This window comes from Magnolia sinica, chromosome 18, assembly GCF_029962835.1.
Source record: "Magnolia sinica isolate HGM2019 chromosome 18, MsV1, whole genome shotgun sequence".
In the NCBI taxonomy this organism is placed as follows: Eukaryota; Viridiplantae; Streptophyta; class Magnoliopsida; order Magnoliales; family Magnoliaceae; genus Magnolia; species Magnolia sinica.
This window is the reverse complement of record NC_080590.1, coordinates 60,050,761-60,122,849: the sequence shown is the minus strand read 5'-3', so window position 1 is coordinate 60,122,849 and position 72,089 is coordinate 60,050,761.

The following is a 72,089-nucleotide window of genomic DNA, read 5'->3' as shown; positions in this document are numbered from 1 at the left end:
AAATGGGCCGAATCAATGGGCCGATTTGAATGGGCCGAAGCAATGGGCCGATTCAAATGGGCTGAATCAATGGGCCGAGTTAAATGTGCCGATTCAAATGGGCCGAATCAAACAAGCCGAATTAAAGGGGCCGAATTAATGGGCCGAGTCAAATGGGCCGATTCAAATGGACCGGTCAATGGGCCAAGTCGAATACGCCCAAACCAACCACACCATTCATTTATTACTAGAGATTATTTTAGAGCATTATTCAAAAAAATGAATCATATCCAAAGGATCATCTGGACCATACCACAAATGGCAGTGGTGATAATGATTTCCACAATTGAATTTCCAGTGGGCCCACCACAGTATTTATTTCCCATCTAGTCTGTTCCCAAGGTCACAAAGACCTGGACAGGGGCAGAAACAAATATCATATTGATCTAAAACTTCTGTAACCTAAAATGGGGTTTTAAAGATAGACGTTCAACACCTCTATTTTCTGCAGTGTGGTCCACTTGATAACTGGATCTATCTCATTTTTAGTCTCAAGCCTTGAGACAGTCTTACCAAATGGATGGACGGTTTAGATGTAACACATACAATAGCAGGCCCCATAGGATTGCTGACGTCATGGGGCCCACTGATGAGTGGCATGGATGTAGCACATACATCATGGTGGGGTCCATGCACGTGGCCAGCACGTCAGATGGGTGGATGGTTGGATGGAATACATCCATCAATGGTGGGCCCCTGCTACCATCGTCCAGATGGATGGATGGATAAAATGCATACATCTATGGTGGATCCCACCTGTCTAGTGTATTGGGCAGTGTGGCAAAACCCATACATTATGGTGGCCCCCCTCCTGCCCCCACATCCATAAACAGATGGACGGTAGGCATACAACACAAGCATCATGGTGGGGCCATGCATGGCACCGTCCAAATGGATGGTGTAGATGAAACATATGGATCAAGGTGGGGTCCACGAGCGTGGCCCACCTAAGATGATCATGCTAAAAGGATGAAACACATACGGTGGGGTCCATAGAACTAGTGACGTCACTGCTCCCTGGACGGTGAGGATTTCTTCTCACGTCAATGGCGGCTGACATTAATATAGCTGTTATGTAGCTATTGCAGGTATGGTGGGTCCCACGTGGGAGTGGCCCACCATATCATTTATTATTTTAATATAATATATTATATCTTATATATATGTATACATGTGTGTGTGTGTGAGAGAGTAAGAGATGCCAGCGTCTAGCGTCCAGAGACGCTGGACGGACGGCCTGGATGGAAAACTAATCCATCAGGGTAGGCCCCACATGAATGGACGGTCTGCACACGTACAACGAATGGGGCCCACAATCATGTGGCCCACTTATGGACAGTGTGGATCTAATCCATTCATCACGGTGGGGTCCATACGTCCCAAAACGGATGGCATGGATGTAATACATACATCATAGGTGGGCCACTCACATCATCATCATCACTAAAGAAAATGAAAGAGAGAGAGAGGGAGATACGTGAAGGGAAGGGACCCCGCCACTATTAGGCCCTCCCTATACATACATCAAGTGGGTCCCACAACAAGTGGCCCTAAAAAAATAAAAAATCAACGGTGGATCACCCACCTATCGGCCTTCTTCTTTAGGTCCTTGGACTCCTATGCTCCTTGCCTTCTATTTTAATGGAGATTGATGGAGATTGGAAGGGTGAGATGGGGGATGACAGGGTGGAAAGTGCGCTACACTTGTGTTTGGAGGGAGAGCTTGGATGTTGGAATTTTTTGTTGCTTGGGAGTGAAGAGAGAGAATGAGAGAGAGAGAGAGAGGGAAGTGATGGGATGAAAAGAGTTGGAGTGATGGGTGATGGATGATGAGTGGAGTGATGGAGTTGTAAGAAAGGGATGGGTGAAGAGAGAGAGAGTTGAATTTGGGAATGGGAAGGGATGGGTTACTTGTACTTGTGGTATTGTATGTACTTGACTTAATTGATTGATTGATTGATGGGATATGTTGTAGAGATTCTCTCGAAATTTGTAACGCATGACGTTTCTTAGGAATAAACACGGGCACACATCTCCTAGCCCGGGTATCTGATCGGTGCGTGAGTCACAGCGTTGGAACCGCGACAAAGGTGCGGTCGCTAGGGTACAAGTTTCAGGTTGAGCCAACTTCGGTATGCAGGACTCGGCTTAGGATCCCGCGCAAACGTTGGATACAGGTCGAGGGTTGATGGAATTCGACTGGGAAGACCGCGGAAGCATATGGAACAGTATAAACTAGGATACGGGTCTTATAGCTCTCCCCTCCAAATTAAAATTTTATCCTCGAAATTTAAATTATCATTGTAAGTAAACAAAACTCATAATAAAAGAGGAAACAAAGCATCATCATATAAAATCGGAGACACCATACAAGATACAACATATAATTAATCATCAAAGAGATGGGGATAGCACTCTCGAATCTTAGCCTCGCGCTTCCAAGATGCCTCATTAATAGAATGGTGACCCCATTAAACTTTTACCAAGGGAATTCCCTTGGTTCGGAGGACCTGCTCCTTCCGATCAAGGATACGAACAGGCTGCTTAATGTAAGAAGTGTCCTCATGAACCTCCAATGGCTGCCAATCAATAACAGGAACGATGTCTAACCCACACTTTCTCAGCATAGAGACATGAAAAACATTGTGGACGCCAGACAATTGAGATGGCAAGGCAAGCCGATAGGCCACGGCGCCAACGCGCCCAGTGATCTTGAAAGGTTATATAAATCTCGGGACAAGCTTGCCCTTTGCTCCAAATCGAACTATGCCCTTCATGGGCGAGACCTTGAGATATACTTTGTCCCCTACTGTAAATTCTAAGGGATGATGCCAACGATCAGTAAAACTCTTCTACTAGCTCTGAGTTGTGCGCATCCTCTACTTAGTGATATCGATAGCCTCTGATGTCTACTGCAGAAGCTCAGGACCTAGGAGACGCCACTCTCTGACCTCGGTCTAACAACTCAGAGATCTGCACGGTCTGTCATACAATACCTCAAAAAGAGTCATGCTAATGGTCACCTGATAGCTGTTGTTGTATGCGAACTCAGCCAATCGTAGGTGATCATCCCTGCTACCCGAAAAGTCAATCACACAAGCTCTGAGCCTATCCTTAATGATCTGGTTGACCCTCTCGGTCTGGCCATCGGTCTGCAGATGATACGTGGTGCTGAGCTGCAAATCAGTGCCCATCGCTTTCTTAAAACTCCCCCAAAACTGAGAAGTGAACTTCGGGTCTCGGTCTGAAATGATTGAGACATGAACACCGTGCAGTCTCACGATCTCATCAATAAACAGCTTGACGAGCTAGTCCAAATGCCAAGTCTCATGAATCGTAAGAAAATGTGTCAACTTCGTCAGACGGTCTACGATAACCCAAATGTAACGCCCCGGTTTTCGAGACCCGATTATACCACTCATTTCTTGAAAATCCGGGTGTTAACTAATGAGCAAAAGGATAATCAAACCTAATCAAAGTGTGATTAACAGAACCAAGCGTAGTATAAATGAAGCTTAAACAATAACAATTTCCTAGGCCACTCAGCTGAGACCCACATACAAAACCTCAAATCCCAAAATGAACTGAAATGATAATAAGCAATTAGTCTACTGATTTAATCCAAAATAAGTAGTCGCTTCCTGGTACGACTCCTCATTGTAAGGCTCTTCCTTGATTTCAGTCACCTTCAGCTCCATTTCAAGTCCATCTATCCCTATATCCTCTGTATGATTGAACATTGATGAATGAGTAGCCAGCTCAGTGTGATCTCCCCTCAAGATTACACATCGTCGCCCTAAACAAGGAATAACATCAAGACATACAGATAATCCAAAATATAGTAGATGCAGTATTATTAAATGCATAGATATATGAATGCAATCGTCGGCTCGGGTTAAACATCCAGACAGCCTATGTCCTGGGTAAAACATCCAGACGGACGTTGAGGTCGTCACCCAGGGATAAGACTGGTCACTAGTGCAACATTCAGCGTAATCGCATGGGCATGATAATCCGACTCATTATCACAATCGAATGACTGGTCATAAGCACAACACTCAGTGTAATCACATGACATAATGATCCAAGCCATCGTAATATGTCACGTATGCATGATTTGCCAGCCCATTATTAGTCCAATTGCAACTAGCCGATTTAAGTTAGCTCATGATCACTACGGGGAGCGCATGGCCCAGCGTAGGCCGACGGCTCGGGCATGGTATCCCATGACTACCATCCCCGGCCCATGAGGCTACCATCTTAGGGTGTGTATAGAACCCATGAACATGTGGTCAATCAATTCAACGTAAATGGGGCCACTACCAATGCCGACTAGGGATGAAATGTTGAAATTACCAAAAGTGGCAATTAAAACATGTCGATATGAATGGTTTAAGACGAGTAAACAGCGGTATTTATAAGGGTTATGAAGTTTATCCCAAGTCAGTTAGGTGAAACCACACATGGATGGTAAATCCCATAGTCAACCACCAACAACCAAAACCTCCATGTCAGGGGCCTACCCACATTACAACTAGTCCGATTACACCCTAAGCACGGACTCTCCTTACTAGGACTTCCTATGGAGAGATTTCAGCAGTATGTGTGTCATAGCATCATAACGGCAATATAGATATTTACATAAAGGAAAGGAATAAGGATAATGCATATATCAATACATACTACTAAGTAACATAGGATACATGACATGAACGGTTAAATTATTCACCTAAGCAGTTCAGAGTAATCAAGGGCCTAAACAATAATAAGCATGTTGAATGGATAGATCAAATGAATGCAGTTTATTTCCACACGCAGTTTTATCACTGGTCTAACTAGCCACTAAATTAAATAAGCTGCTATTTCTGATTTAGCTAGGGATGGAAAGCTTAAGGGGAAGGAAAGCATCACCAGGCAGGTTGTAGTAGCTCCCTCCCTAAGTTCGTTACCTAAGATTAGCGGGTGGTCCAATGTCATGCGAGGGACTACCTAAGATCATGTCAAGCAAGAGTCGTACCAATAAGTTGGTTATTTGAGCAAACAGATAAATTCGACAGATTCCTGTATGATCGTACCCCATAACTAACTGTATTTTGTGAATGAGGTCTAAGGTGATTCTTGTGAGAAAAAATTGATAGCTTTATAAGGGTCAAATCATTCATCAGGTGGGACCCATTTTTCCACTAGAACAGCTGCCATATCGATTAGCTCGCACTGGGTACAGTTATAGATGGTTAGAAGGGTGTAGCCCAAACTAGCAGAAGTTCCATACGTTTTTCAAGCTGGGCCTAGCTTGTTCCACTAAATGGAAGGAAAGGGAATGAAACTTTGGACCAGTCTTGGCCCACAATTCAAGGCTTGGTCTGGGTCTGCCCCTGGCCCACTCTAGCTCCCAATTTTGGCCTAAACTGGGCCCAAATGGGGCCCACATCTGCTGTCCTTAGCTGACCCAAGAGCTGAGCCCTGGTGGGCTCTGTTTGGCCCTAGCACGGTATCCCACCAGCAGATTGTGAGCTAAGGTGAGGCCCACCATTGGGCGTGGCCCACTGTATCTGGGGTGTGGCCCATCTGACGTTGAAGTGGAACCCACCACGGCTTGCGGCCCACATGCAGTTTGGGTCAGGTGACGTCCACCATTGTATGAATGGTGAGGCCCACCAGGTTGGTGGTAGTGCGGCCCAACTGAGGTTATCGTGGGGCCCACTGTCATACATGGTGTGGCCCACCAATCTGATGCAAGGTGCGGCCCGCCTTTTGGAACGGCATAGCTAAAACATATACAGTGTGTGGGACCCTCCGAGTTGCTGACGCCCATCCAACAAAAACTGCTACAGCTACGAGGCATGTTGTCCCACCGTCCAGACAGTGGACAGCTGGGACAAAACACATACTTCATGGTGGGTACCCACCGTTCAGTAATCTGGACGGTGTGGATACGCAATACATATATCAAGGTGGGTCCCACGTGGGGCCCACCACCTATGGTATATTGCAGATATGCAAATAATATTATATTATGACATTTCAGCTGCTGTTAGCTGCTAACATCCAGGCCCTGGATGTCCTGGATGTACTCCACGAGCTGCCAAGGTGCGGTCCACATGATTGCTGATATTTTTGCGGCCGCACACAGATGGATGGTGCAGATACAACTGGGGTCTAACACAGTGCAGCCCACCAGTATCTCGGTGAGGCCCAACACAGTGCAGCCCACCTGCATTTTGGTGAGGCCCCCGGTTTGAGCAGCCCATCAGCTGTAAATGTAAAAGAGAAGGAAAAAATGGCCTCCCTGCAGATGCCATCTGAAGCCACTGCCGGTCTCGATCTTTGACTCGACACGGCCCGAGCATGGACTGGAACCAGGGCCTACTTGAGACCTGATTTCATGTCCAGACCATGGCCCATTGGCTGGCCTTTCTCAGTCTAATACGGTGCTCGTTCAGGAGCCTGCTACCTGCCATACGGACGGGATCACTCGATCGGATCGATCGTGATCTGCCCAATCGACTTCATTGTGGTCCCCACTCTCGGACGCCTTCCACGTGCAAAGCATTGGATGGTGGTAGCCCATCTCCTTCATCCATTTACAAGGAGTGGAATGGGCCAAGATACGGATAATGCTATGCAGTCTTGTTCGTATGGGCCCTACGAAGAAGTTAAATGGCTCGGATGGTTCAGAAAGTGACCATGGTGGGTCACTTAGGGGCTTAAGGATTGGTTGTTCGGACCTCTATTTTGGCGGGAGGGAATACTAATTCAAATGGTCGAAAGGAGCTCGGTCAAAGCCAATTTGACCGAGTCCATTGCTCTGGTGCACGTCGTTCATATGTATATGGGGTGCACACACGCACCGCATGGGGCCCATCACGATGTTTGTGATAAATCCAGACCCTCCACATTTCTTAGGGTCCCCATGCAGGGATCCCAGCCCAGGTCCAGGTGGGGCTAAGGCCCAGGTGGGCCATATCACACACTTTAGGCCCTTATTTGGCCTAATACATACTGATCTGATGGTTCGATCGATCTGCGGACGGGTTTCAACGGTTAAACGGGGCTTTGTAATGCACGATGGTTTGGTTGGTTGCTAGGTTTGGTTGGTTGCTAGTTGACCTTCAGGGGTCGTTTAGTGGGTGCATAACCCCCAACATGACTTAGAATGGAATTTAACTTAGGGTGTTCGTTTGATCTTACCTCACTGTCTGGTATTGGGTTAAGCTTGGCTCCCGTTGACTCTGATAGATGACTTCGATGCTAGCTGGAAGTCCCATCCTGTGGTATGTCAAAAATATTTAAGTCGCCTAACATTTTAAGCTTGGTTGATATAGATTTTTGGATAAGGTAACACCCGTGTACCAGAGGTACAGGGTGTTATAGTCTACCCCCCTAAAAGAAAATTTCAACCTTGAAATTACCTGCGGTATGCCACTGAACAGGTGAGGGTACTTCTCCCTAACCTCTGCTTCTCATTCCCACGTCGCTTCTTCTTCCCCGTGATGCGACCAAAGAACTTTGACTAGAGTTATAGTCTTCATTCGCAAGACCTGCTCCTTATGGTCCAAGATACGGATAGGTTTGTGTAAGAGGCGTTATCTGTCAGCTCAATCTGCTCCTAGCTAACGATGTACGACTCGTCTGGTGTATACTTTTTCAGCATGGATATGTGAAAGATGTTGTGAATACTGGCTAGTGTAGTAGGTAGTGCAAGGCGGCAAGGCGGTATGCCACAGCTCCCACACTATCCAAGACCTCGAAAGGCCCGATGAAACGTGGTGCTAGCTTCCCTTTCTATCCAAACCTCATCAAACCCTTCATAGGCGACACTTTTAGAAATACATGGTCGCCAACTACAAACTCTAAGTCGCGACGTCGGTTATCCGCATAGCTCTTCTGTCTGCTTTGGGCGGTACGTAAACATTTTCTGACCACGTCAATGACCTGAGTAGTAGCCTGAGCCAGCTCGGGACCCAACAAACATTTCTGCCCAACACTGAGGGGATCAGCAAGGGCAACCATAGAGAGCCTCATATGGTGTCATGCCAATGCTGGATTGGAAACTGTTATTGTACGTGAATTCCACAAGTGCCAAGTGATCATCCCAGTTGCCCTGGAAGTCCAAGGCGCATGCTCTTAGCATATCTTCCAGAATTTGATTTACCCGCTTAATGTGTCCGTCAGTCTGAGGGTGGAATGCGGTACTAAACTTGAGCTCTGTTCCCATTTCTTCTTGCAACCTCCTCCAAAAGGCGGAGGTGAACCTGGAGTCTCGGTCTGATATGATCTCTCGCGGAACCTTGTAGGATTGTACAACTTCCTGAATGTATAGTCTTGCCAAACTATCGGTCAAGTCGGTTGTGCGAATCAGGAGGAATCTGGCGGCCTTTATCAACCTGTCGACAATGACCCAAATTGAATCGTGTTTCCTTTGCGTCTTAGGAAAACCAAATATGAAGTCCATAGAAATGCTTTCCCATTTCCATTCGGCTAAGGGTAGTAGCTAGAGGAGGCCAGTGGGCTTGTGATGCTCAGCCTTGATCTTCTGGCACACCATGCATTTTGCCATAAAGTCGGCGATGTCCCTCTTCATATTGTTCCACCAGTACTGTCTTTTAACATTGTTGTACATCTTAGTACTTCCTAGGTGGATAGCTAACATGGAATCGTGGGCTTATATCATTACTTCCTTTCTCAATTCGGCGTTGTTTGGAACGCATATTCATCCTTGATACCAAAGACAGCCATCGCTACCAACCCTCCAGTTAAGCATCTCTTCATTCTTGCATCTTTCTTTCATCTTGACGAGCCATTCATCCTGGTCTTTTGCAGAGATCATGTGCCAGACCAGGGTTGGCTCTGCAGTTAACAGAGCCACGTAGGCATCAAGTTCATCGAGGGTGAGATGGATATCGAAGTCCTGTATGAATTCCAACATCTCCCATTCCTTGATCATCAAGGTGGCTACTAGTTCATGCTTCTTCTTCCGACTCAGAGCGTCGGCTACAGAGTTCGCCTTGCCAGGGTGGTATGAGATTTCAAAGTAAAAGTCTTTAAAAATTTCTATCCACCGACGTTGGCGCATATTCAAGTCCTTCTGCGTGAATATGTACTTTAGGCTGTTGTGATTATAGAATAACTGAAAATCTGCTCCGTACAAGTAATGTCTCCATCTCTTCAAGGGGAATACCACAGCTACCAATTCTAGGTCGTGAGTCGGGTAGTTCTCCTCGTGCTTCTTCAATTGGCGAAGGCATAAGCGATCACTTTGTCGTTCTGCATCAGAACACAGCCGAGGCCCAACTTTGAGGCATCACAATATACCATGAACTTCTCCCCTTCTTGTGGGAGAGTAGGCACCGGTGCAGAAGTTAGTCTCATTTTCAACTCCTGGAACACTTCTTCCGCGTTCTCATCCCATGTGAATCAGGCGTTCTTCTTTGTCAGTTGAGTGAGTAGTCGCGCGATTTTGGAGAATTCCTTGATGAAGCATCCGTAGTACCCGGTCATGCCTAGGAAACTTCGAACCTCGGTCACTGTAATGGGCTGCTCCCACTTAGATACTGCTTCCACCTTAGTTGGGTTGACCGCTATTCCTTTTGCCTGTACTACGTGCCCTAGGAATTTCACTTCCTGCTCCTAGAACTCGCATTTGGACAACTTAGCATATAGATGGTTATCCTTTACCGTACTTAGGACCGTGCGCAGATGTTGTACATGCTCCTCTTGGCTCTTGGAATAGACCAAGATTTCATCAATGAACACGATTACGAACTGGTCTAGGTAAGGCATGAAGACTCGGTTCATGAGGTCCATAAAAACTGCCAGAGCTTTTCTGAGACCGAAAGACATAACCAGGAACTCGTAGTGCCCATATCGAATCCTGAAGGCCGTCTTCGGGATGTCCTCATCCCTGATCCTCAGCTGGTGATATTCTGAACACAGGTCTATTTTGAAGAAGTACTTGGCGTCTTTCAACTGATCAAATAGATCGTCGATACGCGGTAGGAGATATCTGTTCTTAATTGTCACATCGTTCAGTCTTCTGTAATCTATATAGAGACGCATCGACCCATCCTTCTTCTTGACAAAGAGGACCGGCGCTCCCCAGGGAGAAACACTGGGACAGATCAAGCTCTGAGCTAGCAGCTCATCAATCTGACTCCTTAATTCCTCCATCTCACAAGGAGGCATGCGAAATGGAGGGAGTGATATAGGAGCAGTCCATGGCTTGAGGTCGATGCAGAAGTCTATCGTTCTTCTAGGGGGTAGTTCTGGTATTTCTTGAAACACTTCAGGGAAATCTTGGACTACTGGTATCTACCTGATGGTGACTTCTACTGGCTCAGCTTCCTCTAGAGCTTGCAAGCTTTCGAATTCATGTCATCTACCCCTTCCCTTCAAGGTGAAAGAGGCCTGCCCTGGGATGGATATTGTCACTGTTTTGTCGTGACAATCCATGACTGCATGCACCAACATGAGCCAGTCCATCCCAAGGATGACGTCAAACTAACTGATGGGCATGACAATGAGGTCCACAGCAACCTTGCAATTTGCGAGCATGATGGGACATGCTCTATATACTTTATCGGTTTCCACAAACTTACCCATAGGGGATGCTACAACCAAGGGAACATGCATCCTAGTAGTGTTTAATGCTAGTCTAGATGCAATGGCAGAATAAAAAAAGGATAGAGTTGCACCGGAATCGAAAAGAGTAAGTACAGGGGTACCATTAATGTGGGCAGTATTGTAGATGATTTGCAAGGGGTCCTGCTCAGCCTCTATAGTAGCAATGGTGTATACTCTGGCCTAGAGAGCTCTTTGCTGAGCTGGGGGCCCTTGTCTAAGCTGCTAAGGCTTGGGCGCTGCCCTTGCTGCCGCCTGGTTTTGTGGTGGTCAGTGCATCCGGGGTGGAATACCCTGATCTCGCATCATCTGAAAGTAATTCTGGGTGTTGTGATTTGTCTTTCCATAATAACTGTAGCTTCCTTTAGGAGGCAAAGGTGGCGCTCGCGCGATCAGTGGTCTGGGCCCCCCTGCGGGAGTGGGAGGCACCTGCCTTGGCCTGAACTGGGCGTCTCTAGTTGGAGGGCAGTTCCTCAAGGTGCGATCGAAGTCCTCCACTTGCATCGCTTTATCCACTAGCTCCAAGAAATCCCCAAAGTCCCAGGTGCACAGATGGGATTGTATCCCAGGTCTTAGTCTTTCCTTGAACTTCTCTAGTTTGTACTGCTCGTCCTCGAGGTCTTTGGGTACATATTGGGACAGCTCGTCAAACCTCACCTCGTATTGGGCGACTGTCAGGTTTCCTTGTTCCAACTTCAGGAATTGTGTGATCTTCTTGCTTCGGCATGACCTTGGAAAATACTTCTCCAGGAACTTTATCCTGAAACCAGCCCATGTCCAGGTGTACCCAACTGGCATGCCTCTTTGTGCACCCTTCCACTAGTTTTCAGCCTCTCCCTCAAGCAAGTACGTGGCCCAGCTGAACTTTTGAGCATCGGAAAACTCTAGCAGCCCCATCATCTTGGCAATCCTTGCTAACCAATGTTCGGCTTGAACCGGGTCAAGCGCTCCTCCGAAGATTGATGGGCGGAGCCTTAAGAAGCGCTCGAATATGTCGGCACCTCGCGCCTCTGTATCACGTGACACCCCCCCATGACTTCATAGGGTTTTCATCATTAGAGTGTACGAGTCCTATTGTTGTTACATGAAGGTAACCTGCTGCTGCTGCATGGTTGCTGCCATCTGTGTGAAAGCTGTGAAGGCAGCAGCTCCCATAAGCGTTTCTTCGTATACGTTGGCTGAGGGCTCGGTTGACAACGTCCGTTGCCCAAGGTACTGTGAAGGGAACCCTGATGTAAAGATCTGATGAGAGGGAGAGTCTCCTACTGCTTCCGACCTTGCGTCCCCATTTGCCACTCCAGGCGGGAGGCCTAGTGTGTAGACAGGGCTGTGATCCCTCTGGCGCTCGGTCGACGGAATGAGGTGAATATCGACCGTATTAGTTCATTGGGATCATAATACAGGCGATATGGTTTCCTGTGAGGCTAAAAATTGCACGTTTCAGGTATTGAAAAATAATTTCAATTAGTTGTGAAACAATACAAGGATAGAGGCCTTGTTACTTGCCTGTCGTATGGCGTACGAGTCAAGCTCCTAAGCTTAACTGATACTCCTTATTGAAATTTCAAGGGGGCTAAGGTTTCCGTTTCTAAGTTCAGATGACTAACTTGTCGTTTCTCAAGGAATTCTAAGTTCTTCATTCTGCTAATTAGGGCCTAAGTGTTCTGTTTTTATGTTCATTCGTCCTAGCTATCCTTCTAAGGGAGAGTTTATAAGTTTTGCCTAAGCCAACCTCTTAAGGTTCGTATGTCGGTCCCACAGCCAGGCTGTCTCATACTCCGCTTTAATACCAACTTGTAATGCCCCACTTTTCGAGATCCGAGTATACCACTCATTTCTTGAAAACTCAGGTGTTAACTGATAAGAAAAAGGATAATCAAACCCAATCAAAGTGCGATTAACGGAACCAAGCGTTGTATAAATGAAGCTTAAACAGTAACAAATCTTAGGCCACTTAGCTGGGGCCCACATACAAAATCTCAAATCTCAAAATGAACTGAAATGATGATAAGCAAATAGTCTATTGATTTAATCCAGAATAAGTAGCCACCTCCTGGTACGGCTCCTTATTGTAAGGCTCCTCCTTGATTTCAGTCACCTCCGGTTCCGCCGTAAGTCCATCTATTCCTGTATCCTCTATACGGTTGAACATTTATGAATGAGTGGCCAGCTCAATGTGATCTCCCCTCAAGATTACACACCGCAACCCTAAATAAGGAATAACATCAAGACATATAGATAATCCAAAACACAGTAGATGCAGTCCTATTAAATGCATAGATACATAAATGCAATTGTCGGCCCGGGTAAAACATCCAGACGGCCTACATCCCTAGTAAAACATTCGGACGGACATTGGGGTCGTCACCTAGGGATAAGACCGGTCACTAGTGCAAAATTCAGCGTAATCGCATGGGCATAATAATCCGAGTCATTATCACAATCGAATGACTGGTCATAAGCGCAACACTCAGCGTAATCACATGGGCATAATGATTTAAGCCATCATAATATGCCATGTATGCATGATTTGCCAGCCCATTATTAGTCCAATTGCAACCAGCCGATTTAAGTAAGCTCACGGTCACTATGGGGAGCGCATGAACCAGCGTAGGTCGACGGCTCGGGCATAGTATCCCATGACTACCATCTCCGGCCCATGAGGCTACCGTCTTAAGGCGTGTGTAGAACCCACCAACATGTGGTCAATCTATTCAACGTAAATAGGGCCACCACCAATGCCGACTAGGGATGAAATGTTGAAATTACCAAAAGTGGTGATTAAAACATGTCGATATGAATGGTTCAAGACGAGTAAACAACGGTATTTAGAAGGGTTATGGAGTTCATCCCAAGTCAGTTAGGTGAAACCACACATGGATAATAAACCCCATGGTCAACCACCAACAACCAAAACCTCCATGTTAGGGGCCTACCCACATTACAACTAGTCCGATTACACCCTAAGCACGGACTCTCCTTACTAGGACTTCCCATGGAGAGATTCCAACAGTATGTGTGTCATATCATCATAATGGCAATATAGATATTTATATAAAGGAAAGGAATAAGGATAAAGCATATATCAATACATACTACTGAGTAACATAGGATACATGACATGAACGGTTAGATTATTTACCTAGGCAGTTCAGAGTAATCGAGGGCCTAAACAATAGTAAACATGTTGAATAGATAGATTAAATGAATGCAGTCTATTTCCACACTCATTTTTATCACTAGTCTAACTAGCCACTAAATTAAATAAGTTGTTATTTCTGATTTAGCTAGGGATGGAAAGCTTAAGGGGAAGGAAATCATCACCAGGTAGGTTGTAGTAGCTCCCTCCCTGAGTTCGTTCCCTAAGATTAGCGGGTGGTCCAATGTCGTGCGAGGGACTACTTAAGATCATGTCAAGTAAGAGTTGGTACCAATAAGTTGGTTATTTGAGCAAAGGAATAAATTCGGCAGATTCCTGTATAATTGTACCCCATAACTAATTGTATTTTGTGAATGAGGTCTAAGGTGATTCTTGTGAGAACAAATTTACAGCTTTATAAGGCTCTTGTGATCACAGAATAACTGAAAATCTGCTCCATACAAGTAATGCCTCCATATTTTCAACGGGAATACCACAGCTATCAATTCTAGGTCGTGAGTCGGGTAGTTCTCCTCGTGCTTCTTCAATTGGTGAGAGGCATAAGTGATCACTTTGTCGTTCTGCATCAGAACACAGCCAAGGCCCAACTTTAAGGCATCGCTATATACCACGAACTTCTCCCTTTCTTGTGGGAGAGTAGGCACCGGTGCAGAAGTTAGTCTCATTTTCAACTCCTGGAACACTGCTTCCGTGTTCTCATCCCATGTGAATCGGTCGTTCTTCTTTGTCAGTTGAGTGAGCGGTCACGCGATTCTAGAGAATTCCTTGATGAAGCATCCGTAGTACCCGGCCATGCCTAGGAAACTTCGAACCTCGGTCACTGTAATGGGCTGCTCCCACTTAGATATGGCTTCCACCTTAGCTGGGTCGACTGCTATTCTTTCTGCCTGTACTATGTGCCCTAAGAATTTCACATCTTGCTCCTAGAACTCACATTTGGACAACTTAGCGTACAGTTGGTTATCCTTTAGTGTACTTAGGACCATGCATAAATGTTGTTCATGCTCCTGTTGGCTCTTGGAATAGACCAAGATGTCATCAATGAACACGATTACGAACCAGTCTAGGTAAGGCATGAAGACTCGGTTCATGAGGTCCATAAAAATTGCTGGAGCAATTGTGAGACCGAAAGACATAACCAGGAACTTGTAGTGCCCATATCAAGTCCTGAAGGCTGTCTTTGGGATGTCCTCATCCCTGATCCTCTGCTGGTGATATCCTGAATGCAAGTCTATTTTGGAGAAGTACTTGGCGTCTTTCAACTGATCAAATAGATCATCGATACGCGGTAGGGGATATCTGTTCTTAATCGTCACATTATTTAATCTTCTATAGTCTATACAGAGACGCATTGACCCATCCTTCTTTTTAACAAAGAGGATCGGCCTGAAACTCAAAATAACCATAACGTGTCCTGAAAGTTGTCTTAGGGATGTCCTCCTCTCGGACCCAAATCTGATGATAATCGAAACGCAGGTCAATCTTCAAAAAGAACTGTACACCCTACAGCTGATCAAATAAATCATCTATCCTCGAGAGCAGATACTTGTTCTTGATCGTGGCCCGGTTGAGCTCACGATAATCTATGTAGAGCCTCAACGAGCATCCTTCTTCCTTACGAAGAGTACCGCCGCTCCCCAAGGTGAATTGCTCGGACGATTGAATCCCAACTCACGCAACTCATCCAACTATCGCTGTAACTCACGCAACTCCATCGGTGTCATACGGTACGAGGCCTTCGAGATAGGCGTTGTACCTGGCTCAAGATCGATCTGGAACTCAATATGCCGATGAGGCGACAACCCTGGAATCTCCTGGAACACATCGGGAAAGTTACAAACAATCGGCAACTGGTCGATACACAAGGCAATGGGCTCCTCAATGGCACAAGACATCAAGCAAGATAATGGCTCTCCTTTGGGCTCAATAATGAACTGAAACTGTGACAAGACTGGTATGCAGAACATGACTGTCATTGCGGAACAGTCCAAGATGGCGTGGTACTCAGTAAGCCAATCCATGCACAAGACAATGTTAAAATCTGACATCGGCAGCACGTACAAGTCGGTGGGCAAGAAAATCTCTCCCACTAACACGGGACAAGATGAACAGAAGCGGCCTAATACTGTAGTCTTTCCCATGTGCATCGATACGGTCAACCCCTCTCAAGCAGACTCTGTTGGCAATTTAGTCGAACAACAGAATCCCTCAGACATAAACGAGTGCGAAGCACCAGAATCAAATAAAACTCGAGCGATGCATGCAGAGACTGGAAGTATACCTTCAACGACTCCTCTGGAGGTCTGTGGGTCCTGTTGAGCCACGTAGAACCTAGCTTGAGCTTGCGGGGAGGTGCCTGTCCCCTCTGAAGTCCCTGATGCTGTTGTTGCCTCTTCGGTGTCCCGTACTATTATCTCTGCTGCTGTTGAGGCTATGATGGCTAAGGTGGCTACAGTCGCTGCTAATGGGGTCCCTGCTGTGGTCGCTGCTATGCTGGAGAGTACTACTGCGCTGAAGGCTGCTACAAATGAGGGCGGGGACACTCATACACGCGGTGCCCTATCCTACCACATCCATAACAAGTCCATATAAACGGTTACTGGGATGGCACTAGTGCTCTGACAGATGGGTGGGTCCTGTGCCTTTGTGGCCGTCGATGCTGCTGGGAGCTACTTGAGGGGGCTTGCCTCTTCTAACGTCTCCTTTGATCTCGATCACTTTGTGTACCAGCTTATTTAGTCTCATAAATTTGAGCCCTCTGTACTATTGCCTGAAAGGTCAGGAGCTTATGCCCAATAACACGGTTTTGAAGACCATAACATAAGCCGTTCTCGAAACGGCGGGCCTTTTGCCCCTCATCATCAACCAAATACGGTGCAAACCTCGATAGCGCCATAAAACGAGCCGCATACTGTGCCATGGACATGTCCCCCTGCACCAGAGTTTAGAACTCTAACGCTCTCTGACGACGAATGTGGTCGGGGAAGTACTACTGCTCAAATCGATCAATAAAATTCTCCCATGTCCAGATAAAATCAGGCCCTACAACACGGGTAATGGAGGTCCACCAGTGCTCGGCCTCACCTTAGAGAAGAAATACTGCCAACCGGACTCGCTGCTGGATTGTACATACTATAGTATCAAAAATCTTCTCCACATCGGAGCGCTATCTCTTAGCTGCTGTCGGATCTGGCTCGCCCTGGAAACGTGGAGGATCGAGATGTTAGAACTCTCAAAGAAGGGCGCTCGTGCGCTCCTGCTCTGCATGGGCTGGCGAAATAATAAGTGCCTACCCTGTCCCTGAAGCGCAACCGTCACAGCCTTCAACATCAGTTGTAATTGGGATGCACTCACAGGTACGGTCGGATCCACAAAGGTCTTAGGCAGAGGAACGACATCCTCAGGCTAGGGAGAAGGGATCTTTGGGGGTAGAGTAGGAGTCGTAGGTGGTAAAGCGGGAGCCTCAGGTGGTGGAGCGGGAGTGCTCGGGTCGTTCTCCTGGGCGACATGTCCTATAGGAAAGAATAAGGACGCCAATCAACCTTGAGAATCTCTCGAATACACTAACATTAGGGAACTAAATCGGAAGGTTACGCACTCAGAACTTAATTGTTCTAAACTCATAGCAAACATGTGAAGTTGTTTTAAGTTATTCCCCAGTTATACTTTGATACCAACTTCTATCATAACCTAAACTTGAAAACCGGGCTCACAAAATTCCTGATCGCTGAATCCGGCGCCGATAGCCTCCATAATACCCCATTCTCGGCTCCTGGCACCCACACACCAGGTTCTGATCTTGGGATCCTATAAGGAGGATTTCAAACATGATTTTAATTCAGTATAAGCATAACCATAAGTATAACCCATGAACAATAACCATAAGAATACCATCACACAATCCAGTATGATCAAAAACTTTTGTAACCCAAAATGGTGTTTCATTGATAGATGTTCAACACCACTATTTTCTGCAGTGTGGTCCACTTGATAACTGGATCTGTCTCATTTTTAGTCTCAAACCTTGAGATGGTCTTACCAAATGGATGGACGGTTTAGATGCAACACATATAGCAGCGAGCCCCACAGGATTGTTGATGTCATGAGGCCCATTGATGAGCGGTATGGATGCAGTATATACATCATGGTGGGGTCCACGCACGTGGCTAGCATGTCAGATGGGTGGTTGAATGGAATACATCCATCAATGGTGGGCCCCTGTTGCCACCGTCTAGATGGACGGATGGATAAAACGCATACATCTGTGGTGGATCCCACCCGTCCAACATACTGGGCGGTGTGGCAAAACCATACAATACGGTGGCCCCCCTCCCACCCCCACATCCATAACACAAGCATCATGGTGGGGTCGTGCATGGCACCGTCTAAATGGATGGTGCAGATGAAACATATGGATCAAGGTGGGGTCCACAAGCGTGGCCCACCTAAGATGATCACGCCAAAAGGATGAAACCCATACGGTGGGGTCCACAGAACTGGTGACATCACTGCTCCCTAGACAGTGAGGATTTCTCCTCACGTTAGTGGCAGCTGACATTAATACAACTGCTATGTAGCCGTTGTAGGTATGGTGGGTCCCACGTGGGAGTGGCCCACCATATCATTTATTATTTTAATATAATATATTATATTATATAATATTATATATCTTATATATATGTATACGTGTGTGTGCGAGAGTAAGAGATGCCAGCATCCAACATCCAGAGATGCTAGACGGACGGCCTGGATGGAAAACTCATCCATCATGGTAGGCCCCACATGAATGGACGGTCTGCACACGTACAACGAATGGGGCCCACGATCATGTGGCCCACTTATGGACAGTGTGGATCTAATTCATTCATCATGGTGGGGTCCATACGTCCCAAAACGGATGGCATGGATGTAATACATACGTCATAGGTGGGCCACTCATATCATCATCATCACCAAGGAAAATGAAAGAGAGAGAGAGGGAGATACATGAAGGGAAGGGACCCCACCACTATTGGGCCCTCCCTATACATACATCAAGTGGGTCCCACAACAAGTGGCCCTAAAAAATAAAAAATCAACGGTGGATCACCCACCTATCGACCTTCTTCTTTAGGTCCTTGGACTCCTATGCTCCTTGCCTTCTGTTTTAATGAAGGTTGATGGAGATTGGAAGGTTGGGATGGGGGATGAGAGGGTGGAAAGTGGGCCACACTTGTTTTGGGAGGGAGAGATTGGACGTTGAAATTTTTTGTTGCTTAGGAGTGAAGAGAGAATGAGAGAGAGAGAGAGAGAGGGAAGTGATGGGATGAAAAGAGTTGGAGTGATGGGTGATGAATGATGGGTGGAGTGATAGAGTTGTAAGAAAGGGATGGGTAGAGAGAGAGAGAGTTGACTTTGGGAATGGGAAGGGATGGGTTGCTTGTACTTGTGGTATGGTGTGTACTTGACTTGATTGATTGATTGATGGGATATGTTATAGAGATTTTCTTAGAATTCGTAATGCGTGATGTTTCTTCGGAATGAATGTGGGGCCACATCTCCTGGCCTGGGTATCGAATCGATGCGTGAGTCACAGTGTTGGAACCGCGGTGATGGTGTGGTCGCTAGGGTAAAAGTTTCGGGTCAAGCCGACTTCGGTATGCATGACTCAGCTTAGGATTACGCGCAAACGTCGGATACAGGTGGAGGGTTACTAGAATTCGACCGGGAGGACCGCGGAAACCTATAGAACAGTACAAACTAGGATACGGGTCTTACAATTTTCTTCTCTTGGCATGTTTGTTCGTGATCTTCTCGTATGCATGGCCAACCAAATCTGACCATGTGTTATTGGATGTTACTGCCTTTCTTTTGTAGCTTCAAATGTGTTTTTTGAATTATTTTACGTATGCACATCCTGTGCTTACTTACCATGTGTCGTCGGGAGAATGTCCACCTCTATAGTTTTAGTTGTGCGTACATCTCTGAGTGTTTTGGCTTTCATAACATGACATGTATCTCTAGAAGCGATGTATTTTGGATCTTCACAATCTTTTTTTTCTTGCTCCGCGAGTACCTTTTTATGTCTCCATACAAGTGTGTCAACATGTGGCTATATCTTGCTTATCGGTTCTAGCTACGACAAGTGTCATGCTCCGAAAATTTGCACTCGAGTTCAGAGACTCTGATCTCTAGTTTTCAAGTGTGAACCTAGCAAAAATGCATGTAAGCGAGTTCTCACATGCCCACGCAGTCCAATTAACGTTCACCAATCAGAGTAGTTTTAAATCAGTGGAATCAAAAGTTAAGCAGAGATAATTAAGCCTATAAATAGATAGTTAATATTTAAAATATACAATTTCAAGAGTGGTATCTACCCAAATGAGGATTATATAAGCCACAATATATATATACCCAAAATGATTAAAGTGTAAAGTTTTCAGTTTTAGCCCAATCCTGCAAAACATAACGGTGGTAGTGTAAGCTGATCTAAGTCTACCCGTCTGAGATCTTGATAGTACCTTCATCGATAGTATCGCCTGGTTTGTATTTAAAACATCGTCCCAGGTGGGAGTGAGTAGCTAACTCAGTGGTGTCATTAGTTTTGAGTTACACATGTTATCGACTCAATCCGTGCAAGTAACGACAACATTTCAAAACAAACCATTCCTAAGTTAATTATTTAAATGCATGGATGGCATGATGATATGCGCAATGGTTGACTCACAGCACAACCTAACAATGTTTAGCATAATGAATACCCAAAAATATAATGATCGTAAATTTTTCACATCAAAGCTATTGCTAGTAAGGACGTCAACATATGCGCAATGGTTAGCTCACAGCATAACCCAACAATGTAGTGATATGCATGATTGGCCATATAGTTATTATTTTTGGTTCAAATTACATTAGGTTGGCGAAGCTAGGATACCAACGTTATATCATGAGTCATTATTCGGATCACGTGACTCGTTGCTGCTCCTCACCGGTGTCCCTTGATCCAAATTTAGGTATAACCCGTTATCTCTCACAAATCAACAATTTCAAAGGTACGATATGATACCCAAAAGTATGAGGATTAACCTGGGATGGGTTGCACCCAAAAACTGAGTATGATAACTCAGTTAAAAAGTGTGAGCTTGTCACATAAAAATGAAATCAACAAAAAGAAAATGGTTCGTCACCAAATTCCATTCACGCCCAAGTTGTTCGAACGATAATCTAACACGAAACCATCGGCCGGGTATTTGATGGAGGCCGTTTAAATAATAATCTATCACCTCCATTAGTGTTTACTGGTCACTACGGGGAGGCTCATCACCCCAGCATAGGTCGATAGTTCGGACACGATGTCCCATACCAACATGCTCGACTTATGAGTCTCAGTGGGATCTTAATGCACTAATGGTTATAAATGGACTTGTCCATGGCAATTGGATATCCTAGATTCAATTTGGTCATGTCATTCATGGTGAACGCACATGATGAGTCGGCCAGTAGACTAATTTGATTGACTTGGGAAAACCCTACTAGTGCAACTGGTATTGGGTGCAAGTATCGCCTGTACTCTATCTACTATCTATCATCCATGTTCTATTCGGGTCAATTGAATAAGCCTACGGTGGCTGACATAACCCGGATTACCCATTGGTTCGGGCAATTTACCGACTGACCCAACATCGTAAGAAATTTTAAACATCACTAAGGGCTAACAATTTATTAGGCAATCATAACGAGATTTCATATGCAACCTAAATTTAATAACACAATCACTTAAGTATTTCATCGAACATGTGAGCATTAATAACACAACACTATCACTTAGGTATTTCATCGAACATATGAGCATCAACAAAACAAGTAATATCACATGCTATAATCAGAATTGAAATACGGACATGTTACTATATACCATGTCATTTACAAACAACAAATCATTAACTTAAAACCCTTAAGTGTTGATAAATGACAACCTAGGAATAATGGTCTGCACCTTAAGAAAGAATTTTCAAATTTTGAGCTCTTAGGGTTAGGGTTTTGGAAAAAAATGATTCATACACTAAATTTAAAAGAATTAGGTAAGATTCATGCAATTTATCCTAAAAAAGCATAAGTTGGGAAGTAGGTTCGTTTCTTACCTCTCAACCGTGAGTGGGGTGGATTCGACGGAGGAGAACGGTTGAAGCTAGGGCTTTGATTGAAGGATTCGGTGAAGGAGACACTAATCTCCCCATCACTTTCTCTTTCTCGTCTCATTTCTCTCATTCTCTCATTCTCTAGGGTAAAAATCATATGGGAGCAAAGGCTACCCCTAAATGCCCAACTTATAGCAACGGAAGAAATGGTGCAAGTGGCCTTAAGGCCTAGGTTTTCATTATACTAGCTTTGTGGGAGGGTGTTTCTAACCTTTGGGGCCACAATGGGGTGTAGGGGTCGATATACACCATAGGATAATTAGCCCTAGTAATGATCTACATATGGATACGGCCTGCCATTTGGTTGCGCCGATCGACGCGTATGATCAGAAGTCAGTTCGACAGTCACCTATGGTCGATCGGGTTGCATCTATATAGATATGTGAATGGTATTTGCCTTAGGTTGTTTCCTAATTTAGTCGCGATCCAACAGTTTGAAAGCCATAACTTTGGTAAAGACCAGATACATATAACTAACGTAAGTTCTTGATTAATTTTAAAAATATTCACACATCTTATGCACTGGCCTTACGAGTCAAAGTTGAGTGATTCGAAATGCCATCTCAGCTCAATGTCCCGTGATGGACGACAAGTCCGCCAAGACGAACGTCTTTCTATAGTCTCGGGTTTAGTAACCCACTAGTAAGCGGTTTAGAACTTGTTAAGAAAATCGAGACATTTTTGGAATAAATTAGATAATGAGATTTCTTATGCCTGATGATTAAGGTTTGAATTAACTAAGTTCGTAGTGTAGCCTATTTGCAATAAACGAAAATGACGATTCAATATTAATCATCTTAAACCATTGGTTCTTAGGCTAAAGGAGTAACTGAGTTAGTTTGGTTTGTTAATTAAGACTTGACCCCCTAGTTGTATCGACTTTTAGTAGGTCTTTATTTAATCGCGGTTGTCTTTATTAACTAGTAATAGGTCAAGTAGATTTGAGCGCTAGATAAGCAAATCACGAGGTTAGATTCAGGGTTTAAGTGATTAAGTGAATTCGTTGGCTTCCTAAAGTTGTTTAATTGGATTTATGCAGTTCTTTACTGGTACCATCCGCGTATAAGCTCACCTTGAGCGTTAAGGGTCAGTAAGTAACATCGTAAGCTAATTATAACGAAAATTTTCAAGGATTTTTGAAAATCCAAAATAGCAAAAATTTAAAATGTTACAACAGGTTAAGTGTAAACAATTTTCACATCAATAACTGTTAGGTGGCCACGATGATCTCTATCCATCTATTGCCTAAAATTTCACTAAATAAGAGGAAGATTGAATAGCTTTGGGCCCTCGCTAACCCAATACAACAAAACTCTATAGCATAAAGGTAATTATCTTAATTTGGCTCTCAGCTTAGCTAAGCTTTTAGTGTAATTCAATTTATCTACGCTATTATGTTGGATCGACTTTAGCTTAGGAGTAGTATAATTTCCTTCGTCTATGCCCACATTAGTAGATTAAGGAATGCCTTTTTCCATTTTTCTTTTTTAATATAATTCTCTTTGTCAACATTTGAGACTTTGGTCCAAGGAAGACCTCGGCTTTAGGGCCTTGCCATCTATGTCGCAATTGTTAAATTGTTGAGGATTTTTTCTTTTGTGAGTGCTTCTCTTATAAATGTAATTTCTTATCTTTTACTCTTATACTATTTTAATCCGCGAATCTCTATTATCATGGTGAGAAAAATATCATTTCAGTTGAAAAACACAGAAAACTTATTAGAAAGACAAATCATCTCCTTCGCAAATCTCCCAAAATTTATAACAAGTGGTTAATTAGATGACTAAACTGCAAAGTTTTCGATTATGAATAATCATATTTAATTTTTCTATCTATCTCAACGCTTGGGGTCAAAAGCGCTTAATTTTGCTGGAGAGGCCTAAGCATGACCGGCGTGATCCTAACACACATCCTTCTCATCCAAGATTCCTATAAGCCCAAAGAAAGTATATTTTTATGTGTTAAGTCCCCACTGTTTCTTTGTGGTGGGTTCACTCCATCATCTGTTTCATTTTCCATTTTCTGGATATCATTATAGCATTAGCTAGAGATACCGATAGTCGGAATAATTTTTACACGGACATCACGGTGCACCCACAGGACTCTATGTTGCACAACTCTGTAACAGGGGTTTTAAGAAGCTCCTGTCCATTTTAGCTCACTGTGGGCCCAAGATTCGCTCATGACAGCTTACAGCTGAAAAACATGATTCCAAGTGGGTTCTTTTCAACCATTGATCCATCCAGCTACACGGGCGGTGAATACGAAGTAGACATGGGGCTGGAGAGACACGTGGCGTCGGCATATTGGCTATTTCAGATAGCTGACAAGACCTTTCTGCGCCGTGACAAGCGTCATAATCTCATGAGGGAACGCCTGCCCTATCAATCGACCAAGTGTAACGGATCATTTCGGAGTATCCACACGCTCCTATTAGAGTCCAAAGGAGAGACCCTCCGTGCAGTCTGATTGGGGTGGGCCCCAGATTGATGAAATGATGAAATCTACCCTGATCATCAGATGAATAAATAAAATTTAAGCTCAGGGAAAAAAAATCATGATGATTGATGAATCATGTGGGCCACACGATAGGAAACAGTAGACAAAAGAATTCCTACCCTTTATTTTGTACGGGACCTCATTCCTTACAAAATGGCCTGATTCCTTGCATTCCCTTTCATCCAACACATATGAACTGTCCAAATAGTCCAGATTTCACATATACAGTACGGTGGGCCCCGTAAAAATAAAGAGTGGGCATCACCCTCCCAACTTCTTCCTATTTTGTGAACCACCTGATTCACAGATTGTTATGTTTTTTGGTTCCAGGGTATAACATGGGGTAACACATCTGTTGGATGGAGTAGATTTAATTAGTACATCATGATGGAGACCATCCCAATCAGACTGCATGAGGGATAATCTACGCTACAGGCGCAGCTGATATTTTTAAATACTGATTAGCAGCTAATTTTTATGTAGCTTTGTTACCTTTGGGGCCCACCTTCTTCGTTCATCTCTTTTGTGGTCTCCACTTTGATCCTCGGCCCTTGGCCGATATGTATGGCATCCTCGAGCCATTTCAGCCGTGCATTTATACAAATTCACAATGATTGAGACTTTTAATTTGACGCGGCCCAGCAACGGATGGACCATGGCCGAAAATCTCCTATAGTGGGCGATTATTGGCATTTTTTTTTTTTTTTTTCTCACTTTGATTGTGGACTCTTTTGTATACTTATCTCAAGTGTCCATTTTAAGGCACGGATCAAGGGGTTAGGATCGTCCCATTGGGAAGGATTACGAGGCATGATCTATCCATGATCCAGGCCACCAAATCAACAGTCTGGATCACTGAACAGTGATAATCTTATACACAATCAGCGCCCGAGGATTCTATACTTCTCATAGGCCAAAGATCATATGGTTCACTTTCTGTTGTCTGAAACCTTTGTGCATTCACACCTCTTACTTGCTAGAATGATTGCATTGGTACATTTTAAATTGCCAAATTTACCATTGTGGACCCCACCTTTTAACCAACGGATTTTATGAAGCAATACAAACTTAAGTTACCAACTTAGACTAGCACGTGCGCACACTAAGTTTGAGTACGAAACTACCCCTCCTTTTCACTGTTGTTGCTTTTCCTCTCATTTTCCACTGCTGCTTTCACTGCCGTTGCTTTCACCCCCTTTCCTCACTCCATTTCCGGTAAAAAAGGCGGAAAAAAAAACCCATTTTCTGGGCCCCCTTCCTTATCAGCATGTTGTCTTCTTCTAAAAATGGTTGGACCAGTGAAGAAAGTACGCACCACAGGTATATTTTTAACTCAGTTGGGCCCATATTGAATGTATGTAGTATATTCACGCCGTCCATCCATTTTTCCATCTAATTTAAGGGGTTGGGCCCCAAATTGAAGCATATCAAAAGATCAAGTGGATCATACCACGGGAAACAGTGGGGATAATGATTTCCACCGTTGAAACCATAGTAGGCCCAACAGTGATGTTTATTTGTTATCAAACTTGTTCATAAGATCATGCAGACATGGATTAATAAAAAACAATTATAAGCTTAATCTAAAACTTCTGTGGCCCTTAAGAAATGATCAACAGTAGAAGTTCAATTCAAAATTTTCATGTGATGTGGTCCATTTGAACATTGGATACGTTTAGATTTTTGAGCTCAAGCCATGAAATTATCTGTTAAATTTGCCTCGCTGATTGTAACGTCTCGGATAAATCCGTACAAGGACCCGAGTACCACCTCAGGCAGAAATCACCCAGGACCAAAACCTTTAGAAATTAGATTAATGTTAGCAAGTACTAAACTAGAGTGCTTATGAAATTAGCACTAATCACTTTAAATATGATCTACAAGACCCAAAACGTACAGTATTATCGACGCTACATTACCTTGAAATCTAGAATCCATCTTAAAGCCCAATTGCTCTTGGGAGCATCTTGAAACTTCGTATTGGACCTGGACCGCACGTCGAAAGTCCGATTACCCCAAAACTATACGGATATGACTGCATTACTGGACTTGACAACCCCCTCGGAAATCAAGTCTTAATTGTGTCTAGAAATGCACAACTTGAGCCCGGAGCGAAGTGTGTGAGAAACGTAAAAATATTTAGAAATAAAATCCAAATTTAAGTAATCTGAGTCGTGTCGCTTGCGAGCCAAATATAAGGATTCAGACCATCAAAATCTGACCCAAATACACCCTCGGATCAGGAGAAATGTCCCACACATGTCTATGTACTTGTGGCCCTGATCGAGTAACCGTGACCGTTGAACTGAAACTGGTTCGCCACGGCTAATCTGTAAATTCGATCGGAACAAAAACTCAGCCTGACCTAGATCCATGGTCAGGGAGCTTAAGTCCGACAGCACATGGAAAGGAGGCCACTAGAAGTGCTCCGTTAGACCGGAACAGTCCGTATTTGGATATAACCTAAGTATACCTTGGCCCTGGGGCCATTTCCATCAAACCTGGGCCTATATAAGGACCTTAAACCCTCTCTCTCTCACCCCATACGAATTTGAGAAACCCTAGGAGAGAGAGAAGAGAAAAGAGAAAGGAAAAGAGAGAAAGTGAGAGTGAGAGTTGGAGATTCTTCCTGGAATTCGATCCCGCTACTCCACGCACTCAACCGCCGTTCCTGTATCACTATACAGGCGATTCCAACTCTGTACTTAGGTAAGAAAACCTAACCCTAACTTGTCTTAGGGTTTCCAACTATTGTAATAGATGAAATAGCTGACCTATTCCCTGGTATAGGTTATTGTGGTGCTGTAGACAAGACTCAGCTTTTAAAACTGAGTTCGCTACGAGTCTACCGGCGAAAGATGTGGACTATAAACGTATAGGTTATGGTTTTCAAGGCTTTCAATGTCGGTTAATGGTTTATTACTGATGTGGGTGCTATTTCACATGCCAAATGCGATGTTTGTTTCGTATTTCAGATATATATGAACTATATGGAGTTTAGTGTATTCCATGTATTTGTAGAAAGGGTCGTATACGTATGGAATTTGAACGTGTGTTTGTCATGATTAATTGTTGTGGTTATGTTAGTTGTATGTGTAACAACTCCTTGGCGAAAGGATTTACCTTAATACATGTTACGCCAACATACGTCATGTATGTTGTAATGTGTAGCCTAAGTGTTTGTAGAAATGTCTGAATGAACAAATGTGTAATAAATTGTACTTTATATGGGCGTTGAGAAGAGATTCTCAACTACCTTAACGATGTGTATGGTTTCCTTCATGTAACTTATATTCTTTGTCTGTTTTACTTAGACACTGCATATGTGTGAATTCATGTTTAAGTTGAAATCCATCAAATGCTCACATGCTTATATGATTGGAATTGTTGATCCATTACTGTTTTGATTAGCTTGTATGATTATCTGTTATAATTGAATGTGTTTGGGACTACGGAATAGTCCAGGCAATCGGTAACAGGCACTGAATAGGTGGCTGAGGTTGTCTCGCCACATAGGACGTGATCGATGAATCCGAGTCGTACTTGAGATGTTGGTAGTGGTTAGGCCACACGGAGTGCTTACGCACTTCATGTCAATTAACTCAACGTGCGCTTGTACTAGTCGAGCTTGTCAAGTAACCCGATTGACCCGATGTATGTTCACCAAGTATGGACGTTACTGCTTGAATCTAAGGTACCAAACTCACCAGTGAAAATCCCTTAAAACCTTAGTACCTCGATCCGCTAAGACTCATGAGCCGGCCATGGTGGTATGGGACACCATGGTCGAGCTGTCAGCCTACGTTGGGGTGACAAGTCTCCCCATAGTGACCAGTGAGCAACCTAGACTCGTGAGCCGAATACGGTGGTATGGGACACTGTATTCGAGCTGTCGGCCTACACTTATAAGGTGACGAGCCATTTGTAGTGACCTCGAGCGTACTCTAGGACTGCGTAGAGGTGACGAGCCCTTACGTAACAACAAGAGTGCACTAAGCCTGCACTGATAAGGTGACGAGCCCTTTGTATCAACCTAGAACCACATCATCGTATAAGAATTACTAGGATTGAGGACCCTAGAATGGATCATTGTTTGGGAATTGATATAAGGGAAGTACCTTAGCTTCCCAATCCTGCTATATGAAAATGACTAATAAGAACTTGGTAATCATATTCATGCACTACATTCATGTGCCGTTTGGCGATGTGTAGAGAGCACGAGGAAGTGACTGACATGCGCGATCGTTAGATGAAGATCGCTGAGGGAGTGCAGGCGAGGGCATACATCATTTATACATACCATTCCTGCATTAATCAAAGTATCTAGGGATATTCGATTGTATAGGTTTATCATTACTGCTTGACTGAATTATAACATGTTAACCTTTGCTTTATTGTTCCACTGAGTTGATCACTCACTCCCACGTTACGGGACGGTGTCTTAAACGCCAACCAGACCCTGTTGTAGGTTCAGATGATGGCGCAACCTGCGAGGTGGAGCCGGACTTCGAGGATGATGAGGAGGCATTCTCATATATGCACTATTCAGGCGGGTTTACATAGACCGTTATGAATCGACGGGGCTTCAGGGTTATATAGTGGACTGTTACATTTTTGATATTTTGTATTTTGAAACAATACATGTAATTATTGACCTGACAATGCATACATACTTCGGGGACTTATATTGATTTGTAGAGTTATACACATTCGTTTCAGTCTTCCGCTTGTGTATTACAATTGTCCCTAGATTATGTTTTGCTGATTTGGCTTAATCTTATTCATGTCTTATGCACTAATACAGACAATAATTAATCATCATTAAATATGTTGCATAAGTGATGCGTTGGAACTCGGGAGTTGGAATTTTACTCGACCCCCGATTTTCAGGGCATTACAAGTTGGTATCAAAGCATGATTTGGATTAAACCGGACCTGGGTTATGGTTACACGACGTATGCTGACGCATTTAGACCTAGGTGGGTGCGTGAAAAATGTAGAGACAAGCTTAGGATTTCCAGTTTCGCCGATTGGCGAAAGTTACCGAAAATGATCGCCGAGATCGTGTTCGTACACTTCAGTGATCGCTTGAGACGACCCTGGACCACTTCTAGACCATCAATCGATGGGTTTAGACCATAATTTACCCAATCCCAGCCTTCAACACTCGAGAAAATACGTGATTACATCGAAAAGTACTCGAAATGACCCGAAACGACTTAAAACGGAGTCGGGGGCCAAACAGAATATTTTCAGGGGGACCCAGGGTGGGTCTCACACGTTTTTGGAGTCTAGGGGGCAGGAGGACGTCGTCCAAAGGGCAAGCCCTCACCGGACTGTCCAAACACCAGCGAGGGCCTCGCCGGTTTCGCGAGGCCTCACCGGCTTGCGGGCCGGCGAGGGCCGACGCTCGTAGGGCGTTATATGGCCCATTGACATTTGTTGGGTCACTTTAAAATCCTCTAAACATACCTCCCCTTCATAATCTACCCCTCCAAGCTTCCCTTTTTCTTCAAAACTCTTTGGTTCTCTCTCAAATCTCTCATCCACTCACCCATTTCATCATTTTTCTTCAACACATACACCCTCCCACCGTTTTTCACCAAAACCCTCTCCTATCTCTCTCTTTTCCTTTGATTTGTGAGCACAAATCCCTCATTTGTGTCCCACATACCTTCAAGTTCAACAACTCCTCCTTTTCCACCTATCTTCTCTTTTCCATGGCCTTGTTCGAGCTTGTGACGGCCATTTTCTCGATTTCCATGCTTCTTTCTCTCATGGGGAAGAAGAGGACGCTTACGGATGAGGTCGGGCCTAGTAGCCCTACTTGTTCAAGGAGGCTTAGAGGCACCGCTACAAGTGCTAATGTTGATCGGGAGATACAGACCAAGCGGGAGCTTGATCCCCAGGCTCCCTTCAAAAGGATTCTCCTGACGGATATGTCCCATGGGAGATTTCAGGGTCGCAGGGTCCTCTTTGAAGCTCATGTGGATGAGAGGCTCTTCGGGCAATATCTGGTGATGGACCGCCTGGTCAAAGCCGGGTGGGGTCCTGTGTTCGAGGGTGAGTACCGTGTAAATGTGGGCATAGTCCGAGCCTTCTACGCCCACATTCGAGAGCCCACGTTGGAGCCTTTGCAGTTCAAAATCCCCGTTGGTAGAGGTCGGGAGGCCATAATTGATGCTGTGTTGATAGCTCGGCTTATGAAGATGCCGCTTGGCGAAGTTTATGCAAGCGAGAAGAATTTGAAAAGTGTACGTGAAAGAGATCGCCGCACGCGATTCCTTTGTGGACAACTAGCTCGGTGGAATCCGAACAACAGTCTCCTAGCAACTAACATGACTGATGACTTTCGCCTGCTCCACCACATCTTCGCGTACAACGTGTGCCCTAGGTGGAGCAACCTTAGCGAGTGCATTCGTCTGATGGTGGATTTTCTATACCAAGTGGGGCAGGGAGAGAAGTTGTACGTGCTTACACATGTTCTACGGCAGATAGTTCTTACCACACGCTCCACTAGAGTGTCTGATTCGCTTCCATTTGGCTGACTCATATGTAAGATTGCACGTGAGTTTGGCTATAGACTTGGGGCGGAAGTGTCGGTGCCAACCCATTACATCAACGAAACTACTCTCAACTAGATGGAAATTGGGCCACGGCAGGGACAAGCCCACCTCGATGAAAGTGAGGACGAGACGGCTAGTGACGAGTATGATAGCGAGGAGGAAAGCAGAGAGGAGATAGAAGAAGAACAGGAGGAAGAAGTGGAGGCTCAGGACACGGATGAGAGCTCCCCTCCTACGACAACGGAGCATGACCCTGATCGGGCTGCTAGGGAAGCCCGTTTAGCTCGACTTGAGGAGGGCCAGGCTGCCTTGCGACAAGAGATTATTGATGTCCGGGCCCTTGTGAAGCACAAATTTAAGAAGGTGACCCGCACCTTGAAAGCTATCCTGTGTTGCCTGAAGGATAAAGGCGCCCCTCCTCCGTCGCCAGACTCAGATGTCTAGTCATCCTTGCCATTGCTCAGTAGTTTGTTTTGTTGTTGTCTTAGGATGTTTGTATTTTAATGTTTAAAAGTTTAGCAGTATCATAGGTAAATAGTGTGGTTGTGTTTGTTAGTTTCTTAATGTTTGCAGCTTTATTTGCAATAGCTCATATGCGTTTCCTGTCATGATTCATGTAATGTCATATTTCATGTATTGTGACAATTTTGGTAAATGAAATGCATGAAGTTTCTTTAAACTATTTGTTAATGCTGTGTGGTTGAGGTTGTGGGCATGCTGAATCTGACCTAGGTTGCACCCTATGTTGTATATAGGGAATGCCACCTAAGGCCACACGGAGTACGGCACGTCTCACTCTTGGCGATTCATTTCACGGGGCAACTCCCCTAAGCGATAGCCATACGGACCCTAGTTCGAGCCCGTCTCCCTCTGACACCATGCAGGACTCTCAGCCGGCCACTGGCTCCACCAATGGGCCTATACCTGTTGTGCCACCGGTTCCAGAGCAGAACCGCGTGTCCTCCTCGACGCCATCTGTACCTCAATCGGCTCCCCCTACTAATAGGTTAGATCAGATGAAATTGTTGATGCAGCAGCAGCAGGCACAGCAGCAACAGTAGCAGGCACACCAGCAATAGTAGTTTTTGGCCACCATGGCAGGGATTTTTACCCAGAGCATGGTTGTGGCTTCGCTTGCTCCATTTACACCCCCTGCTGGGAATGTAGGTGCCAACGGCCACCTTGAGCGATTTCAGCGCTTACGGCCCCCTACCTTTGCGGGTACTCACAGACCCGAGGAGGCCGAGTATTGGTTTGACTGCATCTCTAAGATGCTAAAGCCGCTGCACTGCACAGAGCCCGAGCAGGTGGAGTTAGTCACCTTCATGTTCGATAAGGAGGCCAGTTTATGGTGGGATAGTGTCCTCAATACTGTTGCGATTGGACATGTATGGACGTGGACAAATTTTGAGACCCGCTTCCACGAGAAATACTATCCCGTCACCTATCACCACGAGAAGGAGAGTGAGTTCCTTCGCGTTCGACAGGGAGGGATGACAATGGCTGAGTATGAGAACAGGTTCACTGTGTTAAGCAGGTACGCCTCGTTGATTTTGACAGATGAACCGATGCGTATGTGGCATTTTTCTGAGGGCCTGCGATCAGATATTCACTCGAAGATGTGCTGCGCTAGCATACCTAGCTATTCTGAGGTAGTGAGCATGTCCATGAGGGCTGAGCAGGACGGGGACAGGCAGTCCCGTATGCGAGCACCGATGGCCCCTAGGCTGCAACCAGAGATTCCGAGCAGACCATTCCTCGGGAAGAGGCCGCGGGCAGACTCACCGCCGAGGCTGATGGATTTGCCTGCCTTGTGATGCGACCTGATGTATGGTGTGCCTACTGCAAGAGGCCAGGCCACACGGAGGTGACTTGCTTCACCAGGATGCAGGATAACGGCTTCTCACCGCCCTAGAGGATCAACCGCCAGCTTCCCCAGACTATATCACCACCACCTCTGCGCTCGGCATCAGCTCATCCATCCTTCCGGCCACCCGCACCTCGATCTAGGCCGCCCCAGTGACCTATGACTCCTTAGCCCAACCGATCTCAACAGGCCGCGCCCATGCACTTACAGCGGAGGTGCCTAATTCTATAGCTACCGTACCTTTAACCTTCGAGCTCACCGCCCATATTGAAGGTACTCTTATATTTTTGTTGGTGGATACGGGATCCATTATATCCATGATATCATGTTCTGCAGTCTAGCGCTTAGGGCTGAAGACGACTCCGATGGTTGGGGTGCGAGTTATTGCAGCTCCAGGGACTTTTATAGATGCCAAAAAATGTGTGAGGGTTGCTTGATAGATTTAGGGAGCAAGATGATATGTATTGACTTGATTGTCACCACGATATACCATTTTGACGTCATCCTTGGTATGAATTGGCTGATTAAAGTGAGGGCCGAGATTGACTGCGAGACCCGATTGGTGACAGCTCACGGGCTTGAGGGCACGCCTTTTACGTTCCCTGTGCAGGTCAGTTGCCCTTTTCAAGTCCTTTGTTATGCTTCCTTACTGAAGAATGTTGACGGCTCAGTACTTGAAGACACACTAGTGGTTCGAGAGTTTGAGGATGTGTTCAGCAAGATACCTGGACTACCTCCTCGGCGCGAGATCGACTTCATGATCGACCTTGTGCCTGGTGCGACACCTATTTCATTGTCGACCTATCGCATGGCTTCGTGTGAGTTGGAGGAGCTGAGGAAACAGATCGACGATCTGTTAGATGCTAGCTTTATACGGTCGAGTGTGTCTCCTTGGGGAGCACCCGTGTTGTTTGTGAAGAAGAAGGACGGTTCACTGCGATTGTGTATTGATTATCGCAGGTTGAACCAAGTGACGGTGAAGAACAAGTATCCCTTGCCCAAGATAGATGATCTGTTCGATTAGTTGAAAAGGGCGCAATATTTTTTAAAGATATATCTACAGTCAGGTATCATCAGTTGCACGTCAGGGATGAGGACATGCAGAAGATGGCTTTCAGGACCAGTTTTGGGCACTACGAGTTTCTCGTGATGTCGTTCGGCCTTACGAATGCACCAGCCGTGTTCATGCACTTGATGAACAGAGTATTTCGGCCGTTCCTTTACCAATTCGTCATTGTGTTTATTGATGACATCTTGATATACTCCAAGAGTCGGGAAGAGCACGAGGAACACCTGCGTGTAGTCTTGGATACTCTGAGGAAGAACCAATTGTTTGCACAGTACAAGAAGTGCGACTTCTGAAAAGAAGAAGTCAAGTTCCTATAACATGTGGTGTCCAAGAAAGGGATAGCTGTGGACCTTGCTAAGGTAGCCGCAATTCAGGACTGGGAGTAGCCCGGTTCGGTTACCGAGGTGAGGAGTTTTCTTGGTCTGGCAGGTTACCATCGACGATTTATTTGGGATTTTTCGAAGATAGCCAGACCTTTGTCTCAGTTGACACGGAAAGATCTGAAGTTTGCATGGAATGAAAAGGCAGAAGCAGCGTTTCAGGAGCTGAAGAACAGGTTGACGTCCACCCCTATGCTAGTATTGCCAGAGCAAGGGGTCAAGTATGTTATATATACAGACGCGTCTCATGTCATTTTGGGTTGTGTCCTTATGCAGAAGGACAGGGTGATTGCATATGCCTCAAGACAGTTGAGGAAACACGAGGAGAATTACCCGACGCATGACTTGGAGTTAACAGCTGTCATCTTTGCCTAGAAGATCTGGAGGCATTACCTCTACGGAGAGGAGTTCGAGCTCTTTTGTGATCACAAGAGCCTCAGATATATATTCACTCAGCGAGATCTGAATATGAGGCAGCGACGATGGATGGGAACCTTAAAGGACTTCAAGTTCGAGGTCTCTTACCATCTTGGCAAGGCAAACCTTATGGCAGACGCACTGAGCCGCAAGAAGGCATTGACATTTGTAGCTCCGTTGATGGTAGTAGAGTGGGATATGGTAGAATTTGTGCGAGACTTTGAACAGAAACTCACGGTGGAGGAGCCGTATGACGGCATTACACATATTCGAGTACAGCCCCTCATTGATGAAAGGATCATCGCGGCTCGTTACCGTGGCCGCCTATGCGTCCCGAACCTCCCTGACTTGAGGAAAGAAGTTCTTGAGGCCGCTTACGATTCTCGGATGGCTATGCATCCAGGCAGTACGAAGAAGTATCATGACATGAAGAGGTCGTATTGGTGGGATAATATGAAGGCTCACATAGCAAATTATGTGTCCCGTTGTCTCACATACCAGCAGGTCAAGGCAGAGTATCGTCGACCTCCTGGTTTGCTTCAGCCCATGCCCATAGCTGAATGGAAGTGGGACTTCATCTCTAGGGATTTCATCTCAGGGCTACCGAAGACGAGGAAGGGTTATGACTCTATTTGGGTGATCGTAGACCGGTTGACCAAATTGGCTCATTTCCTCCCTATCAGAGTTTTAAACTCTGCAGACGAGTTGGCCAGGTTGTACATCAAGGAGATTGTACGTCTGCATGAAGTTCCCTTGGAGATCGTGTTGGACCGAGATACGTGATTTATATCTATCTTCTGGACTCGTATCCAGGAAGCGATGGGTGTGAAGTTGAAGTTCAGTACCGCGTATGTTGCGGGCCTGTGTGCTGGATTTCAAGGACAGTTTGGATGACTGTCTTCCTTATGCAAAGTTCGTCTATAACAAAGCTTCCAAGCAAGTATTGGCATGGCTCCTTACGAGGCATTATATGGGCGTTCGTGTAGGGCACCGCATTGCTGGGCAGAGGTTGGCAAGAAGAGCTTGATTAGCCCGGAATTGGTTCAGGCGACTTCAAAGAAAGTCGACATTATCAGGCGCCGACTTCTGATAGCTCAGAGTAGACAGAAGAGCTATGCCGATACGAGGCGGCGACCGCTAGAGTTCGAGGTCGAAGACCATGTGTTCCTTAGAATTTCTCCTATGAAGGGAGTTCTTCGGTTTGGCAAGAAAGGGAAGCTTACGCCTCGATTCATTGGCCCATTCCAGATACTTGATCGAGTGGGGGCGGTAGCGTACCGCCTTGGTTTGCCCACACCACTTGCGGGTGTACATAATGTATTTCATGTATCTATGCTAAAGAAATACGTTCCCAATCCTTCTCACATTATCAAATGGGAGTAGGTACAGTTGAGCAAGGATGCTACATATATATTACGAACGACGCGTATCTTAGATAGGAAGGAGCAAGTGTTGCGTATCAAGGTTATTCCACTTGTGAAAGCGCTGTAGACGCATCACACGGAAGAAGAGGCTACTTGGGAGACAGAAGCCGAGGTTCGAAAGAACTACCCTCAGATTCTCGAGGAGTACGAAAATGTACTAATTTTGAGGATGAAATTTTTCTTTAAGGGGAGTAGATTGTAACGTCTCGAAAAAATCCATACAAGGACCCAAGTACCACCTCAGGCAGAAATCACCCAGGACCAAAACCTTTAGAAATTAGGTTAATGTTAGCAAGTGCTAAACTAGAGTTCTTATAAAATTAGCACTAATCACTTTAAATATGATCTGCAAGACCCAAAACGTGCAGTATCATCGACGCTACATTACCCTGAAATCTAGAATCCATCTCAAAGCCTAGTTGCTCTCGGGAGCATCTTGAAACTTCGTATCGGACCTGGACCGCACGTCGAAAGTCCGATTACCCCAAAACTATACGGATATGACCACATTACTGGACTTGACAACCTCCTCGGAAATCAAATCTTAATTGTGTCTAGAAATGCACAACTTGAGCCCGGAGCGAAGTGTGTGAGAAACGTGAAAATATTTAGAAATAAAATTTAAATTTAAGTAATCTGAGTCGTGTCGCTTGCGGGCCAAATATAAGGATTTAGATCATCAGAATCTGACCTAAATACACCCTTGGATCAAGAGAAATGTCCAACACATGTCGATGTACTTGTGGCCCTGATTGAGTGACCGTGACCGTTGAACTGAAACTGGTCTGCCATGACTGATCTGTAAATCCGATCGGAATGAAAACTTAGCCTGAACTAGATCTATGGTCAGGGAGCTTAAGTCTGACCGCACGTGGAAAGGGGGCCACCTGAAGTGCTCCGTTGAACCGGAACAGTCCGGATTTGGATATAACCTAAGTATACCTTGGCCCTGGGGCCATTTCCATCAAACCTAGGCCTATATAAGGACCTTAAACCCTTTCTCTCTTACCCCATATGAATTTGAGAAACCCTAAGAGAGAGAGAAGAGAAAAGGAAAAGAGAGAAAGTAAGAGTGAGAGTTGGAGATTCTTCCTGCGATTTGATACCGCTACTCCACGCACTCAACCGCCGTTCCTGTATTGCTATACAGGTGATGCCGACTCCGTACTTAGGTAACAAAACCTAATCCTAACTTGTCTTAGGGTTTCCAACTATTGTAATAGATGAAATAGCTACCTATTCCCTTGTATAGGTTATTGTGGTGCCGTAGTCAAGACTCAACTTTTAAAACTAAGTTCGCTACGAGTATACCGGTGAAAGGTACGGACTATAAATGTATAGGTAATGGTTTTCAAGGCTTTCAATGTCGGTTAATGGTTTATTACTGATGTGGGTGCTATTTCACATGCTAAATGTGATGTTTATTTCACGTTTCAGATATATATGAACTATATGGAGTTTAGTGTATTCCATGTATTTGTAGAAAGGATCGTATGCGTATGGAATTTGAACGTGTGTTTTTCATGATTAATTGTCGTGTGGTTATGCTAGTTGTATGTGTAACAACTCCTTGGTGAATGGATTTACCTTAATACATGTTATGCCAACATATGTCATGTATGTTGTAATATGTAGCCTAAGTGTTTATAGAAATGTCTGATTGAACAAATGTGTAATAAATTGTACTTTATATGGGCGTTGAGAAGAGATTCTCAACTACCTTAACAATCAACTACCTTAACAATGTGTATGATTTCCTCCATGTAACTTATATTCTTTATCTGTTTTACTTAGACACTGCATATGTGTGAATTCATGTTTAAGTTGAAATCCATCAAATGCTCACATGCTTGTATGATTGTAATTGTTGATCCATTACTGTTTTGATTAGCTCGTATGATTATCTGTTATAATTGAATGTGTTTGGGACTACGGAATAGTCCAGGCAAACGGTAACAGGCACTAAATAGGTGGTTGAGGTTGTCTTGCCGCATAGGACGTGATTGATGAATTCGAGCAGTACTTGGGATGTTGGCAGTGGTTAGGCCACACGAAGTACTTATGCACTTCATGTCAATCAACTCAACGTGCGTTCGTATTAGTCGAGCTCGTCAAGTAACTCGATTGACTCGATGTATATTCACCATGTATGGACGCTACTGCTTGAATCTAAGGTACCAAACTCACCAGTGAAAATTCCTTAAAACCTTGGTTCCTCGATCCGTTAAGACTTATGAGCCGGGCATGGTGGTATGGAACGCCGTGGTCCAGCTGTCGACCTACGCTGGGGTGACAAGCCTCCCCATAGTGACCAGTGAGCAACCCAGACTCGTGAACCTAATACGGTGGTATGGGATACTGTATTCGAGTTGTCAGCCTACACTGATAAGATGACGAGCCCTTTGTAGTGACCTCGAGCGTACTCTAGGACTGCGTAGAGGCGACGAGCCCTTACGCAACAACAAGAGTACACTAGGCCTGCACTGATAAGGTGATGAGCCCTTTGTAGCCACCTAGAACCACATCATCGTATGAGAATTACTAGGATTGACGACCTTAGAATGGATCATTGTTTGAGAATTGATATAAGGGAGGTACCTTAGCTTCCCAATCCTGCTGTTTGAAAAGGACTAATAAGAACTTGGTAATCATATTCATGCACCACATTGCATGTGCCGTTTGGCGATGTGTAGAGAGCACGAGGAAGTGACTGACATGCGCGATCGTTAGATGAAGATCGCTGAGGGAGTGCAGGCGAGGGCATACATTATTTATACATACCATTCCTGCATTAATCAAAGTATCTAGGGATGTTCGATTGTATTGCTTTATCATTACTACTTAACGAATTGATAACATGTTAACCTTTGCTTTATTGTTCTACTAAGTTGATCACTTACTCCCATGTTACGGGACGGTGTCTTGAACACCAACCAGACCCTATTGTAGGTTCAGATGATGGAGTAGCTTGGGAGGCGGAGCCGGACTTCGAGAATGATGAGGAGGCATTCTCATATATGCACTATTCAGGTGGGTTTACATCGACCGTTTTGAATCGACGGGGCTTCAGAGTTATACTTGTAGTGGACTGTTACATTTTTGATATTTTGTATTTTGAAACAATACATGTAATTATTGACCTGGCAATGCATACATACTTCGGGGACTTATACTGATTTGTAGAGTTATACACATTCGTTTCAGTCTTCCGCTTGCATATTATAACTGTCCCTAGATTATGTTTTGCTGATTTGGCTTAATCTTATTTATGTCTTATACACTAATACAGACAACATTTAATCATCATTAAATATGTTGCATAAGTGATGCGTTGGAACTCGAGAGTTGGACTTTTACTTGACCCCCAATTTTCAGGGCGTTACACTGATTTTCTAGTTTGCCCCCCTAAATTTCATATTTCCCCTGGTGATTTTCTAGTTTGCCTCGCTCAATTTCCAGTTTGCCTCGCTCAATATTATGTTTGCCCCACTGATTTTCATGTTTGCCTTGCTGAATTCCTAGTTTGCCTCGCTGAATCTCATGTTCCCCCACTAAATTTCATGTTTGCCCCACTCAATTTTCAGTTTTTCCCACTGAATTTCATGTTTACCGCACTCAATTTCATGGTTTAGTAGGTTTTGTTACCCTCAATAGACCATTATGGCCATTACAGGTTGATTTTTCCATAATAGCTATTATAGCCATTCTGACCGTGTAACACATAGCAGTTACCACTGTTATCATCATATAACCATTTTGGGATATGTTGATACAGGCGCTATAGTAAGAAAGCATTTTTTTTCCAAAATGTTAGTAAGTGCAAAAAACTAGGCAGTGGGATTAGGAGTGAGAGTGTCACTTTAAAGAAGTGGAAACTTAGTAGAAGATTCTTGCAATTAGGACTCAAAAGCATCATATCTGTAATTTGTTTGATAATGTTGGTACTCTATTCATATGAAAACATGATTTGCTTCTAAGGAAGCATGTTCATTTGACGTATATTAAAATATGAAAGCTGATAACAAGGGTAGGTGCATCAATTACGCCAGTTCTGCCAAAGGAATCACAAAGCCTATACTCAACTATACTTGTAACAAAACATAGTGTCATACGAGAATAGGGAGAAAGGAAGGGAAGGGTGTGAAAGAGGAAAGTTTGGTAATTTTGGAGAAACAACTTATAATTTATTTGTAATTGAGATGAGCTAAACAGCTTTCGGCATTTCAATCAAACACACCTTATTTGGATGATCCAAATTTGGAATGACATATTGGGTAAAAGGGAGGGGTTATAGAATGGAAATAGGGTTAAATTCGTTTGGAATGTAAGCTTTAGAAGGAACTTAAATACTGTCAAAACAGGATACCTAGTTGAGCTCCCGTGTGAGTTTCATGAGGTTTACATTCCAAATAGGAGTTGATAAAAAGAGTGTGGGAGTTAGAATTGAATGGTCCTTCGCTTGTAGTTTCTGTTCAAGTTCTTTTCCCAATGAGGATCATCTTCTAATCCCAAGATTTGAGGAACAGATTGAAACTATGCATCTAGAATTACGGAGGAGGAGATTAAATGGCACCAACGCTTTAGGGCTATTTGGCTCAAGGAAGGAGATAAAAACACTAAATACTTCCATGGGGTAGTTAGTGCTAGAGGTAAGAGTAATTCAATCTCCTCCTTAGTAGGATATTGTCTTAGCAATAGTTAACTTCTACTCCTCTCTCCTCTTAAGACGAGAGTTTTAATAAACCTACCATTGATGATCTTGAATTTTCTCAAATCTCCTCGGAAGACAGCTTCCCTGGAGACACCCTTTCTTCCTAAGGAAATCAAGGCAGCAGTCTTTAACTTGGCCAGGGATAAGGACCGTAGCCCTGATGGTTACCTGCAGCCTTTCAACATTTCAGGGAGCTCGTACAGCACGATCATCTGGGAGTTCAGGTCGTCTTCCATTGGAAATGGATTGTTCTTTCATTGTCCTAGTCCTAGACTATAAAAAGGTTATGAGAGTAAGGATTGTTCAATTTATGACTGTGGAACCCACCTTTTATCTAGTGGTTTTTATGTAGCAAACCAAACTTAACATACCAACTTAGACCTGCACGTGCGGACACCCAAATTCAGGATGAAAATACCCCTCTTTTCACTGCGCCTTTTCCACTGCCGCTTCTATTGCGTTCACCTCTTTCCTCACTCCATTTCCAGTAAGAAAGACAAAACATCATTATGGGGCTCGCTTCCTTAACAGCATTGGATTGCATCCTCCTTGTACATCAGCATTTTGTCTTCTTCTAAAAATGGTCGATCCAGTGAAGAAAAGCACGCACCACTAGTAAATTTTAAGCTTGCATATGGGCTTTTGGTGTATACATAATTCGATGAAAATGGAGGGGGATTACATAATCCAATAAACATGATGTATTACAAATTAAACATCATTGTGGGGCGTAGCAAGCGTAATCGGATTGCGTACTGAGAAATTTTCATGTGGTGTGGTCCATTTGAACATTAGATACGTTTAGATTTTTGGGCTCAAGCCATGAAATTATCTGTTAAGTTTGCCTTGCTCAATTTCATGTTTCCCCCGCTGATTTTCTAGTTTGCCCCGCTCATTTTCTAGTTTTTCCTGTTGATTTTATAGTTTGCCCCGCTCATTTTCTAGTTTTCCCCGCTGATTTTATAGTTTGCCCCGCTCAATTTCATGTTTGTTCCGCTGATTTTTTAGTTTGCCCCGCTGATTTTCATGTTTCCCCCACTAATTTTCTAGTTTGCCCCGCTGATTTTCTAGTTTGCCCTGCTCAATTTCATGTTTCCCCCGCTAATTTTCTAGTTTGCCCTCCTCAATTTCATGTTTCCCCTGTTGAAATTCAAGTTTGCCCCGCTCAATTTCATGTTTTTCCCGTTGAATTTCACATTTTCTCCGCTGAATTTCATTATTCCCCTGCTGAATTTCATGTTTCCCTCGATCAATTTTCTAGTTTGCCCCGCTCAATGTTTTCTCAGAGCGATCATTTTTTATATATCGCAATTGACTATTCCATCGTTTATAGTTGAAAAGAAGAGTCACAAGAGATTTTTAAATCAAGCGAGGGAAGCATGAAAATTCAGCGACACAACCTATAAATTGAACAAGACAAACTAGAAATTCAGCAAGGGAAGAGCGAAAGTTCAACGAGACAAACTAGAAATAGGGCGAGGCAAACTAGAAATTGAGCAAGGGAAAAATGAAATCAATAGAGGGAAATTCGAATTTGAGCGAGGCAAAAGAAATAACTAAGCGAGGGAAGCATGGAAATTTAGCGATGCAACCTATATTTTGAACAAGGCAAACTAGAAATTCAGCGAGGGAAGAGCGAAAATTGAGCGAGGTAAACTATATATTGAGCGAGGCAAACTGAAAATTGAGCGTGGCAAGCTAGAAATTGAGTAACGCAAATATGAAATTCAGTGAGACAAAAATGAAATTCATTGAGGCGAACATGAAATTTATCAATGCAAACATTAAATTGAGCGATCCTAGCATGAAATTGAGCTGGGCAAACATTAAATTGAGTGAAAATACCCCTCTTTTTCACTGCCCTTTCTACTGCTGCTTTCACTGCTGTTTCTTTCACCTCCTTTTCTCACTCTGTTTCTAGTAAGAAAGACAAAAAACCCATTTTCTGGGGCCCCCTTCCTTATCAGCATTTTGTCTTCTTCTGAAAATGGTCAGTCCAGTGAAGAAAGCACACACCACGGGTATATTTTAAACTCAGTTTGGCCCACATCGAATGTATGTAGTATATCCACGTCATCCATCTGTTTTTCCATCTAATTTAAGGGGTTGAGCCCCAAATTGAAGCATATCAAAAGATCAAGTGGATCATACCACGGGAAACAGTGGGGATAATGATTTCCACTGTTGAAACCATAATAGGCCAAACAGTGATGTTTATTTGTTATCAAACATGTTCATAAGACCATAGTAGGCCCAACAATGATGTTTGTTTAGTGCACTAGTTCGTTGGATAATCTTCTTTCAAGTTGTTGGGTTCGAATAGGTGGGTTTTTGTGTTAATCTGGCTCTAATGGGCTTTAAGCTAGGTTGTAGGGTTTTGGGTTTAAGGTTTGGATTAGGGTTTTGGGTTTGAATTAGATTTCTGATTAGGGCTTGGGGTTTGGGTTATTAGTCATGGTCCGGATTGTCCTTGCCTTTTCAGGATATTAGCCTGGGTGGGGTGTCTACAATCCTGTTTGAGGTTCAATTGATCTTGTTTTGAACTTCATTAGTGATGCAAGAAAGTTTGGTTATCCAATGGGATACCACGTGTGGTCCCTTAGCTGGTAGATTGAAGAGCAGAAGGATTTCATATTTGCCCCGCTCAATTTCATGTTTGCCCTGCTGAAATTCATGTTTCCCCCACTAAATTTCTTGTTTGTCACGCTCAATTTCATGTTTGCCCAACTGAAATTCATTTTTACCCCACTGAAATTCATGTTTCCCTCGCTGAATTTCGTATTTGCCCCGCTGAATTTCATGTTTGCACCACTGAATTTCAAGTTTCCCTCGCTGAATTTTTAGGTTGCCTCGCTCAATTTATAGGTTGCCTCATTGAATTTCAAGTTTCCCCCACTGAATTTCTAGGTTGCCCCGCTGAATTTCAAGTGTCCCCTACTGAATTTCATGTCTGCCCCTCTGTATTTCAAGTTTACCCATTTAATTTTATGTTTGCCCCACTCAATTTCATGTTTGCCCCATTGAATTTCATGTTTGCCCGCTGAAATTCATATTTGCCCACTCAATTTCTAGGTTGCCTTACTGAATTTCTAAGTTGCCTCGCTGAATTTCTAAGTTACCTCGCTGAATTTCTAGGTTGCCTCGCTGAATTTCTAGTTTGGCTTGCTAAATTTGTAGTTTGCCTAGCTCAATTCCTAGGTTGCCTCGCTAAATTCCTAGGTTGCCTCACTGAATTTCTAGGTTCCCTCACTGAATTTCTAGATTGCCTCGCTCAATTTGTAGTTTTCCTCACTCAATTCCTAGGTTGCCTCGCTCAATTTGTAGTTTGCCTCGCTCAATTTCTACGTTGCCTCTCTCAATACTTAGGTTGCCTCACCAATTCCTAAGTTGCCTCACTGAATTTCTAGGTTCCCTCGCTGAATTTATAGGTTCCCTCGCTTAATTTGTAGTTTGCCTCGCTCAATTCCTAGGTTGCCTCGCTCATTTCCTAGTTTGCCCCGCTGAATTTCTACGTTGCCTTGCTCAATTTGTAGTTTGCCTCGCTTAATTCCTAGGTTGCCTCGCTCAATTTGTATTTTGCCTCGCTCAATTCAAGGTTCCCTCGCTCAATTTCTATGTTGTCTCGCTCAAGTCCTAGGTTGCCTCACTCAATTCTAAAAGGCATTCCAAAGTTGAAGTAATAATCACTATTCAATCACTATTCACTAAGACAAGTTTTCATCATATAGCCAAATCTTTCTAACAGACACAGTTGAGCTGGCAGAAAAAATGATTCAGAATATTGGCAAGATAACCATACATTCTTGTTTTGATACTAATCCAAATAGTAACACATCGGCCATTTTCTCAAATACAAGAGGTTCTCACAAGTTGAATTCTTTTCCGTAGAAAATCAGGCAATAAAAGGCATCTTCAAATGAAAGTTAGTGCCTTAATATCTGGCTAGCCATGAAAATGAAGGTCATTCGGCTGTTCTCTAAAGCCAACAACACTATCTCATCTTAAAGAATTGCATCTTTTTATTTTATTTATTATTATTTTTACCTTCTTTCTATTAGGCCATGTTTGGAAACCATGGATTCAGTGCCAAACAGCAGAAAAAGAAAATAGATTTCCTTTGATGTGACTATTTGTTTTGTTTTTTTTTTTTTTTTTGTTACACCTAGATCCATAGCTCAACTGGCAGACTAAGTGGAGATACCTCGTTTCAACACTTGAGGTCTTAGCATCGATCCCTAGCAGGGGTGGCTAACATGGAGTGTGTGTACTGAGATGGGTGTGTACTAACAAGCTAACCCAAGTATGTATATATATATATATATATATATATATATATATATATATATATATATATATATATATATATATATATATATATATATATTTGTTTTGTTTGGATAACAAGGTAACTATGGTTATGGTTATAATCCGTAGCCATACGGGGGCTGCCAGATTGGCGTGGCCTCGTTGGACAGGGCAGCAAGTGGCGGGGGCGTAGCCAGTTCGGTGAGCCGGCCCCAATTCAGGCCTACAGCTACAGATTATGTTATCTATAGCTACGGATTATCCGTAGCCATAGACCAGATTACTTAAAAGGCAGGGTATTTTCGTCCTCAAATTTGCTGTCCGTACGTGATGGTCTAAGTTGGTAAGTTATGTTTGCTTTGCTTCAAAAAAAAACTGCTGGATAAAAGGTGGTATTAAAGGCGGCCATAAATGTTTTTTTGCCTTTCCTTTCCTGACAAGACTTTGGTGATAGTTCACCACCACACCGTACAGCAATCCAGACCATCCAAATCATGGGACCCATTTGGATGGAGTGTAGCCCAAGACTAATACAGATTGAACCACCTAAACTAGTCACTGGTCCAAATCAAATGGGACAAATCACATAGTTAAGATTTATCAAATCAGGTTGGCCTTTGGCTATCCATCAATAATGGGGCCAAGTATTTGGATGGCCCAGATTGACTAAATGTGCTGTGGATGAATTACACGAAGAAAACGGTTTTGGGCAGATTTAAGACCCCAAAATAGAGATATATAGATGTACAAAGGTGTTGAAGAAGTCAAAATATGAGATAAGCATGCAATCCTTTTCCATCCTTGTGTTTGGGTTTTAAAATATGACAGTGTATCCTACACTTGCATATGCTTGGCTTCACTCATAATTAGCTGCCCATATAAGATGAAATTACCAACACCCACTTGTCATGGTCCCAACTCCGTTTGGATACACTGCTGATATGAAGAAATGCCCTGCCTACTAATGCAGTTTGAACTATTGATTTGAATAATTGAAAATAACCAATTAAATTTATTATCACAGTTAGAAATCAATTATTGATCTAATTATTATTTCTAGTAAGCAAATAACAGAATGAATTAACAATAATTGGAACTCCAAACCTATTTAGAAGAATCAGAATCGTCAAATATAAATTAATGTTGAGATGAGGTGCAGATCGTCCCTTAAATTAATGTTGAGATGAGGTGCGGACAATATCATCCCTTTTCAGATAGTCCGCACCCACAATTGATTCGACGAGTGCAATAGGTTCCTTTGATGTGCTTGTATTTCATTTTCTACTTAACGAATGAATCATTTCTAATTATAATTGATAGGCTAACCATTATGTGACTAATTTATCACTATGGAAATGGTATAGTTAGTATTGGGCCTTGTCAAAACGAAGAAGAAACGGTAAAAAATAATAAAAATTATACATTAACAACCAATTTAATTTTTGAATTTAAATTAAAAAACAAAACCTTCTTTTTTGTTAGAAATGCTTTCACCCTCGCTTATTTAAAAAAATAAAATTTGAGTTTTTCATTAGGTTGGACCTTTTCTTGTAACACATTTCTTTTAGAAACTAACATATATATATATATATATATATATATATATATATATCGGAACGTTCACTTGCGAATCACTGACTACATACGAACTTTTTTGAGAACTCATCATATCTGATGAGTTTCGAAAATCTGAACGGTCCACATGAAGAAGAACCTCTTGAAGCCTCTTGGTACCAATTTTTACTTTGAACCAAAACTTCGGTGGGCCATGAAAAATGCAAACAGTTTCTTCCCTTGATTTGAATTTCTCTTTGCTATGGTCCACTAGAATCTTAGATCAGGGTGAAAATTCGCCGCCTAAGGTTTCATGGGATTCCACATCTTATGAACCGTTCGGATTCGACACCCATGACACATGTACAAAGGTGCGCACGTGCGTAGGTGAGCATGCCTCTCTCTCTCTATATAGATATAGTACTAGTGAAAACATTTTCAAAACTCATCACCTGTGATATAAGTACAAAATCTAAACCATCCACGTGATGTAGCACCCCATGAAACCTCCAATCCCCAACTTTTACCCATATTCGAAATTTCAATGGGCCATGGAAAAATGAAATATTTTCCTCCCTCAATTTGCATCTCTCTTTTTTCCATGGCCCACCAAAGTTTTAAATCAGGGTAAATTTTGGACTATAAGGATTTCATAGGGTGCTACATCACATGGATGATTCAGATTTTGGGCTAATATCATATAGGAGATGAGTTCTCAAAATGTTCTCACGAGTTCCCCTGAGAAGTGGTGCACAGGTGTTCTCGTTCACGTGTGGTGTTCCACCTCCCATGTGCAAAGGAGTGTTAGGAGTGTTAAAAGTCCTTTGATGTACATTGATCGCCATCCTCTGGTTGTTTGACATGGGTCAAGTCGGGTCCGGCTAACAGTAGCAACTAGTAACCTAACACTATTTAATTTCTGATCGACAAGTAACATTACTATAAATAACATTAGCAAAATAAAACCCACCATCATCACTTATAAGAAAATAAATTTGAATAAAATGATTAAATAACTCAGCATGTGGGCCTAGATCCAATATACAGTGATTGGAAATCCAACATTAATGATCTTGTTATCTCATAAGTATGAAATTCCATGGAGTCTGACGTTAATACCATCCACCAGCCTAATTTTGATTAATTGCACGTTTAATAATTTGGGAACATGTATTGTGGGCTCCGATAGAGGATTTCTAGCCCGACCTAAACCAACCCAAGTCAATCTAAAGTTCAGTTCGGCCAATGCAATTCAAATTGAGCCCAGCCCAAGTTTCAACCCTACACCCACCACCACCACCGAACACATCCACACACACACACACAAAGAACGAAGGATGTTTTGGTCATATTTGCATGTATAGTGTGGCCCAAAACACCTGAAATTTGGAGGCGGATTGCATCCTACCCCCAGGTAGGGCTCTGTGGGGCACACCATGATATAAATGTTTTATCCAAGCCATTAATCACTTTTCTCAGATCATTTTAAGGTATGAACTGAACACTAAGCAAGGTAAAGGGCTTAAGTGGACCACAAAGTGGGGATTTATTGTCCACCACTAACAACTTCTTGGGAGGTGGAGAAGTTTCGGATCAAGCTAATATTTGTTTTTTTAACTTCATCCACGTCTACATTACCTTATTAATAGGTTGGATGATTAAAAAAAAAATAAAATCATAGTGGCCCTTAGAAAAGTTTCAATGGTGTGTGTCATTATCACTACAGCTTCCTCTGGTGTGGTCTACTGGAGCTGTGGACCTATTTCAATTTTACAGACACACCTTAAAATGATACGAGAAAAGCGATGAATAGTGTGGATAAAACACTTACATCACGTTGGGCTCCACAGAGCCCTGCCCGGACGGATTACCGTCGGGGCGGGGGTAGGCCGCAATCCGCGCCCCTGAAATTTCCCCACAGCTGGCGTGTGGAAAGAAAATGGGGACATGGTAAATGAACATTAGAATAAGCCTTACAAAGCCAATGACACAAATGTAGCATCGCAGGGACAAGTGAATAATTTTATGTCCTTCCTTCCAATGAGCTTAGTAATACAAATGGGAACAAGCCACTTCTGCTAATAAATAAAACACTGAAATGTCCATGAAGGAAAAAATCTAGGATGACCAAAACTATCTGCCTTTCCTATTACTCTACCTACAATAAAGTCTGAAATAGATGATGTCTTGTAGTGCGCGAAGATTTCAAATCAGATTCTCTAAACAAGGGGACTTTAAAAAAAATAAACAAAATAAAAAAATAAAAAAATAAAAAAATAAAAAAATAAAAGAGGAAGGAAGAGGAAGAAGAAGAAGAAAAAAAAGTGTTATTATACCTATAGAGCGCGGTCTAGTGGTAGTACCTGTACCACTGTAACCGTACGCCGGTCATATGTGGCCCCCACGCGATGTATTCGCACCATCCAACCCACCTATCGGATGTGTCACCTCAAAAGGCCCCTAAGGCCAAACACTCGGATGGGTCACCTCAAAAAGCCCCTGAGGCCCAACACTCAGCATGATCGAAAACTGAAGTGGGACACAAGAAAGGGAACAACACTCACCCTTAAATTTCACATAGGTGCACCATAATTGTAAGAGACCTGATTATTAGCCTGACCCTTCATCTAACCAGAATGAAGCATATGAACCGCATGGATTCTATATATGCAGCACGGTATGGCCCTCACTTTAATCAACGGTGGCATTCCTTCTCAACATGTTCCATGGGCTATGGACCACCTTGGTTTTGTATCGAGATCTTTTGTGTGCTAGGTTCTTTTAGGAGATGATGTATGGCTCAATCTGAACTGAAAGCCTATTATTTCAAGCATTGTGATAGACACAGGAATCGTGAGCAATCATGACTGAGAACTGAATCAATTCAGTCATCTATTCAACCGCTTGTAAATGAAATCAAATAATTTGTCAAGGGAATGGTTTGTCATTCCAATATGTACTTTTTATCTTTTAGCTTAAATGTATTTTTCTTATTGTAATAGCAGAGATCATCTGATTCGTACAACGTGAGAGTAAAAGGAAGTCAATTGCATTAAATGAAATGAAAATAACAACTTACAGAAGAATCCCTTAGTAATCTAATGTTTTTGACTTAGATGGTGTACTCTAGATCTAAATCTTCCTTGGCCAATGACTTGGCGTAAATGATCAATTACATTATTGAAAGAAAAAGAAAAAGGTCATCCTCTTGTGATCTAGTGCTTTGTGTACATTGATCGATCCAAAAGAATGACAACCTTAAGTGCAGGGCAGAGATGTAGTTTTAACTCAGTGAGACCGAGATCGAATCCTCATGGACTTATATTAGCACATTCTTAAAACACTTTAGAATAAAACTAAACTGTAACTAATTATGAAATTTAAATTAGAGGAAGTAATAATGAAAATTTCGGTATTGTAGAGAGAAAATCAATAAAAATAAAACATTAGAATGCCAATGATCTACTTCTAATAATTCTCAATGTCTAATTTACTTTATTCAATTAGATAACATAACTAAAATTAAAATCATATCCTATCTAGCCAGATGATAGAGCGGTTGATTCAGAATTCTGAAACAAAAATAGATATGAACTCCAATTAATTCAATTATTACATGAAACACTAAGTTATCAATTATAGGGAATCCAAAGTATCTATCGTGTCCTTAGTCTATGATAAATCCATAAATTTTACATATCATCCTCTACAAAATAGATAAGCAAACAATCTTAACTTTCTTAATCATTCAAAGTGTCCGGAATTGACAATGAATCAAAGTAAACTAAAACCAAAGCTTTAATCGAACTAAAAAAAATAATCAATGAATTGTTCAACATTCAAACCATAAAACTTTAATGACAGTAAACTAGAACATTAAAAACATTTAAAAACTTCACCTCTTGGCCCTAACTAAGATATTTATGTTAGTGCACTGATTTGTGCATCTTGTTCATCAATTACGTGAGCCCATGTGTCATATAGTTGGTTGAGTCATTAGAAACTGAAGACCAAAGACAAAAGTGGAAATGAGCATCAAAGAGCAAAGAACATGTATATAAAGTGTCTTGGTGACCCTAAACTTTAACCCAAAACAATCCTTGAACTTGTAGATGATCCAACCCTATAAGTAAACCTTGTTGATCATCCCTTAGCCTTAGTAACTTAATTGGAAGATGATGAGTAAGGGCAAAAGATGTGCTAAGCTATTGTAAAATATATAGCCTAAAATAACAGTTTTCAAGTAGTCACCGATCTCATCAACGGTCTGTCGATTGGTTTTGATCTCATCGAAAGTCTACTCGATCCAATCGAAAAATGAGTCTAATAACCAACAAATAAATTCCTAAATTTTCTCGATGGGATCGGCGCATCGTTCGATCCCATTGAAGGTCATTTGATCAGCCATTTGATCCCATCGATAGAGTTGTTAACTAGCCGTTGGAACATGATTTCTTATAAAAGGGCATTCGATTATTGGGCATTTGGATCTGTTTTTGGTGAAATAGAAGCTTAAGTGATTTTATGATCATATCCATTATCCTAAGCCTCTAAAATAATGAGTTCTAAGTCATCTTTCCTGAGATTAACACTCTAATGAGGATTCCAACCTCCATCTTGAAAATGTGCTTGAACTCCACAATTTTTTAGAGATTGGACCCAACTTCTATAGGTATATCCCTATCTAAATTCTCTAGAAGACCCATCTAGGTGAATCCCATAGGATTAGAACTATCACACTAGTTGTAAGAGAATTCACCGACCTCCCAACACCTCGGTCACCGCAAGGAGCAACACATGCAAGGTGTTTGATCTTAGAGCAGAAGCATTGACAATACATCGGTATGAACAATTGGGGGAGAAAGGGGGGAGTTGATTAAAGCATGTGAGAGCATCTATTAAACAACCCGAGAAGGCGCTATAAAAGGGGCTCTACCCGATAAGTAAGTTGTCAAATTGTAAGAGTTCTTACACTCCTTTGTGTATGATTGAGTGTAGAGTTTGCAACTCAAACTCGCGTTGGTTCTTGTGTAGGATTGTATCACCATTGACATGGGTTAGTACATATGCAAGTCCTTGTGTAGGCCACTGACATAGGTGCGTATGTGGTAAGTCCTTGTGTAGGCCACCGAAATGGGTGTGTACGTGGTGTCACACCCCAAAATCGGTCAACGGGCTTATAGAATTCCTGAGCTCTGAATCCGGTAGTGACAGCATCCGTAGTACCCCATTCTCTGCTTCTAGGTCCCATACGCTAGGTTTCGATCTTGGGATCCCTTTCTCATAGCATGGCCCCACAATAATTGGTCAAACCATATAAAATAAAGGAAAGGGTAAGAAAAAAGAACAGGAAATGGAGAGGGTCCCTCACCATTATAAGGCCCTCCATACAAATCCAACACATTAACAAGGTAGGTCCCAACCTTGTGGGCTATAAAAATGAAGGAAAGCAAAGAAAAATGGAGTGTTTTTCCTCCCTTGTAATCACAATGATGTTGAACAGTCAGATTGGGTTGGATCGGCGATCAGACGGCTCAGATTGTCGCAACTCCTCTTAGACTCATCTAACTCTCAAACTTCCTCTTAAGCTCTCTCCAATCTCTCTCTAAAACACTCTTTCTCTTAAGCACTCTCTCTTTTCTCTTTAATATCTTTCAAATCACTCTAATTTCTTCTCTTTCCTCTCTAATTTTCTCTAATATCTTCTCACTTTTCTTCTCACTCTCACTTGCTAGGAAAATTGTGAAAATGCGAAGAATTTGGGGGCTTTGTGATAGAACTTTTTAGATAGAGAGGGAAATAGGAAAAGATGGAGGGGTAGATGGGGCAAGAGAAAGAGAGAGGGGAGTGGCTTAGCATGGGCAAGGGCATGAGTGAGTGATGGGAGGCATGAACTTGTTTAACTAAAGGGGAGAGGGAGAGGTGTGTGATTGATGGATTGATTGGACAACCTCAAGATTTGTACAAGTGGGGATCACACCATGCGTGCGTTGCATGGTCCACTTCGGATTGCGCTAAAAACTACAACTTATAATCTAGGCGTCACAATGGGGCATGCCGCACGACGTTCGAATTATAGCATCTGCATTGTCACCAAGGTATAAGTCTCGGTCATTGCGATACTAAAATAGGGTCACAATTAAATACTAACGATCTGGTCAATCTGGGACATACCAATACTGAAAACGCGGTATAAGGTGAGTCACATAGGGTTACGAGCCTTATAATTTTACCATTATAATAAAAAAATTTCATCCTCAAAATTTACACAACTAATCCAAGACAATTAAAACTCATTAGAGAATAGAATCACATCATTATATAACAGCGTAACGTACAAATACAAGTAAACATAAAAAAGATGGGGATAATGCTTGTGAATCTCAACCTCTCGTTCCCAAAGAAGATTCATCTATGCCATGATGACCTCACTGAACCTTTACCAAAGGAATGACATACTCCTTTCGGTCAAGGATACGAATCGGTTGCTCAATGTAAGAAGCATCATCATAAACCTCCAATAGTTGTCAATCTATCATTGGAACCACATCTGACCCACACTTTCACAACATAAAAACATGAAAAACATGGTGAATGCCAAACAACTGAAGTGACAAGGCAAGTCGATAGTCCATGACGCCAACACGTCCAATGATCTCGAAGGTCCAATGAATCTTAGGGTAATGATAACACCTAAATATTGCATATTTATCCTCTCAATTACATTAGCTTTCCTTGCATTTAAGTATAAAAGTAATTTAGTTATATATATATATATATATATATATATATATATAGAGAGAGAGAGAGAGAGAGAGAGAGAGAGAGAGAGAGATTTTGGACCTAACGAAGAATACATGCTCAAAAAGAGATAAATTTGAAGAAGTTAAAGAATTGGAGATTTGGAGGACATTAATGAAGAATTCAAGTGCCAAAGATCCAAGAACACTAAGGACAAAGGATGGAGAAAAGACTGAAAAATCATAAAGTGTAATAACAGAAATAAAAAACTGTTCAGTCCCACCTGAGGTTGGTTCAGTCCAACCGAATGTCCATATAACAGTCCAGTAAGAAATTATAATTTTCAAATGTAATTAGGCTCGACACTTAGGTCCGACCAAAGGCATGTTTTGTGCCATTAAAGGGATATTTGGTGTGACCTAAGGGAGATAGAGACTTCAGAAGAAATTTGGAGAATTTGGCTTGAGCCGAAGGAATGTTCGGCTGGACTCAGCGTGACTTCGGTGCGACTAAAACATAATATAATTATGTAAAATTGAAGTTAGTTTCAAGTCGGTGCAGATTTTTCCTATTTAAAGGGGTGTTCTAAGCTTTCCTAAGTATAAATTAAGGCTTGAGAGAAATAGCCAGGGATGGCGGAGCTTCCACAAAATTATCCTTCTTCTTGGATCTCTCAAATCTAGTTTGTCTTTTTAAGATGTTCTCCATATTAGGCTAATCTCTTAGCTAAGGTTAAGGTATGAAGCTTGTAGTTCAATTATAGTATTTAGTTTATTTGATTCAATAACAATGGTTTAAATGATGGTAATATATTGAAATAGATTTGGATTTACTTTAAGTCTTTGAGTTGTTTATTTTTAGATTTATTGTGCACTACGTGTACAATGAATGCTTTGATTTAACAATCATTTTTCCTAAATTAAAGAATGATTCAGTCTATATAATTGATTAATTTATTGTCACCTAAGGGTGCTTTAGACGCTTTTGAATCCATGCGATTGAGATCTGAGTGCTTAATGAGAGAATCCTTCAATAAAAAATCACATCTTATTGTTGTTAATGATTGGTTTAACATAATTATCTTTCGATAGGATAAGATAGGACTTCAATGATTACAATTGAGTTATAAGTATTGAATCAATGAATGAGATATTGTGATTGATATAAGTGGATTCATAGATCCTTTGTCTTTTATTTATTTATTTTAAAACTCTTTAACACTTCATTGGATTTAAAAACCATATATCTTTTATCTTTAGATTAATTCTAGGTTATGTTCCCCATTCCCTGATGATTCGATATTGGTCTCAACAACTTATTAGTACATCACAACCTTACACTTGGGGTTGTCTAGCCTTCGGTTTGATTAACTTTTTGGCTTCACTTCCGAGGAGTGGCACGAACACAATCAAGTTTAGGTTTTCTTGTTTGATTTTTTTTTAAAGTTATATTTTCCTAATTTTCTGAATTTCTATAACCCAAAGTTTTTTTCGTAAGTTTTTTAAATTTAGAATTTTTCAATTTATTTTGTAGCAGAGTTTTTAACAGTACTAACATCATTTGCTTGTCTTTGTTTGTACGATCTTCCAGTCTAGTTCTTCTATACTGGTAAGATCCTTCCTTACTCCCTCTACTTGCTTTCTTAATTACTATAATACTTGGGACTTAGTGTTAAAATTAGGTTTTGGTGTGGTTGATGCCCAAGTGGGTAAGTGACCATACATTAAGACTTTTGAGTGAATGAGGTTTGATCGACAGGCTCACAATCCATCGATGAGTTAGAAAACACCTAAATACCCCTAAAGCATCATCTGGAAATATGGCTGAAACCAAACAATACTTCGATGAGAATCCTATCTATAACACACTACCTGTTAGGATGGTGTGTGATGAGAACGAGGTAGACCAAGTTCTACTGGTTCGGACCTTACGTGATTATTTACAACGGGTGAGAACAAATACACCTTTCTACATGATTTTCCCAACCAATGCAGGAAACTTGGGCTTTAAACCAGAGGTGATCCAATTACTCCCTAATTCCATTGACTTGATTAAAAAAGTCCATATCTTCACATAAAAGAGTTTGAAGAGAATTTCATAACCATACACTTTAACAATGTACTCCCATATGTGATTAAACTGAAGTTATTTCTATTCTCTCTTAAGCAAAAGGCCGAAACACGACTTCACTAATTAAGGCCAAGATCCATTGGCACATGGGCCGAGATGACCCGGGAATTCCTTAAAATGTTCTTCCCAGCTCATAAAACTAACACTTTCAGGCATAACATTATGAACATCTCCCAAAAAGGAAATGGAACTTTTTCCAGTGTTGAGAACGGTTCAAGGACTTCTTGCTTGCCCACACCATGGCTACGAGATTTGGCGGGTGATTAGATTTTTAAATAAGGGACTAAGCTCAAATATGAGCCAATTTGTAAAAATGATGTGTAGCGGTGAATTTATGAGCAAGGATCTACAAGATGCTTGGGATTACCTAGACATGCTAGTTGAAAACGCCAAATCATGGGACACATCCAACCAAGCTAGCAATCCCAAGGTAGTGCCAAAAGAGAGAAAAGAGTACAAATGCTCAAAGAGGAGGATGATGTTAGTGTAAGGTTGGTGGATCTCGTAAGGAAGAAAGATGCCTTAGAACTTAGGAAGGAAGCGATCCCACCCGTTGAGGCCATTGAAACCATATGTAGTATTCATGAGAGCGATGTTCACCTAACTAAGGATTGTCTTACAATTCCTGCTTTTTAGGAGGTATAACACGCTTAAGTGAATGATATGAACACATATCAATGCCCCTTTAGCACAATAAATTCTAACACGTACACTCCCGATTAACGGAATCATCCAAATTTCAGTTGGAGGAATGGACCGACTATGAACGCCCCTAATAATCTCCAAGGGCCATCTACTAGACCCTTATCCAAGAGAACCCTTAAGGATATGTTGAATGCATTCATGCAAGGGCAAATCCAGGCAATAAATGAATTTAAAACTTCAGTTACAAGAATTGAGACACATCTAAGTGTTAGGGAGAAATGGACCTTTTTGGCCCAACCTCAGCCTAATCCCAAGGGACAATTCAAGATAAGTGATTCCAATTCTTCAACCCAACATGTGGAACATGTTAAATCCATCACCACCACGAGAAGTTGTAAAGAGATTGACAAGGAGATTCTTAAGCAATTTAAGAAACCTGCGGAATCTGGAGGTTCGAAGGATGAAGGTGAATCTAGTAATGCTCCACATGACAAAGAGCCAATGTATGAATACAAGCCTATGACGCCGTTTTCCCAACGTCTTGCCTCATCAAAATGGCGAAGTAAAAATTAGGATATTTAAGAAGTTTTTTAGCAAGTCAAGATCAACATCCCCTTATTGGATGTAATTAGATAGTTCCCAACCTATGCCAAATTCTTAAAGGATCTATGTGCAGTAAAGTATAAGCCGAAAGTACATAAGAAAGATTTCTTAAAGGAATAGGTGAGTGTAATCATTAATCAAAACACTCTCCCAAAATACAAGGATCCCAAAAGTCACACGATCTCATGAATAGTAGAAAACTTCCGGTTTAATAAAGGACTTCTAGATCTTGGGGCGAGTGTTAATCTAATACCATACTCGATATACGAGCAATTAGGCCTTGGTGAGTTGAAACCCATTAAGACAACATTACAATTAGCTGACTGTTTGACTAGAATATCGAGAGGAGTAGCGAAAGATGTGTTGGTCTAAGTTGATAGGTTCTACTATCCTGTAGATTTTATTGTGTAGGATATAGACCCATTTATAATGGGAGCACTCAAATCCTTTTCAATCTAGGTCGACCATTCATGGTTACCGCTAATGCTATAATTAATTGTCGGAATTGGATCATGAAAATATCCTTTGGGAATATGACCTTAAAGTTAAATGTGTTTAATTTGCACAAACCGCAAGAGGATGAGGATGTGATCCATGATGTGAATTTGATTGATACATTTGAAGATGATGAGTCTCTCTTGACTGAAATTCCCAAACCTCTAGAAGTATGCTTATCACACTTTGTAGATTCAGATGATCCTATGATTAGAGACAATGAATGCCTTGAAGGATTGTATCTTGGTCCCTAACATTGACCGGGAAGAGATTTATTTTGAAAAGCCTCATTCCAAGAATTCTAAATATTTACCATTAAGGGTGGAAGAGCTGGAATATGAATCAAAGTCTGAAATTTTAGATTTTATGGAACTACGCTGGCTAAGAACTTTACTGAAATTCAACTATTTGTAGTCTCTTATTCACCATGGTCTACTAATATTGAAAAATAAAAAATAAAACTTTTTTGCCATAAGTGAATTATATATTCTTTGAACACCTCACAACAACAAAAAGTGAATTTTTAATGAGGTGTGCACATTTCTCTAGATGATCATGGTCCATGACATCTAAACTTATTATCAAGTAGGTTTATGAATGATTTTGTTGAAAAGTCTTCTGAGAAATTTGTCAAGATGCTTGCTAGAGGAAGAACTAAGCCCTTTGGATGATCGATAGTTTAAGATTATGAGTTTTAATTAATTTCTTAAGATTATTTTGCTTTATTAGTTTAGTCTAGTTGTTGAAACATTAATTAATAGGAAGTTCGCACTATTACCTATCTGTCTGTCGCCTTTCATATGCTTTTCATCTACTAATCTTTATTTTTGTTGCTTTCATGTTGCTCTTATTGCATATGTTTATGCATTGAGGACAATATAGAATTTAGGTTTGGGGGTAGGTTTCCTTTAGGAATTTCTTCATTTGTACTGAATTTTTAAACTTTTGAGCTTTTTTTTTTTTTTCAAAATTTGTAAAAATTTTCTGAGAATTTAAGTAATTTTGACAATAATCCAGAGATTATAATGATAAAATGTTAGTATCGAGGATTCTTAAAACCTAAATTTTAGTTATTTGATAGATTTCAAAGTTAAGTTTGAAGTTTTAATCTTTAATTGGAAGTTTAAACATTGATTGAGCCACGAATACATATATCATATCTAGCTTACACATTAAAGTTTTGGTTTGATATTGTAATGTTAACTTGATTATTATTGAGAATGCTAGGAACCAAACCTAGAGAATTTTTCTATCATGTTCGATGAAAAGAATAAAAAAAAAGAGGAAAAAAAGTAATATCCAACTAAAAGATAGTTGTCATCGAAAAGGGCTACCTATTGAAGTTCCATGATAGGACTGTTGTGGAAAAGAAAACAAAAGTTGAAAAATAGGGTGAAAGTCGTCGATGTTAAAGTCAAAAGCTAGAAGAGTAAAATGTTGAACTGTAAGGCATATTTTGGTTATCCTAAATACTCATTTGATTATCAATGTTATTATAAAAGTAGAGAACTGAATCTTTGATTGTGTTAATTATAAAATCAACACTTTGAACTTGATTAGGATATTTACCAAGTGCTAGATTTTACGTGAAAGTAGTGCTCTCAATTAATGAATTTTATATTTCTATAATCTTTATTGTTTTTCAAATTATTTGAGTTTATAGGATAATTTTCATTTAGTTTCGAACTATCTTTTGCATGTTTTGCTCAAGACTAGCAAAATGCTGGTTAGGGGGTGTACAAGTATGGACTTTCTGAATCAAGTCCATGGGATTTAGGGAGTAATTGGATTACCACCAGTTTAAAGTCCATGTTTCTTACATCGGTTGGGAAAATCATATAGGATAGTGTACTTCTTCTCACTAGTTATAAATAATCACGTAAAGTCTGAACTGGTGGAACTTGGTATACTTCATTCTCGTTACGCACCATCTTAACTGGGGGTGTGTTACGCACATGATTCTCATCGAAGTAATGTTCGGTTTTGACCATATTTTTAGACGATATTTTAGGAGTGTTTAGGTGTTTTCTAACTCATCGATGCATTATGAGCCCATTGACCAAACCTCCTTGGCTCAAAAGTCTCAATGTATGGTCCATTACCCACTTAACCATGAACCATACAAAACTCTAATTCTAATCATAGGTCCTAAATCCTACAATAATTAAGAAAGCAAGTAGAGGGAGTAATGAAAGATGTTAGCGGTAGGGAAGGAATAGATTGGAAGATCCTACAAACAAACATAAGCAAACGATGTTAGTACTATTAGAAAATACGAAATAAAATTAACCCAAAATTTCTGAAATTAGAAAACCTATAAAAAAAACTCTATTTAGAGAAATTCAGAAAAATAGAAAAACCTAACCTAAAAGAAAAATTAAATAGGAATCTTTGACTACAACCCTGTGGGACAAGGGATCCAATTGATCATAGATCAGAATCTTGACCACAAATCTCTTGTGACGACGGATTTGATTGATCACAGATCAGAATCTTGACCACAAAAATAGTGGGACGATGGATCCGATCAATCATAGATCAAAATCTTGACCACAAATCATGTGGGATGATGGATTTAATCGATCATAGATTAGAATCTTGACCACAAAAAAAAATAGTGGGACAACGGATCCGATCGATTATAGATCGGAATCTTGACTACAAATCCCATGGGACGATGGTTCCGATCAATCATGGATTAGAATCTTGACTACAAACACGTGGGATGACGGACTCAATTGCTCGCAAATCAAAACCCTGACCGCCAACCACAGAAAATCTACATCATTCATAAAATCCGGAGTTGATCACAACCAACCTTCTGGATCAGCCCAAAAACAATCAAGTCTGAAGACCCTATGAGATGATGGAACCGATCAACCATCTCTAATTGGATTCTTGATCACAACTATTGATCTAACTTGCATCAAATAAACCATCCCTAGTAGATCTCAGTCTTAATTATGACAACAAGAATCCAAGCAATAAAACACAACATCTTCAAAATCCATAATCCCTAGCTAAGTCATTCATCACATCACAACTAGCATGCGCAGAAACCCCTTGCACATTTTCAATAAAAACCAGTTTACATGAAGTCCCAAAGGCATCCCAGTGGAGATGACCAATAGCTGGATACATTACAAAATCATCTTGCAATAAAATCCCCATGGAGTATCATTGCCCGGGGGGTGGGGGGCGCTTTATTTCTAGGTGGGACTCAGTGCAAAATCAAATAAGATTTGATATCTCTCAGTTTCCCAGGAGATTATCGGAACTAAATGCACATCAAAATATGATCGGACTGAACTCCAGTGTCAGCTCAATTGTATCAAATGCTAATGATCTGAAAAGACAATTGGCCAAGGTTGGTCAAAAGGAATAATTCAAATGGTAAAAAAGATAAATTGTAACATAAGTGTCAAAACCAGAAGATCGCATGGAAAAATGTCACCCGCACATACCTAGGCTTGGATGCTTGCAAAATTTGATTAAATCTAAGTTGGCATAGTTAGTTCCCCATAAGGCCACAAAAAGTGCAGGGTAGGTAGCCACTTTGACTATCAAACAAAAAAAGTACTCCTACGGTGATCTGGGAAGTAGCAGACAATCCAGTACCAAGTCAGTATCCTCGTAAGGTAGGAGAAAGCGCAACGGCTCTACCGTACCTTTTCAATGTTAGTACTGAAATTGCGGTAGGACCGCTGTTACTGAAGTATGGATATATGTCCAAGTGTGCCAAAGGAGGGTGAATATGAATTTTAAAAACTTTAATCCTACTTAACTAAAAAGTCTACCAATTTTATCATGAGTTAAGTTGGATTATCAAGAAGTCATTTATATTCAACTTCTAAGATAGTGAAAATCTAAGTATTGCATTCTATCAAACATGTATTATGTATAATGTAAACATTCAAATAGTCAATACATATGAACACAAATAATCATCACAAACATAACAATGTATAGTGGTTTGGCTATGTGCCTACTCCACTCTCAGGTGACGCACTCCACCCTAGAGTGTGTTGGATTTCACTATCTAATGGTTTTAAGTCAAGTTAACCATAAACCTTCATAACCTACACAAGGTATTGCTTACACAATGAAATCATACATGCCTATACAAGGAAATCATATATGCCTATATAAGGCAAATAGATCCTATACAAGGACTCTATGTGTATTCTTCTGTCGGAGGCCTATGAAAGGTCTTAGTAAGTTTGAGTATCAAACTCTGAATCCCAATCCTACACAAGGAAAGGTTTTCAAATCCTATGGACTCTAATAACTTACTTGCAAGTAGGTGAGCCCCGTTTAGCACATTCTGAAGATGGTCTCCCTTATTGATGAAGAGTCTTCAGTTCCCTTGATCTGCAACAGCTGTAGATGCTCCCAATCAAGTTGCTGGTTATTGAGTCAAGGTATTTTGGTGAATCTCCTCTATTAAATGTGGGTCTTTAAGTGTGGATGATATTCTCAAATGTCAAACATTCACAGGATTCCAGCTCAATGATTTTCCAATAAATGAGCTGCTGGAATGTTCTTGAATAGTGGAGTTCATTCTTCAATCCAATCTATTGATATTTCAATGATTGTATTTAAGATAGGGTTGAAGGATGAACTCCCATGAAAAAAGGGATTTAAGATGGTGGGTGTTTTCCGATAGCAATAACTCTCTTAAATCTCACTATTTTTCTCAATCTAAACTAAGAAACCAAGCCTCTGAATATAAAGGCAAAAATCTCAACGGTAAAAAAATGGGTAGATTTTGTCCATGTTCAATGTCATCGAAGTGTGTTCGATGTCAGCGAGTACTAGTTCAATGGCATTGGGATTTTCACTTAAATTGCTTGGAGCTTGCTGGACAATCTCATTCAATTGTTCGATGTCATTGAAATTTGAATTTCGATGTCATCGAAGGCATTGCGATGAAATTGAGGAGTTCAGTTCATTTTTTGTAAAACACTCTGGACAAGTTTGGTCCATGTTCAATGTAATTGAACATACCTTCGATGTCATCCAAATTTGAATGTCGATGTCATCGAATGGAATTTGATGTCATCGAAGAGTTCATGATTTTCCAATAGAACTCACTGAACAAGTTAGGTATAAGTTTGATGTCATCGTGCATATGTTCGATGTCATCAAAATTTGAATTTCGATGTCATCGAACATAGTTTAAGTCATCAATCATTTAAATCTCTTTCAACCTGAGCTTGCTGGACATATGAGTGTTATTTTTCAATGTCATCAAGATAGGTTCGATGTCATCGAATATGTAAGTTCGATGTAGTCGAGATTTGATCCAGACTTTTGGTTTGGTTGCTGAACAAAAATGAGTTGATTCTCGATGTTATCAAAGGCTTTCTGATGAATCAAAAGTTGCATAAAACTTATGATTTTTCATTTGTTCTTGCAAATTAATTTTCTATTTTCTAATCTTCCAGAGATGTTTTTCTAGTTGATTTTAGGATAGATTAAAACATTTTTAAGTGGATTATTACATGGTGTTTTGGTCATAGGATGTGAGGTTTATTTTACCTTTGAAGATCTTTGAACACTTCCACTTTGTTGAGTCTTCAGCTTGTAGTTGTTTATGTGGGGCTCATTGGACTTTATGACTCAACTGTCATGTTAATTGACAAACAAGGGCACTTTCAAGTACTGATCAGAAGTGATAGGTTGTGATTGGCGGACCGCGCAAGGATAATCACAACGTTTTCCTCAAACCCTTGCGATATATGTAAGTTGTCTATTTCCAGGCAACAAGTTAACACAGACATAAAGGTAAACAATGAATCCATATCACAATTTATGACTGACTGGCAAGGGCAGGGTGTCCAGTCACTTTGGCATTCGATTCCACACAACCTTTGCCAAAGAGGGGCATCTGTAGACATCTCACTCTAAGATGATAAGTTGATTGAGTTTCAATGGATGGATGGACAACCAAACCCCAATCCTAAACCCTAATCCTAAAATCATGAACCCTTAGAACCCCAGTCCTAAACCCTTAACTCAGCTTATTCAACCCAATCAACCAGTCAGCCTAACCCCGAACCCTAGGAACCAAAACTCTATAGCCTTGAGTCTGTTTGTCATTGTTTTCTGCACTGGGTATGTGGGCGTGTCAGAATTGGAATTATGGCTCCAATTCGAATCGAACAACAATGACCTCGAGCGCCGAGGTAGGTAGACACGTAATGTATGACCGAGATCTAGAGAGATCGGTTACCTATTTAATCACTCGCTCAACGTATAAATTGGATCAGGTGATATTTAGAGGGTGGGGTTCATCCTCTGATGATGGGTTACTCCTTTGCCAATATTCACCATTCGTAGGTACGGTCGACAGGTCGACAGGTGAGAAAATCTTCAAAGTGTTGGTGGTCCGATTAGAGTTCATTAGCCAACCATTTATTTGTTGGGAAGCAGTTTTCACTAAGGTAATCTAACAAATTACCATAGGTATCTTCTTCTTTAAGATCCTCTGACCTACCTGAACCATTAAGGGCATCGGGACCCTCCTGTAATGCAGTTGGTAGTACTGCTTTGACCGTATTTACGGCCAACTATTCATAAAAAATGGAGATATTCCAAAAAGGACAGGGCAATTTCACTTCCGGTCGAGGTGGTATCACTTCCTCTTCCATTTCCCTTCTTGCAGTAGCTCATTGTCTTTGCCATCGGCACTTCTGGGCCCTTGTCAAAGCTACTGGTATTGCTGAAAAATTTGGGTGAGTGACTTGTTTCCATAACCCTTCACATGTAGCTTGGGGTTTGATCATCTTTAGCAAAGGTGGACCCCAATGCAAATGTTGTTCAGAGGATGACTATGACAACTGGTAACGGTTGAAACTGTTATCATGATCTTCCCTCCCCCTCTTGGGAGAATCTCCTATTTGGGATGCAATCTACTGAGCATACTAGTCGCATATTAGAGGACCGTGGTGTCTTCTTCTAATAGTGATCAACTGATTATCTTGACAGTAAGGAATCCAGCGGCGCCCTTGTGCAGTCGGCTAGGCATTCTATCCAAACCAAGATTGATCTTCAGTCGTGGCTGGTTCCTAAGATTGGTGGTGACCATGTTATATTGGCCGGGAACGGTTAAGTGTCAATTAACATCACCTCTTCACCTTTTCCTAAGAATTTAAATAGCCCACAGTCGATGTGGTCCTGAATGACGTTCCTGAACATAGCACACTTGTTAGTTGAGTGGGATCAAGTTCCGTGCCACTTGCAATACTCGATCTTTTGTTATTCATTGGCTGAAGGTATTTTATGGTTTATAGGAATTTTAATAAAATTTTTGGCCAACAAAATATCAAATATCTTTTCGGCTCGGGTGATATCAAAGGTGTACACCTTCTGAGCCTTTTGTGCAGTCGGGGTGGTCGACTCCACTTTGACCAATGCTGAACACACCAGTGACTTCTTAGCTACCACCTCAGCAATTGCAATCTCATAATCGGGGTCGTTGTAATACGTCCCCAATGACGAGTTTTTCTGCCTAGCCCCTTCCTGCAGGAGCTCCTCGTAACAAGAGACCTTTTTAGTCAGGCCATATAAATCTACAAACTTTGTACCTATGAATTTCTTATGGAGTTTATATTCAAGTCCTTCTTGTGCCAGTTGCACAAATTCGGCCTCGGTAATGACCATTTTGTAGTGGCTTTTTGTCAGCTTAAATCACATAATATGGCTTTCGCATGATTACCTAGGTAACTGTCAGAATTGCGGGAGATTGGCCATGGTGATCTCTCTGTTTCTGGAAAAGAACTAAGTGTGGAATTTCTCTTCTATCTCTTGCCAGTATGTACTAAGTCTAGAAACAAGTTTGAGTACCAGGTGAAGGCTGTTGCGGTCAACGAGTGACCAAATAATTGTAACTTATAGTAATCATTGTTGGCCAGCTCATGACACTGCATGTGAATGGCTCCGCTGGGTCTCCTGTCGGGTTGATATTCAGATTTAATGCCTCAGGGGGCTCCGAAACTAACACATCCTTGCCTTGAGGTGGTGTGGTTGGTGTTGAGGGTTCAACCTTGGTAATAAAAGTACTCCTTCTATGCATCTTTGGTAATATCACACTGTTAATCTAAAAATAGTGTCCCACCAGGCGTGCTAGAAACTTGTTCGCCATTGTTTTTTGCACTAGGTATGCGGGTATGCCAGAATTGGAATTGTGGCTCTAATTCGAACCAAACAATAATGACCCCGAGCGCCAAGGTAGGTAGACACGTAGTGTATGACCGAGATCTAGAGAGATCAGTCGCCTATTCAGCCACTCGCTCAATGTGTAAATTAGATCAGACATATTCAGAGAGTGGGGTTCGTCCTCTGATTATGGGTTACTCCTTTACCTTATGTATGAAAGGACTTTTCAATACAGATTAAACGAAAAGACAAAAGGAATTCTTACATTTGGTCGCAAAGAGCAGCTGAAGAATGTCTCCTAAATGGATGATTTAAGTCAAACGTGCTAGCATAGACTCGAATTACAGCTAAAATTACTGGCTACTTGGTTAATGTTACCGAATATACTAAGGAATGTAAATCGACAAGCTTAGAAAGTAAAGATTATGCTAAGGAATGTAATTTGCTTAACATGGAAAGTAAATGATTACACTAAGGAATGTAAATCGATGGGATAATTTGAAAGATAATTGATTTAGTTTATTTGGGTTGGTGTGAGATGATTTTCTTTGTTACATTTCTCTTCTATTTATAGCTTTGACCCAGTTGTTCTAGATCCTTCCTATGTTCTGACGGTTACTGTAACTTCTCTCCACTACTTAGCTTCTGAATGTTTCCCACGTTCCTCTTCTTTCACTTCTCCTTTCACCACCTGTCCTATGATCGATCCAACTTGATCACTTCTCTTTCGACCACTCTAGTGATGTATGACATTACTTGATGCGTACTGACTCCACTTTATGAGAAATCTCCTCCGTACATATCTATAGATCTTTGAGTGCACCATGCACAACCATACATATCACACGTAAAGCCCTTTGATTGGTCATGGCAGGGTATGGTCGTAATGGGGAGAATAGAGTCAACTCAGCAAGTTAACTTAGTAAGTCAACTCACCCGGTTAGCCTACCTAATCTAATAACCTAGTCAACTCACCTAGTTAAGCCCAAACCCAAGCCTAAAACCAAGCCCAATCGGAGAAATGACCGAAACCTTAAAGCAACAACCCTCACAGTAGAGCCTCCACATACTTGGCGAATGCTACCTATCAAAGTAGGGAGTCCAAGTGGGGACCGACAATAACCATGTTGCCGCTGGCCACGTGACACTCCCCCTCTTTAGGGTAGTGGCCCTCAAGCATGTGGAACTCTCCTTTTTCGAACCTCAAGTGTACAGTTGAAGTGCATTTACTCCTATGGCCATCTCCTTATCCAAAATTACCCTTTTACTACCTCATGCAACCCATGGATGATGCCATGTGGAAATCTCCAATCCCAGCCCTTCAACCACCTTTTGCCCCTAGGATCACCAGGGATTACCATAAAATTGGGTTGAGTGGCTATAAATAGCCTCCTTCCTTTCTCATTTCAAGTATCCACTCTCATTTGAATCCACTTCCATTTTCAACAATCCCTTCTTAGCCTTTGCTGTTTAGCCATTCCTCCACCAAGGAGAGTGAGAGTGAGAGTGAGAGAGAGAGAGCCTAGCCTTGGTCTAGCCTAGCCTAGCCAGAGTCTAAGACTCTTGAGCCACCTAAGTTCAAATCTAAGCACTCAATCTAATCTTGAACCACTATCGTTCATCCAACCATTTAAGCCTCTACCAGTTTCATCAAGTTAGTGCATTAGTATCATGTAACATTCATTCCTTTCTCAACCTCCCTGCTCCTCATATACATTAGCATCATAATGCATTCTCATCATTTTCACGCATCTGACCAGTGGGCATATGCTCTGAGGCTTATCGATATCATCGGATCTTGCCCATTAGAAACCTTAGCTAGTTACTCGTCGTTTTAACATATACATTGTATTCCATTGTTTTCCATCGTATATGAATGACGGACGTATGCTCCGAGACCTGTCAATATAGTTACAACAAGTCCATCAGAAACCTTAGTTAGTTGGTCGTCATTTTATCATAAGCATCTATACAACATCAAGCATCCCATACATACATCCTGCACTTGATCGTTTTAAATGTATGCTCTGCGGCTTGCTGATAAGTCGGATCCCGTCCATCAGAAATTCAGATCGATCGATCAATCACTAGTATCATTGCATCACATTACATTTTTTAACTACGAAAACTACCATTATTCTTCATAAATTAGTCAGATCTTGTGAAGTAAAGATCATACATCCATACGGGCAGAGTGGGTGCATAACACCTTCCCTCTCTGTAACCGCGGTCCCTTATTCAGAATCTCTAGAACGTAAACTCACGAGTCATCTTAGGGTTAAGTATCTTTACGTTCTTAATCTTAAGTGTTTCTTTAGGGTCTAACTACATATAGAATCATAATAATTGGTTAGTGGCGACTTTGGTCAAATATAACATTTTTATTCCCATCACAAAAAGCCTTTGAGCGAGGCAACCAATGGAAAGAAGAGAGTAGATCTCCCATACCCACAGGGAATCTGCTCTCCAGCATTCATAGCGTGGTCTACCGACATGAGTGTGTATGTGTAGGTTTGTGGTGAATCTGTAAAACCATTGTAAAATTTAGGGGTGAACGTATTGAAAACTCCTAAGATAGTGAAATTCGTTACGCTCGAGGAGATTGTGTCCGCCGGGAGTGGAGTAAGAAATTAACCAAACCACTATATATTGTTGTGCTTGTGATTATGTGTTGCGTACATTTCTATTCATGCTTACGAGTTGAATTGGTAGATATGAAAGCATGAATAGATTGAATGCATTGTGTTTAACTCAATTGCACACACTTGATATATCAATATCTCGCCCGTAGACTAATAACTCAATTGGTTGAATCTTTTGTAATATATGATAATTGGACCCTTATGCTTTAATTATATTTAATTGGTAAATTAGTTTAATTAGGCAAAGAATTTTAAGTTATCCTATTCACTTCCCCCCTCTTGGACTTAGCCGTAATTCTAAGCTCTGCTAAGCTTCCGCGTGCTGTGGTAAACAATCCACATAATTTCATAAATATGTTTAAGATAGGAAAAATTGAAATTTTGAATAAGCCTAGCCTATACTATTCAAAATCTCGGTAGAAGTCAACCCGGGCCTAGCCCATTGATAGCACTACTTGGTATTAAGCCAGATGATTCACTAGTTGATCAAAATTATAAACTAGTTAGTGATCAATGAGATATGATTGAAAACCTAGGAAGGTATATATAGACAGTTGCTGTCACGCCCCGCACTCGGAAACTAGCTCACAAAATTCCCAATCACCGAATCCGGCGCCGACAACCTCCGTAGAACCCCATTCTCGGCTCCCGGCACCCATTTACTAGGTTCCGATCCTGGGATACTACAAGGAGGATTTCTAATATCAATTTAATTCATGATGAGCATAACCATAAGCATAACCCACGAACAATAACCACAAGAACACCATCACAAAATTCACTATGATCAAAAACTTTTGAGTACAATGCGTATGAAAGGGAAATACAATATAGTGAAAGTAACAAAACTCCAGAAGCTCGGTTGCACGCTCCAACTGTGATGAGACTATGGCTGTGACTGGGTCTTGGCGTCACCTGCACGCATCGATTGTGCATAAGATTATAGAAAGCTTAGAGGGTGGTGTAAGTGTGTGCGCAATATGAGCGTGCTCAGAATGTAAGGTCAGAGTAATGCAAAATCATGCTGATGAGTACTTGAATGCAATCAGCCGTACCAAGGCTATGCGGTGCAGGATATGAATGCTATCGGCCATGACCTGACCATGCGATGCGAGATGCAGCTCAAGTAAGCCAATCCTCATACAACTCGCCAAATATCAGTACAGTTCTCATTCTGGATAATCACCAGGGTTTAGTACATTCCAAGTGGCACTGACACTCTCCTAGCCGCATAGTCTAAGTGAGTGTAAGAAACCTCACTATCTGCCTGGCTAAGAGTCTGCCAATACCTATTCGGCATGTCGATAGCGGACCTATTCATGAGCTGGTCAAACTCAGCCTAATATTACCTCCTACCCTCGGGTGAGTAAGGCCACACCCCTTTTCAACCGACCACGACACAGTGGGAGACGCGGTCTCCTGGTATTCGGCCCTCATACGCTCATATATCCACTCGGTCTCGACGTTGGAGTCATCCTCTGTTACCATCGGGTTTAGAAATTTTCACTTAGGGACATCTATGGCGCCCCGATGCTTAGTAACAATATTTTCGATATCCAATCCAGCCACCTACGATGTGTCTGTGGAGGCTATGGCCCTGATGTCGCTAGGGCATATAATAATCACAATCACACAAATACAAGTGCATGAATCATACTTTCAGACATGCAACAATCCTGCATGTACCGAGCACTCATGTAGGGCAACTCCGCTTATCAGGGAGTTCATAAACAATCTACACGAAGGCATGTGCAATGATTAGTCAATCCTCACATCAGGCATACATATGATGCGTATGATCATGAATCATGGATCTATACTAAGCATGTTATGTGGTGAGGGGCTCTGATCAAAATGAAGATGGGCCTAGACGGCCTACACATTACAGTATGGGCTTATCAAAGGGCCCTAGGGAGAGTGACAATGCGGACATTTAACCAACATCATCCTTGCAATGTGGACATCAAACCATCATTTCTCCCAAAGCATAGCTCGCTATAAAGGTTGACACATATACCATTGTGGAATCACACTACAATGGGCCTTATGTACGTCCTATTGGGCCTCGATCCATGGGCCTCTAATACATCAAATGGCCTCATAACATGGGCCTTATATATATCTCAGTGGATGGGCCATAACTACATTAAGATGGGTTTAATCATATGGGCCTCATATACGGGCCATATGTACATTGCATGGGCCATAACCCATGGGCCTTGCACACATCACAATGGGCCTTATACAAATCAAAGTGGGCCTCAATGAACGGCCCACAAATACGCCAAGATGGGCCTCATCGCATGGTCTTAAAATAATTTCCAAATGATTGGACGGGTTGGATGAAACACATGCATCATGGTGGGGCCCACACTAATGGAGGATATGGTTTACAATACATACATAAGTGGGTCCCATGTGGGGCCTACCATAATGTTTATTTTCCATCCGACCCATTGATAAGGTCACTCAGACCTGGGGCCCACAGTAATGTTTATTTGCCACACAACCTGGGCCCACTGTAATGTTTATTTGCCTCCAATCTGTTCAAAGGGTCACGTGGACCAGGGGGCCCACTGTAATATTTATTTGCATCCAACCTGTTGATAGGGTCATGTGGACCAGGGGGCCCACTGTAATATTTATTTTCCATTCAACCCTTTGATAAGGTCACACGTGACTGGGCCCACCATGATATTTATTTGACATCCAACATATTTAAAAGGTCACGTGGACCTGGGAAAACTGGGGCCCACTGGAATGTTTATTGGCCACCCAAACTGTTCATAGGGTCACGGTCAGGGGCCCACCGTAATGTGGTTCGCAAATCCAGCCCACCCATTATGTGTGTCCCACTTGGCTGAGGATTCAGACCAAGTTTCAGCTGCATTCAAATTTCAGGTAGGCCCCACCAAGTGATTTTATATGTTTTAGGCATGTCTTCACATGATTTTAGATGGTATGGCCCACCTGAGTTCTGTATACGGCTGATTTTTTGGATATCTCATAATTTAAAGGGGACGCAGCAAATGCACGGATTTGATGTTCGAAACGCATCATGGTGGGGCCCACAACTGGGGCCGTGAGGCCCAGCCCATCCGTCCACTAGGTGCAGGCATCACCTGCGTGCGCTCTGATAGCAGCAGCGCTGCTGCTGCTTGTTTTTTTAAAAAACCAATTTTCCTATGGTTTTTAGTAGGTGGGGCCCGCATCAGCAAGATCCACTCCAACCATTGGTCCCTGTGGCTCGATACAAACATATCGAGTCCAATATTGGATAGTTTTTGATGTACAGGAGCGTCAGGGAGTGTATCAATGGTAGGAACACTGTTTCCTATACCATGGCCCGCTAGGAAACTAGATTAAGTTCATTTTTTGGCTCAACGCCCAAAATGATCTAAGGAAGAGGATGGACAACTTGGATTAAGTACCTGCATCAAGGTGGGGCCTACATGTACGGCCCACCTCAAAAGCAATTTTTTTTGTTAGTACACACCCACGTCAGTATACACACTCCATGTTAGCCACGCCCGTCCAGCGTCCAAGGAAGCTGGACGGCATGGATAAACACATGCATTGTGGTGGGTCCCACATGGACGTGGCCCACCAACTATGTATATGTGTATTTATATATTAGCATAATATAAATATAATATATTGTATATATATATATATATATATATATATATATATATATTTTGCAGGTGGGACTTCCCATCGGACAGTGGATTTTGCCTAAAATGTGGTGGGCCACACCATTGATGAATGAAGTGGATTTAACATGATTTGGTGGGGCCCACTTCATTCTAGGGAAAGGAAAGAGAGAGAGAGAGAGAGAGAGCGAGAGATACGGTGATAGAGAGGAGGGAACTTAAAATGGGTCCT